Source organism: Benincasa hispida, chromosome 1, assembly GCF_027475165.1.
Source record: "Benincasa hispida cultivar pf3 chromosome 1, pf3_genome.v1.1, whole genome shotgun sequence".
Taxonomy (NCBI): Eukaryota; Viridiplantae; Streptophyta; class Magnoliopsida; order Cucurbitales; family Cucurbitaceae; genus Benincasa; species Benincasa hispida.
In genome coordinates, this window is record NC_143478.1 from 16,219,624 (window position 1) to 16,280,229 (window position 60,606).

The 60,606-nt window shown below is 33.8% G+C and overlaps 1 protein-coding gene and 1 pseudogene across 2 annotated transcripts; both read right to left on the bottom strand.

The window, feature by feature from the left end:
• Window positions 1–19,439: 19,439 nt before the first annotated feature.
• LOC150038276 (uncharacterized) lies at window positions 19,440–21,108 on the bottom strand (annotated as a pseudogene).
• A 3,473-nt stretch (window positions 21,109–24,581) lies between these two features.
• LOC120069487 (quillaic acid 3-O-glycosyltransferase CSL1-like) lies at window positions 24,582–37,300 on the bottom strand. 2 transcript variants are annotated; one of them, XM_090306961.1, is made up of 7 exons: window positions 36,614–37,300; window positions 36,396–36,500; window positions 29,429–29,563; window positions 28,393–28,492; window positions 27,853–28,007; window positions 26,553–26,906; window positions 24,582–25,239 (listed from the first exon to the last, which is right to left on the bottom strand). In XM_090306961.1, exons 1-7 carry the CDS (start codon window positions 37,229–37,231, stop codon window positions 24,691–24,693), a joined length of 2,016 nt encoding a protein of 671 aa, XP_090163087.1. In that variant the 5' UTR covers window positions 37,232–37,300; the 3' UTR covers window positions 24,582–24,690. The 2 variants fall into 2 exon arrangements, with proteins under 2 accessions (XP_090163087.1, XP_038877189.1); XM_039021261.2 differs by having other exon boundaries at window positions 36,611–37,300.
• Between the last annotated feature and the right edge of the window lie 23,306 nt (window positions 37,301–60,606).

Sequence of the window (60,606 nt, forward strand, 5' to 3'; positions counted from 1 at the left end):
CGACTAACGATTTTCAAGTCTCAACATACTACCTCTCCTGACTCTTGAATTTTTATTGACCATTATATCTGAGTGTTTTTGTGATTGTTAACGTGAGGATCTTGTCATCTGGGACAACATATGCATATATGACAAACTCTTCCAACAATTATTATTCCATCCATACAATTTGTTGGGTTGTTTATTTTATTTGCAGCCCCACGAAACAATACTGATGGAAAATCGGATGAAAAGAGAGGCCCAATATAAAGATCAACTCAAAGTTTGAATTAGGTAAGAAACTTGGTTATGATTAAGCCACGATCACATGGGGATCAATACACTCGGGAAAAGGGAAGACACTTCAGGTAAAGCTTCTCTCTTTCTCTCTCGATTCTCTCTGTTTCTTTTCTTTCTCAGATCTGTTTATAGGTGTTTTAATGGCGTTTTGATGATTTGTATAGAAGAATAGTGAAGAATCAACAATGAGATGATGAGAAGAAGAAGATGAACACCGTAGTTACATGGTTCGACAAGAATACCTACATTTATGGGAAGAACCTCTTTTGTTTCCTTTTAAAGATTGCTTTTATAGTAGTTTTTGCTTTTACAAGAGATGTATGATTTTTCTATCTAATACATGTAATAGATATGATATTTAAGTATTTACCTTTTGCCAGTTACAAAATATGAAATGCTATCAAGTAAAAGCCTAAACTCACTGTTTTATGTATTAGATTCAACTTTACACCAATCAATTGCATCCTTCTCAAAACTCACTATTGAAACCTTAATATTCTCTAAATCCATCAATTCATGAATATCAAAATATCTCTCAGCCTTAAACAATAATGAATCGGGATTTTCTCCAGAAAAAAAAAAAATAAAGCATATGTAATCCTTCTAAAACTTCTTGACCTTTACTAGGAGGAGAAGGAGGAGGAGTAGGAGGAGGAGAAGGAGGAGGATGAGGATAATGTATGTTCTCACGTGAATCTCATAATCATTTGTTATGATTCTACATATTGACCGTTTTGAACTAAAATTCAACTTTTCGGTGGAATCGTTACGTTATGTGAGGCTACTACGAAATATTTATTCATGGGTGGGGCAAGTTCTTCTATTATGGTGAATTCTTTCTCTTGGCTATATGGTTCATGGGTGGGGCAAGTTCTTCTATTATGGTGAATTCTTTCTCTTGGCTATATGGTTCATTCGAGGGAGAGATTGAGCTTCGGCAAAATAGTAAATGGCCCTCTCAATACACAAATATCTCACTCCCCAGGAATTTCAATTATGCAACTATTCATCACTGTAGGAATTGGGTTCAAGCTTTCCCCAACCCCTTCTCATCAATGGACTTCTGACGTATATGAAAGAGTGCGGTTCGTTCGAGAAATTCTTGACTTTCTATCGAGATCTAAGATGTTTAGATTTCTAGTCTTTTAGTGAATCACAGCTTGATCTGCATGTGTTAAGCTGGGGAGATATGGACCCCCATCGACCGGCTTGTCAGACAGTTGAGCCACTCGTCGTTTTCGATAGGGCAGGTGCTTCTTACCCTTCGCATTGACTGAGATTCATTATTTTTTAGCCAAGGTGATCAGCCTGACTTTTCTAGAAGGAGTTGAATACCTTCCAGTAACGGTGAATAAGGGTCCCTCAAGATTTCTTTTTTTTTTTTTTCTAATTGCAACAAATACTGAAACAACTTTCACGCTCCTCGATGCTCACCAAGATGCCAACATGTGATTGGTGCATGATACCCATCGCTTCATCACCTGATAGACACCTTAACAAAAGAAGAAAGAAGAATCGGTGACAGTAAAAGAAACATCAACAGAAGGAGGAGGAGGAGGAGGAGGAGTTGTTTTTAGGTGCAAATCGATGAATCTGAGAAAACCATGCTATCGATCATTGTCAATGAACCCTCTTGAAGGAGAAATCGTCTATCGATGAAAAAAATTGTGAAGAAGAAATCGCCGCGTAATTCAAATAAAAAGGGTAGTTTGGAAATTTTCAAAAAATCAAAACGTTATTCATTGTGTTTGCCTTTGTTTTCTATATTTGTAAATAGTTTCAATTTTTTGGAATTTATGATAATTTCCCAAACCATTAAATATAAACTATATTTTCATTGACCTAGGTCCCATTTGGTAACCGTCTTGTTTTTAGTTTTTGGTTTGAAAATTAAGCCTATGGACATTACTTCTACCTCCAAATTTCTTCCTTTGTTATCTACTTATCACCAATGGTTTAGAAAACTAAGCCAAATTTTGAGAACTAAAAAAAAGTAGTTTTCAAAAAGTAGGTTTTATTTTTGGAATTTGGCTAAGAATTCAACCATTGTGCTTAAGAAATATGTATATAAAATGTGGATGAAATACGTTTAATTTTTAAAAATAAAAACAAAACCAAATGGTTAGCAAACGGGACCCTAATTATTTTATAAATTCATTTTATTTATCGTTTTGTTGGAATCTTAAAGTTTGTTTTGAATAACTTTTTAAGTGCATAAAAACATTTTTTTAAAATATTTACACTACTACAGAAATTGGATTACGTGACGTTTTTCCAATGTCAAGTATAGGGTATACTTAACGCTTATAAAAGCATCGAGTATTCGACTGTCAAGTATAATGTGATAACTTGATTCCAAAAAAACGTCAAGACAAATATTTCTTGATACAATTTCCGTGTCAAAAAAGATAATATACTTGACATTGATGACATGTCAAGTGAATTAATTATTGACATTTATTACGTATCATATGTGATTACTCTTGACATTTTTTATTTTTCAAATGTATTTTTATCTTGACACGAAATAATGGATAAGTTATTTAATTCTTCACACATTTCCAATGTAATCTATGCTTTTTTTTTTCCAAATTAAACATTCGAATTTAATTTTCATTTCTCATTTCCTGCATTACATGTGTTCTAATAAGATAAATTCATCAACTAAAATAAATAGTTACACATATTTTAGGTCTACATATCAACCTAATATATTCAACATAACTTAATAGTTCGATTCTTCTATTACCTTTCATGTATATGAACGATTCTAAAATTTATAAGACCAATCCACAATAGTATATACTCTATCAACCTACCTCAATATATGATAATTCCAAAGTTACTAGACCAATCCATATGTGCTATATATTCCAAATTTCACAAGACTAAAATTATAACCCCCACCACACATTTCTTTGAAGTATATAACAACAAAAAATTTACATAAAAAAAGTTTTGGACATTCCCATTTCACATACACAAAATTTATAGGAAGTCCATCAGATATAGCGACCTAAATATTCAGCCCAATCCAGGCATACTTCATTCAATTGAAGTTGCGAGTATGAGCTCCTCGTATCAATCTATAGAACATAAAAAGTCAAATGTACATTATTTACACTATTTACATTATTTATAATGTTACAATATATATATAAGTAGTTTAAAAACATATCACATTACGATAATATTCTTCTCTTTAGACACGATTTCTCGCATATATCTTATAACATAATACCCACATTCGACAGTTCCCACTTGTAAAGGACACTACAAAACAAAACGAATAATCGATACATATCATATAGATGCACTAAATATACATCATTCTATTATTTTTTTTAATGCTGTTATACTTGCCTTTATTGTTTTTCAGAATGTGGTTGTTCAACAGGTTTTCTAGAGAAATTCAATTCGCTGAATTTGAACTTTGTATTTATATTGATTTATGGTATATAAAGGTACAATCTCTAATATATATATTCCTTTGATTCTTTATCTCAAACATTCCAATAAGTTTAAATCTTCCAAGTCTTTGGTCTTCAGATCTTTAGGGCATGGGAGCTTTAGTCTTCAAAGCTTGAGAGCTTAAGAGCTTTGGTCTTTCGAGCTTGAGAACTTTGGAGCTTCAGTCCTTGGGAGCTTGAGAACTTCAGAGCTTCAGACTTCAATTTTGCAGAACTTTGATCTTCAGAGAAATCTTCAGAGCCTCCCCCCCGCCAAAAAAAAAAAAATGAAAGGGAAAGACCTCTAATGTATTGATTTTGGCAAAATATAAAGCATGCTCTTGCAAAAACAAGTGAGTTTTATGACATACCTTTGTAGAACTTCTTCAAAGCTCGATCTCCAGCTGCAATCTTCTCTGAATCCTATTGTAGATCACCTCAAGATCTTCCCCACTATTCTGTTGGTGCTCTATATTAAGTTGTGGGAGTCGAAACAAGCTTGAATCAAAGGATTATGGAGAGTTGCTCACAGTAGTAATCTTATTGAATAACACTTTCTTCACCACGAATTTTAGCTAAAATTCTCTTGATTGCATGCCTCAAATTCACTCTAATCTCTTCAGTATATTGTAGACCATCATGCAAGGAAGAGAGCTGCATGAGTTGCAGCTCATGCTTGAAGAAGAGGAAATGGATATTGTGTGAGCATGAAGAGGATGGATAATGGAATATCTCAATATTCCATTTTTGCATGGTATTTTCCAATTTTCCAATTTTATCTCAAAATCAAAACTTGATTTTTTATAAAATTCATTTTGATTTTAAAATTGAAAAATATAATTTTATAAAATTAATTTCATAAATTGATTTTTAAATAAAAGTTAATTAATTTAATATCAAATATTAAATTAATTTTTACACATATCCATCTTTATATATTTAAATTATATTTAAATATAAATTCTCCTATTCCGTTTAATTATCAAATTAAATAAGAAATTATATCTCATATAATTACTAATTCCCTTAATTCTAATTTGAGCGCTTCAAATTAACTTATCACGCTATTCTAGAGCTAGTCCAATTACGAGCTAGTAGGGGGACCTCACGGATCTATAGATCATGGGCTCTAACGATCCGAGATTAATTAGCTAAACTCATTAGACCAAATTAATCCTCATTCGTTAACTAATAGGTCACTCCACTAAAGCCCATAGTTGCACTTCCCTCACGGTAGATATATTATGTCCACATGATTTAACCATAATCAACAAGTCGACCCTTCACAGGTTGTTCGTAATAACGGCTGGGTCAAATATATATTTTACCCCCGAGATTATGTCTTATTCCTCAAGTTTCTACTGATCCTCTAATGAACAACTGGTTTGTGATCCAATCACTACACCAAACTCTCTCAACCCAATGAGAGGGTGGGCCACCTTGTTTAAGACCTGGATTCAGTACTTGAGAGAACAACCTTTCTCCTATCCCTAAATCGGGTAGGCATGAACTCCGTCTTGCACCCTATGTTCTCAGCTATCTATTAGGTCTTACCCCTGAAATGGGAGTCTTATTGAGCTGGCGCTGTTGAGCCAACCCTCATCCATGCAAATCTATGGATAATTCCATATAAATAAGAGTTCATAATTAACTCAAGATTAAGATCGAGTTACCTAGGTCATCTAAGTGAAATAGTCAGTCTTATACAGTAAACAACGTTATAAAGTAAGAGTGATTTATTTCTTGGTCTGATCTTATGCAAAATCATTGAAAAGGACGCCCTCACTCCTCATGTCATAACATGTACGAATTAGGATCACATCGTATATAACACTCTACAACTCTTTGTAACAACTACAAAGTAGGCCGCATTTGATAGTGTTACCAGAATAAGATACCCAACCTTATTCATGTACTATAGATCATTTTGATTATTACTCGAACCTGATCCACTCTTATGTCTCCACATAAAGTTTAAATACACATATAATAGTCACGGGTCCTAGTTTATTGGATTTAGACTTTCATATATACAATTTATAAAATCAATAATAAGTATATTAATTATAGAAAATGTTTATCATTTTACAAACTGCGAGTTTTAGGACATAAAACCCAATAGCTTCAGCCCTATTTGCCTTTGGACTTTTGGGCTTTGGGCCCAACTACTTTATGGGTTTGAGCCAAAGTTGTGTTTGGGCCCAATGACTTTTCTTTGGCCCAAATTTTCCATTGTGGGCTTGAATTGGGTCGAATTTTGGACTCGAGCGATTTTAAATATTTGGTCCGATCCAACTTATAATTTTCTCAATAGGCTTAGGCTTTCATTGATGACATGTCAACTTTTTTTTGCCGAAATTTCTCATTCAACAAATGCTCCCTTTTCGAGATTTATGCACGTCTATACAGTGTGTGAATCTCGAAAAATAATTTGAAATCAAAGTATGATTTTGACTCTTTTAATTTGATGCATCATCTTGATCAAAATATGAGAATTTACGTCAAAATTTTGTTTTGACATTTGTTTTCTTGACACAATTTTTGCCAAATAAACAAAAGATGAATTTTAGTTCTTGACTTTCTTGTTCCCAAGTAAACTTTAATTTGTATTAAAGTAGAATTTATGCTCCACTTTAATTGTATATTGAATTTTTTTTTTCTTGACACAACCTTAATTCTTGATGTGAATTTGAAGTAGAATTTTGATATCATCTTTGTCTTTACTTCAACTTTGATTTGGTGCTTACGTGAAGTGAACCCACATTTTAATTTGAATTTGGGATAAAATTTTGTTGGTACCCAATCATAGCTTTTGGAATATGATTTATTTCCTTCCCATTTTGATTTGACATGAACTTTGGAACTTCTAAATTTTAACTTGAGATGGGATTGATTTTGAATATTATTTGAATTAAATCAAAAAAATTTGTTGGGATTTGAATTAAATTCTAAAAAAAAAAAAGATCAATGTCTTAATACACCATCATTTTTCTTTTAGCTGAGATGAAGAGTTCAACCTGAAACTCGATTTGGATTTATTTTAAATTTTACTCCAAAATAACTAGAATTTGTGAACCATCAAAGTTGGGTTGAGATATTTTTAAGCTTCTCCTTCTCACCTTGAGAATTTTGTGCATCAATTGAGTTTTCATAGGATCACAATAAATTTTTGAATTTTACAAATTGTAAATTCTAATAACCACCCAAAATTTGAAATAGTTGAGAAAGATTTGATATTTGGTTTAAATTTGAATCCTTGTCAATTGAGATTTGATTCCCTTCTCCTATATAAATAGTGAAGAAATGTGTGAGAATTTCATAACTTTCAATTCTATGAATTTAGGATTTGAATCCTTGTCGATTGGGATTTAATCCCTTTTTCTTTTCTCTCTCTTTTTTTTTCAAATTTTGTTGCAGAGACCACATATGGACTATGAATTGAGTGCATAGTATCAATTTGTAATTAGGATCGACTATGAATTGATTACATAGTATCTCTCATGATGACTGCCTTATAATCTGTTACTATATTTGCCTGCAGTCGATTCTCGTACTTACAACGACCTTCTGTTTGTTGCCATCACATAGAGGAAATAGAGTCCATCATTTTTTTTGTCCTTTATCTTTGGCTCTTTTGTTAATTGAAATCTCATTTTTTTTTCACTTTCCTTTATGCAAAATCAATTTTTATCTGCTCGTGCACACCACTAGAAACTCCGTTCGATCGCCGCCGACGTTGGTATGTGTTACCAAATGTACTTCTGGCCATGCTTGTCGAAGAAGCAAATGAGAAAAGAAAGAGGGAGTGTGATTTTTTTCCTTTACAAGGTACAGAGAGAAAGTAGGAGAGACAGACAGAAAGAGATGGGTGAAGGAATCTTGAAAAATAATGTGGTCTTTTTTCTACTCTTACCTCTTTTTTTCCCCTTTTTTTCATCTTCACCCTTCTCCATTCCGTTTTCCGTTTCTGCTTTCTTGTTTCTTTTGTTCTTTTCTTTTTATTTTTGTTCATTTTCCTGTTTTTCCTTATGTAATTTTTCTTGTTTCTTTTTATTCTATCTTCAATTTTTTACTTTTATTTTTTAATTGAATTTATTTTCTCTTTTTTTTCAATTTATTTTCTTCTGTTCATTACTTTTCTTCAACTTTTTCCTCTTCTTCTTATCTTTTTTTTGGAACAAACTTAATTAATAAATTTTTTTAAATAACAACTATAATAAAACATTCCCTTTTTTTTCCTGTGAACAAAAGAGTTGAATCTACCACCCTTGTTTTTTTGGATTTTTTTTTTTTAACACATTACTATTTTTTTAACAACTTACTCATCACTTCTTTTTTTTTTTTTTTTTTTTAATTATTTACAGGATTTAGTGGTAATTTTATCCCATCTTTTATTTCTTGAAGAGGAGAGTAAAGGTAAAAGAAGAACTCAGCTTTCTCATATTAATTTCTAGAGGTAGACCTATACTTTTTTTTTATTACATACTTTTTTATTTTCTAAAAATCATACTTTTTGTATACCCCTGGTGGATACATTTGACATGCTTGCCTCCTTGCAATGAGATTGTCACCAAAGTTGCTCACATCCCCTATGTGGGTGACTGTGTGGCCTGCAGGGGTGGTCGTCAGTTGCGCGAACAATTATCTAACTTCTGCTAGACACAACCCCTATGTGGGTGACTGTCTAGCCTGCAAGGGTGACCGCCAGCTTCGCCAACAACGATCTGACTTCTGCTAGATACAACCTCTATATGGGTGACTGTGTGGCCTACAGGAGTGGGTCATCAGCTTCGCCAACAACAATCTGACTTCTGCTAGACACAGTCCCTATGTGGGTGACCGTGTGGCCTGCGGGGGCGGTCGTTAGCTTCACTAACATGATCTGACTTCTGCTAAACACAACTCTTATGTGGGTGACTATGTGGCCTGTAGGAGTGGTCGTCAGCTTCGCCAACAACGATCTGACTCTTGCAAGACACAACCCTTATGTGGGTGACTTTGTGGCCTGTAGGGGTGGTCATCAGCTTCACCAACAACGATTTGGTTCCTTCTAGACATAACCCCTATGTGGGTGATTGTATGGCCAACAGATGTGGTCGTCAGCTTCTCTAACAAGGATTTGACTCCTGCTACACACAGCCCCTATGTAGGTGACTGTGTGGCCTATAGGGGTGGTCGCCAGTTTCACCACTTTTATTATATATTTATTCACTTAAACCACTTTTTACTTTCCCTATTTTTTAAACATGCAAGTGAACCATTTTTTTTGTTGTTGCAGAAAAGTCCTCCTTCGCCATGGTATATGTCACAGAACATCCTAATCCAAGAGAAAGATGCTTAATCATTTTAAAAGATGAAATCTCCTGACATTGGAATTATTCTTCCCGTGGGAGAGGCAGTGTATGGAAATTTTATGGAATCTCAGCCTCTTATAGATAATTCTATTTTCCTAACTCGGCGATCTAAAGAGCGACATGTGGGGTCTAATTCATCGTTGAAGGCCCGGTTTCTAGAGTCTTCGATATGTAACAAAGCTTCAAATGAAAATCTAGAGTCAATGTAGGGCAGTCAGATTATCAACCATAAGAAAGTTCGGTAGGGTGCCTCGTTGAGGATCCATGGGGAATTATTCTACATCTCCCATTATTTGGAATGGTTAAAAGTCGTAGTTGTTTGTAACACCAAAATACTTAAGACGACTCATTTGCTCGATGCTGTTTTGGCTTCCTTATACACTTATGATCGCAATAGCGACATTGTTCGGGCTTTTTGTGAAGCATGGTGTCCTTCAACAAATACTCTTCATACTTCATCTAGGGAGATGTCTATTTCTCTATGGGCCTTGTGGAGATTAGAAGGTCTTCCCATCAAAGGCAGATTTTATGATGGAAGCCTTCTCAGCTGTAAGGATCTATTGGGTTCGCCAGACGAAGAAGATTGTTCGAGAATTTGTGAATATATATTTTCTGCTTATCATCACATTTCTTCTCAACGAATAGATTGTTGGGTTTTATGTCCTAAAACTCGTGGTTTGTAAACATTAGAACTTATTCTGAGAATTCAATAAAGTTGTTGTTGAATATATATTTTTTAGTAATCCAATAAACCTAAGTCCCTTGACTATTATATGTGTACTTGAACTTTATGTGGAGACATACAAATAGATCAGGTTCGAGTAAATAGTCAAAATGATCTAGTATATGAATAAGGTTGGGTACCTTATTCTGGTAACATTATTGGATGCTGCCTACTCTGTAGTTGTTACAAAGAGTTGTAAAGTGATACATACAAAGTGATCCTAATTCGTACATGTTGAGACATGAGGAGTGGGGGTATCTTGTGCAAATGAGTTTTGTGCAAGATCGGACCATGAAACCTGTCACTCTTACTTTATAATGTTGTTTGCTGTTAAGACTGACTATTTCAAAGCGATGACCTAGGTAACTTAACCTTAATCCCTTAATCTGCAAACGGTGAGAGTAGACCAATTTTCTCTGCTCAATAAGCTTACCATTTTTGGGATAAGATCGGATGAATAGCTTGGAACATAGGGTGCAAGAGGGAATTCACTTCTACTCAATTAGGTTTAGTAGAGAGATTGTTTCCTTCAAGTGCTGATTCTGGGTCTTGAATAAGAGACCTCACCCTCTTATTGGCTTGAGAGGGATTCGATTTGTTGATTGGATCACAAATCAATAGTTCATTAGGGGATCAGCGGATCTTAAGAAACAAGAGGTAATTTTGGGGGTAAAACAGAGATTCGACCCAGCCGTTATTACGAGCAACCTGTGAAGGGTTAACTTACTAATCATGGTTATATCGAGTGGACATAATATATCTACAGTGAAGGGAGTTCAGTTATGGGCTTTAGTGGAATCACCCATTAGTTAACGAATGGGGGTTAGATCGATCTAATGAGTTTAGCCGATTAAGCTATGGACTTTGGGAGAAGCACAGTATGTTCTTGGAATCCAAATAGTTTGGAATCGCAAGAACAGTAATTAGCATTATCTCAAGCATCTTTATATAGACAAGATGTTGTCTAGGTATAAAATGCAAAATTCCAAGAAAGGATCTTTACCTTTCAAGCATGGAATTCACTTGTCTAAGGAGCAGAGTCTGAAGACACCTCAAGAGGTTGAGATGCATCTGCAGTTGGGAGTTTGATGTGCAATGTTGTGTACTCGTCCCGATATATGCTATGTCGCAGGAATTGTCAGCAGATTTCAGTCCAATCTTGGTCATGACCATTGGACTGCTGTTAAAAACATTCTCAAGTATCTACGAAGAACGATTGATTATATGCTCGTGTATGGTCCTAAGGATCTGATCCTTACTGGATACACTGATTCTGACTTTCAGACCGATATTGATTCGAGAAAATCAACTTCGGGGTCAGTATTTAATCTTAAACGGAGGAGCAATGGTGTGGAGGAGCATCGAGCAGAGTTGTATTGCAGTCTCCACATTAGAAGCTGAGTATGTAGCTGTAAGCGAAACAGCAAAAGAAACATAGCTGATCCATTTACGAAGGCCCTCTCGGCTAAAGTGTTCGAAGGTCACCTAGTAGGACTAGGTCTACGAGTTTTGTATCACTAGGGCAAGTGGAAGAATTGATGGGTATTGTGATGCCTTAGTTTATTGTATTTGTACATTTTATTCTTTCCATGTAAACTCAACATTGTATATATATTTATATATATTGATCCACTGAAGTTTTAGTCCAAGTGGGAGTATTGTTGGGTTTTATGTCCTAAAAACTCGCAGTTTGTAAAATGATATACATTTTCTATAATCAATAAACTTGTTATTGATCTCATAAATTGTATGAAAGTCTAAATCCAATAAACTAAGACCCATGACTATTGTACGAGTACTTGAACTTTATGTGGAGACATAAGAGTGGATCGGCTTCGAGTAAATAGTCAAAATGATCTATGGTACATGAATAAGGTTGGATACCTTATTCTGGTAACACCATTGGATGTGGCCTACTCTGTAGTTGTTACAAAAAGTTGTAAAGTGCTACGTACGATGTGATCTTAATTCGTATATATTATGACATGAGGAGTAGAGGTTTCCTATGCAATGAGTTTGCATAAGATCATGACCAAGAAATAAGTCACTCTTACTTTATAATGTTGTTTACTATTTAAGACTGACTATTTCACCTAGATGACCTAGGTAACTCGATCTTAATCCTGAGCTAACTATGAACTTCTGTTTATTCGGGATTCCCCTTAGATTTGCATAGTTAAGGGTTGGCTCAGCAGCGCCTACTCAATAAGACTCCCATTTCAGGGGTAAGACCGGATAGATAGCTGGGGACATAGGGTGCAAGACGGAGTTTACGCCTACCCGATTTAGGTATAAGAGAAAGGTTGTTCTCTCAAGTACTAAATCCAAGTTTTGAACAAGGGGCCTCACCCTCTCACTGGGCTGAGAGAGTTTGGTTTGGTGATTGAATCAAAAATCAGTTGTTCATTAGAGGATCAGTATGGACTTGAGGAATAAGACATAATCTCGGGGGTAAAACAGATATTTGACCCAGCCGTTATTACGAACAACTTGTGAAGGGTCGACTTGCTAATTATGGTTAAATGATGTGGACAAAATATATCTACAGTGAGAGGAGTGCAATTATGGGCTTTAGTAGAATGAACCATTAGTTAACGAATGGGGATTAATTTGGTCTAATGAGTTTAGCCAATTAATCTCGACCCGTTGGAGCCTATGATCTGTAGGTCCGCAAGGTCCCCCTACTAGCTCGTAACGGACTGGCTCTTGAATAGCGTGATAAGTTAATTGAAAACGTTCAAATTAGAATTGAGGGAATTAGTAATTATATGAGATATAATTATATGTTTAATTTTAGAATTAAACGGAATAGGAGAATTTATATATTTAAATATATAAAGATGGATATGTGTAAAAATTAATTTAATATTTGATATTAAATTAATTATGTTTTATTTTATAATTAATTTATGAAATTAATTAAATTTTGATTTTTAGATAAAATTGAAAAAATTGGAAAACAAAACACACAAAATGGAAAAAAGGATTTTTCCATTATCCATCACCTAAGTAGCTCACACATGAAGCAATGTCTTCTTGCCTTTGTCTTCTCCAAGCATGAGCTGCAACTCATGCAACTCTTCTCTTTGCATGTTGATCTGCAATATAATGAAGAGATTGGAGTGAAAATTGGGCATGCAATCTATAGAGAATTTTAGAGAAAATTCGGTTTGAAGAATGGTTCTTCAACAAGGTTGCTGCAGTGAGATTTTCTCCTTCATCCCTTGATTCAAGCTTGTTTTGAGTCCCACAACTCGATCTAGGGTATCAAGAGAATAGTGGGGAAGATCTTGAGGTGGTCTGCAACAAGATATGGAGAAGATAGCAGCTGGAGAAGGAGCTTTGAAAAAGTTCTACAAGAGGTATGTCTTGAAACCATTTTTTTTTTCTGCAGAAGCATGCTTTATATTTTGCTAAAATTAGTGAATTTGAGTGCTTAGATGATTCTTGTGCTTCCACTACTGTTGATAAAATCCTACAATTAAATTAATTAATTTTTTAAATTAATTAATTTTGGCATAAACTAAAATATGCTCTTCTTAAAAAGTGGGTTTTCATAACATACCTTTGATGAACTCTCCAAAAAAACGTTTGTACAGCTGCTGTCTTTACTTGATATCATCGTAAACCATCTCAAAGCCTTACCTACTATGCTCTTGGAGTTTTAGGTAGAGTTGTGGGACTCAAGAACAACTTGAAGATATGAAGAAGTAAGAGAAACTCATAGCAACCAATTGAAGAAGGAAGTTTCTTCTTCACAAAAATTTCTCTCAAAATTCTGCATTCCTCCTTTCTCCAACAACTCCAATCTTCTTTATATATAGTAGATGAACATGTAAAGAGATAGAGTATATGGATTGCAGCTCATGCTTGGAAAATCAAAGTAGAGAGGATAATGGCTTTTATGTGAGCATAAAGATGATGGTAATGGAGAAAATTCATTCTCTATTTTGTGCAACCATGCAAAATATTTTTCCATTTTCTTTTAAAAGAAAAAAATGATTTTAAACCATTTTAATTCAAAAATTTATTTTCTCATGATTGGTCATATCCGATGGACACAGAAATATATCTATGGTAAGAAGAGTTCAACTATTGGTCTTTAGTGGAATGTCTGACAGTTAACGGATGGTGAATCTCGTGGCTAAAGAGTTTAGTCAGCTATTCACGGACCGTTGAAGTTTCGAGCCACAGGTCCATTAGGTCCCTTGGGTAGCTTGGATAAAGTCGAGAACCAGTGTTTGGATTACTTTGTAATGTTCAAATTGACAAGAGGAACTTCGATTATATAGGATATAATTGGACTGGTTAATTATATATGATTTAATTGGCTAAATGTATGAGATACATTATTTTGGAGGAAAAGATATAAATATGATTTATATCAAGTAGAGAAGAAAATACTATAGTAGATATGTGATATCAAACTATAGGTTAAAAATATAATATGATTATATTTATTATAATTTTAATTGGTTAATTATATGATAATTAAGCCAAAAATCACGTTCGGATGGGGGTTAGTTGGGCAGCGTCGGTTATTGTAACTGATGAATTAAAATTAAAATGGTTTTCATTTGGTCGAAGTCGTCTGAAAAGAAATCAAGAGAGCGCGCTGGTGAATCGTAAACGATCGCTTAAGAATTTCGAGAGCCTATACGATAGTCACTCTCCGCCTAAACAATCGCACACTAAGTTCTAAGCGATCGGATAGCTTCCCTAAATGATTGTATAGTGTGTTGTGTTAGCTAAGCGATCGTATACATTTTCCTAAACGATCGTTCAGTAAAAGCTACACAAACGTATAGTGTCTCCTAAACAATAAGTATCGTGTTATACGATAGCGCCTTTTTCCCTCTCACTTGCTTATCGCCTACACAATCTGGTCTTCCTCTACCAAATTCACCAAAGACCACGCTTTGGGTTCTCACTCCGAGAATACCTGGGACTCTTTTCTGTGGTGTCGTCCCCACGGCGTTCGTGTTCGTGCTGCTGTAGTTGATGATTCTGTTAGGCATTGGTAGATCACATGGAGGTTTCCACTGCATTGAGTTCCAAAGTTTGAAGACTGTTTTCAAGTGGTATGGCACTCTTTCCCTTGTTATTTTGTTGTTCATAGCATGCCATGAATTAAGATTTGTTTGCATAACTGTGCGTTTGAATGGATAATATGTATTTCGGTCACAGTGAGATCGGAGCGATCCGAACGCACTCATGAAACTCTTCGGTAAGAGATCTTTCAATTGTTATCAGAGACAGGTTCTGATACTCCAATTTCATATGTTGTAACGAAATGACATTTACATTCATGGTGGGTGCATTTCTTCACTATTTAATGGTTAAATTTTTCATGGATGTGCGAATTAATGGATATTTTTGGGATGATTAGCCTCGGATTGATTTAAATCCTTTTACATTTGCGATTCTTTGTAAAGGCCCCTGCATTTTTTGGGCATTAATAATCGTTATCGAGTATGTATTCAAAGTTTGTTTGAAGTTTTGAGTCGTTCGAGTAAGTTCTAGATAAGTGTTGCAGTTCTTTGAGGAAGGAGGCGATCTAGGGTTGATCGCATCGTGCAGAAAATGTGATACGCGATTGTTGTTGATCACATCGTAAAGACGGTGGAGTATGCGATCGCTGTTGAACACATTCGTTAAACGATGGGGTATGCGATCAAGAGTTGATCGTATCGTTTTGACGATCGAGTACGCGTCGCTGAGTATCAGGTCATGTAGACGATGAGATCTCGCGTATCAATTAACACTCGCGCGCTGGATGATCGTTTAGGTCAGCAAGCTTCATCGCTTAGTAACTGACAAAACGATCGCTTGGTAACGCACAGTAAATCATTTACCTGTCGTCGCACTAAGTGATCGCATAGACGATCAAGCTTCGCAGCCTCATCATCGTCTACGCGATCGTTTAATTATGCTTAGATCATCTAGTTCGCGCTGAACGATAGTCTACCTACGTAGTTTACTACAAGATGCAGTCTTCCTGGCGATTCAAGACCCGGTTCGCCTGCGAACCAGTTTTCTCGATGGAAAATGTAATAGATAGGGTTTTTCATTCCGATTTTTGTAAAGGCTCATCCCGGTCCATTAATCCTTTATTTATTACATGTGATGTATATTTTTATATGTCATATGGTATGCACATATAGTAAGTCCCACCTTAGGTTATACAATGGTCATGCATCATCTCTTTATTGTAATTGTTATAACTTAGAGAAGTATGATTTAATTATGTAAGAGCATGCTCATGCATCATATAATATAAGAGTTATATTTATGCATGCATAAAAAGCATTGACAAGCATCATCTTTATAATATAATTGTTATAGTATAAGGGTGAATGATAGCATGTTGGCATGGTTGTTACGCATTATATAAAAGTTATATATAGTAATGACCGGAAATTGCATGAAGCATGACACATAGGTTACTTTATAAATGTTATAAACACCTCGTTGTGCGCAATGGTTTTAGTTGTTTTCTTTTTAAAAGTTAAAGAGAAATTAGAACTAAAAGAAATAAGAAAGATATGCATGCTCACTTAGGTTTAATTCATGGTTTTAAAGTGTTTAAACTTGGAGCACATAGACAAAGATCACAGTTCTAATACGATTAACAACCCTAAGGTTTTAATCTTTTAATCAGTTTAATAGGATTAAATTGGCTAATAAAAGGTTAAAGTGTAAAAAATCTCAAATCTCAATCTATAAAGGACCTTTTGTCTAAGGCGGGTTCTGTCTAGGCTGGGATATTTAAGTTGACGGAAACGTAACACTCCTACCTGAAACTTACCTGGAAAAGTGAATTATATAGATTTGATGCATGCATGCAAGTTAAATGACATTCCATTAAAGTGTTTAAATGTGACCACTTGAACTTGTTCATATTTCATAGACAAACGTTGTTTATGAACAGAGTGTTTTTTTTAAAAAAAAGACTGAGACTAAAATCAGAAGCCGAATTGTCTAGGTTAATAAACTCTAGGTAGAACATTAAAGAGTTTAGTCAATTATTCACGTACGGTTGGAGCTTCAAACTACATGTCGATAAGGTTCCTTTGGTAGCTCAATGGGTTCAAGTTGAGAATCAAATTTTGGGTTAGTTTGAAGTGTTCAAATTAACAAGAGGAAATTTAATTATATATGATATAATTAAATTAATTAAATTATATGTGATATAATTGATTTGATGTATTAGATACATTGATTGGAGGAATTAATATAAATATGATTTATATTAAATACCCTAACATAGAAAAAGAACTAAGATTTACATATTTCATATGATGAAATATTAAAACTATAGGTTATAAATATAATATGATAAGTTAGTTATCATATTTATTTATAATATATTAATTATATGATAATTATTCTTTTTCTTTAATAACCGATTGAGTGAGGTTATTGTAGGTTATGGTAACTATGAGATAAAAAGGAAAATCATTTTTCAAAATATAAGGAGATTATTCATTTTGTGTTTTTTGACAAAAGAAAGGACTATCGAGTAAAAACATTTTACTAAATGATAGTGTCTCATAGTTTACACGACAATTACTATACGATAGTTACTATATCGAGTATCGAGTTTACTATACGATAGTTACTCGCTTACTCATTTCTACACGATCGAGTAGAAAAGTCTATGTAATAGGCTTCTTCTTCTAAACGATCGAGTATCTCGTTTATACGATAGACTTCATACATCTCCCACTTACTCGATCGTCTATCTCCTCTTTTCTTCTATCCAAAATTACACAGAGCCCACAACTTCTGGATTCTCACAACGAGAATACCAAGGTAACACTTGTGGTGGTGTTCCTGTTCAGTTCAAGGGTTGATGATCGAATTTGACTCGATAGTGATCGAGGACTCATCAATTCGTGCTGTTGGTTATGCCGTTTGTTGAGATCGTGTTCTGATCAAGTAGTTGAACGATCGAGGGATATTTAAAGTAAGGTTCTTCAAAGGTTTGCATACTCTATCTCTTAGTCATTTTTTAAGAAGCATGTTTGCAATTTACTGTTTATGCATAATTGTTTCATTTAGACTGTAATTGTTTGTGTTCATTCTCAATGGGATTTGGAATGATCTGCTTCCGCTCATTGGATGTCTATGATTTAGATTTCCTTCAATTGGTATCAGAGCCAGGTTCTTAAGGGACCTTTTATCTAAGGCGGGTTCTGGCTAGGCTGGGGTATTTTGCCAGCAACTTATATACCTTTGGGTCAAAGCCATCTTTTGTTCGTTTTTCTCGAAGAAATGCTATTGTTTTTTCTTTCTTGGCCTTTTCCACTTCTCCCTTATCCATCTTTGTAAGTGGTATGGTGAAGTTTTCTTTCAACACTCAAATGTCTCCGACTGTTAGAATTTTTTAGTATTGTGCCAATGGTGATTCTCCTTTCTTGCATCGAGAAAGTGGAACATAACGTAGAATAGGCGGGTTTGAAACCCTTTTATGTGGGCTAATCATCTTTTCATTCTTTAACACCTCAAATTTTATTTCGGTGGTCGGTTCATCATTTTCTCGGTTGCTGGAAGCATCTACTTTATTCGACTTTGTTGTTATGATCGATTGTTGCTTGGGCTTATAAGTGCCTTTAGCCACAAGAACCTTTTTCGTTATAACTTCACTAATATTCTTGTTTTTTGGATAAAATTTTGCCTCAGCAAAGTGAGATTCAGCCTCCGAGAATGGCTTCGAGTCAGCCTCAAGTTTTTTTTATGCAATGTTGATAGAATTTAAAACATTGGTGGAGTGTGGAGGTTACTACTCTGTTTTCATGAATCTTGGGACGCGCTAGCAATAACCGATAGGTGGTTCTTGCATCGATCACATGAAATATGGTGCTTGCATGTAAATCCCCTATGGTTATTTCTAGAAGAATTGTGTCTATCACTCTCTGCTCTCCTTGATTAAAGCCTTGAATTACCAGTTTACTACCCGATAACTCCTCCACTGAAATACCCAATTCATTCGTGGTTGATTTTGGCAATGTATTAACAGCTGAGCAATTATCGATGAGGATTCAAATGAGTTTCTACTCTCGGACATATCCTGACACAAATAGGGGTCTATTATGGAGTTTTGACCCAAGTAATAAATCTTCGTCAGTGAATGATATTAATGTACAACATGAAGCAACGGTATTTGTTTGGGTTGCCAAAGTAGTTGGAATTTCATTTCCTTTTAATATTTCGACAAGTGTGTCCTTGGTCTCCCGTGGGAGTGACAACAGATCATTTATGCTGAAAGGAGGTAGTTTCTCTAGTTCAACTGTCACTTCTGTAGACTTTGAAGGGGTGTCGTCATCTTCATAAGTACTGATGGCATCGCAGAAACAGTTTCGATTGGAAAGCTCTTTGGAAAGAAGTCTTTCAAGGTAATTGGTTATCGAGGTCGAAGAATCTCTTTGCATTCTTCGATAACTAAACGAAGTCTTCTCGTATTCTTCCTTGCTTTTCTTCTTCGAAACTTACTCTTCCTTTTATAGTCTCGATACACACGAGATTATTTCTGAACAAAATTTTGTTCACGCCCTTTCCGACGAGTTACTAATGTCCTCCCACCTCATCTGCATCTACCACCTTTTCCTCTTTTTTCCAAGGGTCAGCCTTTTAAAAGTCGGTCTTTTGGGAAGAGTCCGGTGAAGAATATATAACGACAGGCTCAAGAGATCCGAATTGGATCAAACTCTCTTTCGTAGGTCGTTGAGTATTAAGATGAATCTTTACTACGGCTTGATTTGTTTGTGCCACGTCATCAACGTCGAGCTCAATTTTCTTTTCTTGAGCTAACTTCAAAATTAACTCATTCAATACGAAACATTTTTCTACTGAATGACTGACAACTCGATGATACTTGCAGTAATTGGGATCATTTACTCTCCCCAACTTTGCAGGTTGTTTACATTCGATAAGCTCAATGAGTTGATTATCCAGTAGTTGCTCTAACATATAAGGCAGATCAGAGTCTATAAACGAGTAGACTTTTTCTCGTCTCTCTTTCAATGTCGAGCATTTTTTCTCCTCCCCATCTTGGCATTTTTCAGTCTTTTTCTTCTTAGAGATGATCTTCAAAGGGGTCATATTGACGACCATGGCTTCTTTAGTGGCATCCTTTGAAACGTTTTGGATGTTTTCAGTTCTTTCTTTTCTTTTTTTACTTTTGGGACCAGTAAATCGTTGCTTCCTCTATTAGCAATGCTTAGCTCCATATCATGAGCTCGGGTCGCCAACTCTTTAAAAGTGTGAGGTTTTATCCCTTGCAGAATATACAGATGTCCTTACTGCATTCCTTGAATACACATTTCCACTGCTGACAGTTCAGTTAATCTATCTTTACAATCAAGGCTTAATGCTCTCCAGTGGTTAATGTAGTCAATGACCGACTCCCCTTTTCATTGCATGGTGGCAGCGAGCTCTATCATGCTGACGATACACCTCGTGCTACAAAAGCGGTTGAGGAACTCTCTTTCAAGCTGCTCCTAGCTATCAATACTTTCAGGTTCAAGGTCAGTGTACCAGTCGAAGGCATTTCCCTTTAGAGTTCGAACGAATTGTTTGACCATCAAATCTCCTCATCAGCATTCTCACATGTTTCAATGAAATGAGCAACATGTTATTTTGGGTTGCCCTTCCCGTCAAACTATTGGAATTTGGGTGGCTGGTACCTACTTGCCATTCTTAAATTGTCGATCCTCATCTTATGTGACTTAGAATATAAGAGGGAAGTCTGAGTAGGTCCACCATATTGAGCCTTGATGAAGTTACCAATCATCTTCTGCAATTGTTGAATAGACAACGAAGCAACTGACGTCGAATTTTGTGGTTGACCTTCTTGCAGAATAGTCTTCCCCTTATCATCATTCCTAGCTATGGGTGTATGACTTGATTCAACAGTATCACGACTCTCGATGTGATTCTTGAGGGATGCAATTTCATAATCCATTTCTTCGGCAGTTGTCATCAACATGTTATCTTTCTTTTTGAATTCAGCCATCCTTTCTTTACTTGTTCCCACGTCGGTCATCATGACTGACATTATATTTGGGTGTGATGCCTTTTCACATGATCGTTCAGAAGGTGGAGTATGCTTGTTAATTGCAGGGCTTTCTTTAATGACAATTCCACCTTGTGATTGTTTTGAAATTTGTTTCCATATATTCCTCGAGATTTCGAAGGGAGGAAACTCTTCAGATTATTTAATCCCCTTAGAGCGGCTATAAGTAATTGGTTTTTTGTTGACATCGCTTGAAGTTTTGGGAGCGTTGTTTTTGGATACCATGACTTCTTTAGGCAGATTGTGTTGCAGCAAAAGAGATGAAAGGTAGATATGATCCCATTGAGCGTGCCAAACTGTTCGACTGGATTTCCAAAGAAACTCAATTTCCTGAATTTGAACTTTGTATTCATATTGATTTATGGTATATAAAGGTACAATCTCTAATATATATATTCCTTTGATTCTTTCTCTCAAACGTTACAATAAGCTTAAATCTTCCAAATCTTCATACAAGTTTAGTTCTAAAGTCTTCAGGAGCTAAGAGCCTTAGTCTTCCAAGTCTTTGGTCTTTAGATCTTTAAGGCTTGGGAGCTTTAGTCTTCAAAGCTTGAGATCTTAAGAGCTTTGGTCTTTCGAGCTTGAGAACTTTGGAGCTTCGATCCTTGGGAGCTTGAGAACTTGAGAGCCACAGACTTCAATTCTGTAGAATTTCGATCTTCAAAGCTTTTGATCTTTAGAGCTTCCATGAGTTTTAGGTGGGCTTGGGCTCTCTTTAGAACTTCGATCTTCAAAGCATTATGAAAGGGCAAGACCTCTATTTATAGAGGATTTCCATGAGTTTTAGGTGGGCTTGGGCTCTATTTGTCTTTGGGCTTTTGGCCTTTAGGCCTAATACTTTATGGGTCTGAGCCGAAGTTGGGTTTGGGCCCAATCACTTTTCTTTGGCCCAAATTTTCTACTGTAGGCTTGAATTGGGTCGAATTTGGACTCGAGCGATTTTAAAGCTCGATTCGATCCAACTTATAATATTCTCAATAGGCTTTGGCTTTCGTTGATAATGTGGCAACTTATGATTCGTCAAAATTTTCTAGTAGTTTTTCAACTCTTTTGCAAATTCTTTTGAGATTGAAAAATTATCATTGCCCTACATTTGCTAAAGAGTGTAGTATAATATTCAAAATAAAATAAACTTTACACCAAAAAGAAAATCCAAGCAAAGTTAGCTTACATATTTGTTATGTATTTGATATCTTCTAACGAAATTGTTCTCAATGAGTCAAGATAGTACACCACGTCATCATATACATTAATAACAATTAATGACCAATGATCACTATATAAAAATATACAACTAATTAGTATGGTACATGAAGGTAGCTCATTAAATTAACATTTTCTTGGGCTAAAAGCACAAAATATTTTTTACTCCATCATAGACGGTTTTCTCATATCCCATTATTTGGTATACAAAATCAATGATCCCAACGTAATTCCACATTGAAAAAAAGAAAAGAAAAAAAACGAAGTGATTTTGCTTTCAAGTCACTCAAAAAGTAAGGTAGAACATGAGTATAAGGAGCAATAACTAATTATACTTACATGAGATTATATGGAACAATAACTAATTGATCTTGTTCAGAAGCCATTAACCTACTATAAAGGTTCCGAGCTCTAACTTCTCAAATATTTTGGCCCGCAGATATAAGAGATGGATCTACAAAAATGTAATTTGACCCTTTATTTGAATCAATTATAGGAAGCTTCACCATGCCAAAACCAAATCTTATAACTTTCATCAATGCCATTAAGATATAAATGATCTCTAATATCATTGCTATTATGTCTTTGACAATTTCCACATTTCAAATAGGGGCAACGTATAAAAGTATTATTTGTATTAGAAAATCCAAATCTGACGAAGTTTTCCACACCTAACTCAAACTCTTTAGATAATCTACTATTTGTCATCCATGATTTATCTATACTTATAATAACCTAATTTTGGAACTACAAAAAAAATTTACAATATTCCAAATTAGATAACTCATACAACTTATAAAATTTGTATAAAATTGATATTTATAGATAACTTAAGAACTTGAACTCTCAAAAACTTCAAATGTGTGCTAATGTTGTAATGAATACAAATTCAAAATCTTAAGAATTAAATAGTGTAAAGAGCAACTACAACCACTTTTCTATTATGATAAAGTAGAGACCAATTATTTCAAATGGGATCAAATAGTTTCAAATTCTAAATGTGCCCATTATCAACCAAACAATATTCACAATAATAAGAACAAAAAGAAGGAATTGTGTGTTCTTTAAGCTAGATTGGAAAATAAAACCTTAGTAATTTTGAACATAAGAAGGAAAAAGTACAAAACAAAGAAAGAGATTATAAACTATACATTGTAAATAAAGAATGAAAACATAGTTAAAAAAAATTCAAAATTAGGCATGAAAATATTCTATTTATCATGATGGCAAATGCACAGTGAATACTATAAAAGAGAGAACGCAATCTTAATATCACAATTAAATGAAAGTTCATAAAATATAATTAAAAATGTGGAAGAGTGAAGGTTCTCATGATGCTAGATTAATTTTTTACCAAATTTGATATTCAAGTAAACTAAATCCACATAGATAACAGCCATAGTTCCCACAAATCAAAGCTAATAACAAGTACCCAAAATTCCAAATGAAAATTTTCATCAACAAAATTGAATCGTGGAGAAATATAAGAAATTAAAAGGGTGAATAAAACTTACAAACCAGAAAACATAGCCGCAATGTCGATAGAAAGAACACAGCAACAATTAGCACAATGACGAACATAGCCGCAGGGGAGAACGATTAGCACAAACTAGAAAACGTCGAACGGACGACAAATGAACGGAATGTCAAATGGATGTCGACAGAAAGAATAGACGACAACGATTTTGAAGGTCGAATGGATGGCAAACGGATGAAATGTACAATGGATGTTGACAAAAAGAACAGACGACAACGATTTTGAAGGTCGAACGGATAATGAATGGACGGGATGTTCAACGGACGTTGACAGAAAGAACAGACGACAATGATTTTGAAGGTCGAACGGACAAAATAATGCTTGAAGGTTGAACGAAAAATGCTTGAAGGTCGACTGAAATATCACAGCGGCCGCAAGAGAATGAATGGAGAGGAAACGACAATCTAGGGCATTTAACCCTTTTACTTCTTTAAAATAATAAGTCAAGTATTCTTGATATTTTATTAATGTCAAGTAAGAGCTTATTATACTTGACACGAAAAACGTTTCAAGTTATGGTTCACGTGAAAATATCCGAAACATTATGTCAATTTTTTCCTTTTTAACCCTTTTACTTGACATTTTCTTTTCTAAAAGTTCATTAATTGACGTTTTTTTTCCAAAGAAACGTCAAGTAATTAAAAACTATAAATATAAGTAATGTAGATTTTGTAGTAGTGTTAGAAAGTTAATCCACATATCCTTATACAAATGAGGTTTGGTTTATTTTTTATTTTTTTTATTTTTTTCCCCAAACTTATACGTAGCACAAGAACTAAACATGTTAAGAAAGACACTCTCTTGAATTAGATCCCTCTAATAATAGAATTTTCAACCTCCAAATAAGTATCTTCCCATTAAGCCCACATTCTATGAACACTTATCTTGCATCTAATTTATTTTTAATTAAGAATAAAAACAAGTTGTTCTTGAATCAATAGTAATTTCAAATACATAATGATCTCAACAATGTAAGAAACTTGCCTTTATTTCATACTCATTAAGTAAGAAACCTTAATCTTTTCCATCATTTAGGATTAATAAACAAGATCCTCCTCCATTGATTATTACATAAAGAGAATAGACTGGAAATACAAAAGTAGCAACACAACCAATGCTGATCCTAAAGTGTGTTTAAATGGAAAACAAGCTTTATCATTTCTCATAACCATAGCCTCAATGATGGGGAAACTCATCAACAATATATAGAAGCAAAGAAAAAGCTGCCCAAATGTTTCCTCCCAATCTTCAAGACTCACTACAATTCTCCCAAATCCGATTGAGAAGACGACGAGATTCAAGAAGACGAGGCCCGCCATTGGAGAAAGAAACAAACTTGAAGCTTGAAAATCATACATGTCCATATTGTACCTCTTGATTTGGTCATCATCTATCACTTTGTTTGTGGGCACAAAGCTCGCATTTCTCACCCCAATTTTCCCCATCAAAGCATCTAAACTTCCATAGAAACAAGCCGTGATTCCCTTTATCATCCACATCCTCTGTTCGTTAAGCCAGTTTTTAACTGAACCTCCTGAAATTAGAACCTCGTGCAAGTGAAAGGATAAAGCTGAAATAAAGATGAAGCAATATACGGGGAAGAATGGACTTGAAACCTGCAGGTACCACCATTGTCTGTATTAAATTACCAATCAATTTAAAATTAAGTTTAAGTTAACGAGTTATAGTAAATTTGATTATAATTATAATACTTTTGACACTCATTCTCACGCTCAATAGATGAAAATCAATATTTAGTTGGAAAAGAGTTTATACTATGCTAAATTGTCAATAAATCTAAAAGTTTAAGTTGATGTGTTACAATAAATTTAATTATAGATCAAATTACAAAATTAATTCTTGCACTATGATTAATTTTTAAAATTTACATATTAAGTAGACAAAAACATTACCCTTATATATAATAAATCATTTGATTTTTACATATCATGAATTTGTTGTGATGTATTAGACACAAAATTAAAAATTAGGAGATCTATTAGACATAAAAATGAAAATTTAGGATCTATCACATCTATTTTAAAATTCAAGAATCAAATAAATACAAACATTAAAATCAAAATTAAAAGACTAAATTTATAATTTAGTTAATTTAAAATAACTATCGCACTGTTAGGACTCGGAAACATTTTTTTTTGTTGCCTCTAACCCTCTTGGTTAAGAATACATATTCTATGTCACTTAAGTAATATTTATGTATTTAATTAATATCATAATATACCTATAATGTCTTTAATTTAATTTCTCATATTTTCAATTAACTAGTCTTTGTGTTATTTTAATAAGGGCAATGATTAGATGTTGCACCTAATCTAATGCTCTTTTTTTTAACAGTAAAAATTTTATGAAAAAATGTTCAATCTAAAAAAAATTGTGACACAACATATTTTTATTGGAGGCAACTTGAGTTGAACAAAAGATGAATGCAGGCTAGCACCTAAGTTTTTTTTTTTTTTTTTTAAGTAATACTTAGATGCATTTTGGACAACACCAATCTTTGTGAAGTAAACTCTAATAAAAAAATAAAAATAAAAGTTCGTAACGTGGCTATATTACGTGAAAATTGTTTGGGTAGCATAAAAATGAGTACAACTTAGGATGCATGCAAGTATTTTTAATGTTAATATGTTTGAATTATACTCCCACTAATAGAAAAAAGATAATGATTAACTGTTGCATATGCTCAAATTTTCTCCTGTCATATGAAAAAAAAAAATTGTAGAAAAAGAGATTTTTTTTAAAAAAAAAAGACAAAATGGCCATGGGTCATTTTTGATTGGGTGCAACTTAGGGTCGCACAGAAGATGTAGGATTCGACTGCACCCAAGTTTTTCTCATAGAAACAAAGTTGAAGAAACTAAGCTTAATTAGGTTGATGCAAAAGGAGGGAGGTTAGAAGGGCATATACCTTAGGGAAAACAGGAATCCCATGCAGCAAACAGAGCTGAGGGATGGTAGCTAAGGTCCATAGCGAGAAAGAACAAAGAGGATAGAAGGCAAATTGAGCATAGCACATGGTCTGAAGCAGACTTATCATTGATCTTTGGCAGCAGTAAAACAGAGGGCAAAATCTCGAAATGGCCATTTCCAACAACCCTAAATTCCATCTTGTTACTTGAACCAACAGCTCGTTTAGACTTGTAGTGCCATTTCCCAAGAATTGTGCCCTCTCTGGATTGCTAAACACCGATCTCCAACCTTGGCTATGTATAATCAGACTTGTCAAGAAATCCTCCAACACTGAATCGTAAAGAAACCCAACCTGCGGAATCACGTAAATACTATATATATTATTCCACTATAACAAAATGTGTCTTTGTTCGGTAATCATTTGAACGCGATTAATTGGTAACTACTTGATTTTTAGTTTTTGAAAGTTGAGCTTTTAAATATCATTTTCACCTCTAAATTTCTTGCATTGGTATCGACTTTTAACCGATGTTTTAAAAAACCAACCCAAATTTTGAAAACTAAAAAAAAAAATATGTTTTCAATTTTTTTTTTTTTTTTTTTTGGAATTCTTCGCTAACAATTCAACTCTTTTACTTAAAATGAGGTAAAGCATGGTAAGAAGTTGAAAGGAAAAATGTTTAATTTATAAAAATAAAAAACAAAATGGTTATTAAATGATGTCTTAGATTTTGGTTTTTAGTTTTTGAAAATTGAATTTATTTTATCTCGATTTCTTACCATTATTTTCATATTTTTTAAGTAAAAGAATTAGATTCTTAGTTAAATTTCAAAAATAAAAAATATTTTTTTTAAAATTACTTTTTTTTTTTTTTTACTTTTCAAATTTTGGTTTGGTATTTGAAAAACATTAGTAGAAAGTAGAAAACAAGACAAGAAATTTATAGATGAAAGGGATCTTCAAAGGCGTAAAATTTGCCTTAACTAAAATCTAGAAACCAAATAGGGCCTTGGTTTTTTTTGTTTTTGAAAATGGTCCTTTTCTCACAGTTTCTTATTCATAGTTGCATATTTCCTACTTAAACATTTTAATTCAATGTCAAATTTAAAAAAATAAAAACTACTTTTTTGGTTTTCGAAATTTGGCTTTGTATTTGAAACAACATTCATAAAAAGTAGAGAATAAAACATAGATTCCAATAGACGAGAGTGATATTTATAAGTTTAATTTTCAAAAGTAAAAATAGAGTTTAAACACTTTAACAACGTAAATATTGTATAAAAGTTGAAGTTATGACCTTTCGACCCCATTGATTTCCATTTTCGTAAGTGCATGAAGCTAAATTTTGAGCCTCTTCCACCGCAAAATTCTTTGATCTATTATTCCCGTTTATAGGTCTCATGAACTCGTCTGAATCTCCAAAATTTTCTCTATACTTCGAGGGATTCTTATCTGAGACATTAATGATTAAAATTAAATATTAAATTTAATTTTAAAATGATTAATGATGACATTTCATTCTGATTTTAAATGTGAAGAAAAGTGATGTTGACGATTTAAAAAATCACTATGAAATATATCTAAGACAACTTTAAACATAAAATTAATAGTTCAGTAACTCGTTCAACAGGTCAAAAGTTTAAATTCCTCACTCTACATATATCATTCAACTAAAAAATGGAAATTAAATGCTCACGACCATTTATCACTTATTAGAAGACTTTAATTATTAAATATAAGCAAGAGAAAGAGTGGTACAAGATTTGGTGAAGGATGTTGGATTCGTGTGTTATTATGATGTGTGTTGTGTGCATGCATAAATAAGATGGTATCGTACCTCCTTGTGGGGAAATTCCATACAAGGAAAGCCTGTTGATGTAAAAGCATGTGCCCAACAGAATAGGACCCTGAAGGCCGTTCATGCCTGGCCATTCCACCTGCAAAACACCAACAAATTGAGCTATAAAAATACTTACATAGCGTTATTCCATAATGTTATGATAGAAATGAAATCGACGAAGAAAATACCATAAAAACTTACGTCATCCATGAACAGTTTGTTAACTACGCCCAGAGATTGAGAAGGAGAACAGTTTTATTATTAAAGAGAAATACCAGATAATTAATGCGTCAGATGCACTGATACCATAATAGGGTTAGAGGGTTTATACATAACATTCCTCTAAACTTTAGACCCAACAATGTAGTAATATATAATGAGTATATACGATTTAAGATCATTAGATAACAGATTTAAGGTATTCCAACTCATAAGAACAAGGCCCGTTTTAGGTGTGTACCATAAACATGATTCTGAGTTGGCTGTCATAGATGTCGTCTTTTGTGATAGTGTAGAATTTTTGAGGGAATTGAACGAACGACAGAGAGTTGGAGAAATGGGGATGAAGATGAAACCACATCGCTCGGTGGGCTGAAGTTGTGTCATTGCAATACATGTCGCAATCCAACACTAGTATGTATGGTGAATTGCTCATCACTCTTGACACCCGCAATTGTAATAAAACACCTCTCAAATCATGGTTGTGATTAACATTACTAAATACCTAAAATTTAAAGTTATGATCAACCAACAACATGAAGACCTTACAATCTTTATATAAAGAATACATATGAATTATTCCTCCTATTGCCAATTGATCACCAAATGAAATCTCATATTTATCTAATATGGTATTAAAGTTCATAGTTAAAAAAAAAAAAGGACCATGAGAACGATGAATCTAAACAAAGATCATCTTAAGAAAGATATATTGAAAACCTCATGTTGGAATAGAATACACGAGCAATCATATAAAATCAGCCGACTAAATAGTCTGAAAGAGAAATAGAAGATAAAAACGAGGGAGACATACAAGGACATTAAGAGCCCCAGCCCTGAAATGGTGGGGATGTGAAGGTTTTTTCTCACGAGATACATAGACAAGTACAGGAAGTTCAATTTGATTTCTTGACTCCTCTTCACCATCTCTATCATTACACTTTATTATCTGAAAAAGAAAAGTTTCATTTTACAATAAGCTCCACATTAAGAGTGATCATGCACTATATTAGGAAATATATTTCCATATAATTGCTCTGTACATTACCATAAAAAAGTACTACCACTATGTTTAATCAAACTAGATGCATGCAACAAGGCAATATTGAACAAAGAAAATGCAATAAGACTTTGCTAAAATAAAAGAAAAAAGCAATGAGACTCAAATCTTTTAATTATATGTAATACACATTAGGAGCTGGTAGAATTTTTACAAGTGTGATAATTGAATTTTAACATATGTCATTTATCTAACAACTTTTTAAATAACTTTCAACTTTGTGTTTAACGATAATATTTTTACCTTAAAAATCTAGTCGCAAGTTGAATTAATAAAATAGAGAACAACTTACAAGTTCATCGAGGGAAACTTAAATATAATTTGCTGCATTAAAAAACAACTCAATCAAGTAATTTAATTTAAGAAAAAAAACCCAATTTATACCCCTAATTATTAAGAGTGTATACCCATTAAAACTTTAAACTAATAATTATATCAATATAAACCATAAGTGGATTAATTTAGATTCAAAGTTGGACTATTTTTCATTTGATTCCATTTAAAATTAACTCAAAACTAACATAAAGAAAATTTTCATCATAGTAAGTCTATCTAACTTAATTTTGAAAAAAAAAAAAATCCATCTAACTTAAGGTTTGAATATAAATTATTTTTAAATAATAATAATAATCTAAGGTTGTTTTCAAATATAGCAAAATAAGCCAACTTATTTATAAATATAGTAAAATGTCACCACCTATTAGTGATAAATAGCGATAGACTACTATAATAGACTATTATCTTCTATTAGTGATAGATACTGATAGATATCTATCATTGTCTATCACTAATTGATATTGACATTTTGTTATATTTGATAATATTTCCAAAAGTTTTGTCATTTAAAATAATTATCTTAATAATAATGATATATATATGTTTTGCAAAGGTATTGAATTAATAGTAGAGTGGAGGAATAGAATCTTTGACTTTGAGATTGAGATTGATAGTACAAACACTATGCTCGTTGAGCTATGCTAATTTTTGTAATAATAAAATTATTAGTGATATATAATTAAATTTGTCTTCACCCACCAACTTAAGTTTTTTTATCAATTGATGATTTAACATAGTATCAGAGCAAGTGGTCTAGATCCTGCGTTCAAGCCTTGTATTATTGTATTCTCCCTAATTAATATTCATTTCTACTTGTTGGGTCGTCTTCATATATTATAGTTTCCTTTTATTATTGAATTTTGAAAATGAAAAATATGGAGGTTATTGTGGGTGTTCAGCCCAGTTGTTGCACAAGAAAGATTCTATTTTAAACTCGTGTTTTGTGAGCCAAATGGGGCTAATTTTTTGGGTTGGCCAATCTTGAAGCACTAGGTTTTCTTTTATGTGATATGAGGATGACCTAAGAAAAAAGAGAGTGAGAAAGAAGCATAAAATCGGAAGAAGAGAACGGTTTGGTTTTTCAACGACAACTTCTACAAAGTTGTAGGTTGCCGAAGTTTGAACCGTTGGATCATGTTGAAATTTGGTCAGCCTATTCGGGCCTTGTTTTTAATGGTTGGGTCTATTTGGAGCTCTGGTTTGTCCGTTATCGCTGCCAAACAGAACCTATAAAACTGGTTGATTTTCATTCTTTTTATCTCTCAAGTGTTCATCTTTTATGTGTGAAAGTATTGGTGGGTTGTGAACTTTTGTATGACGGATTTGGTTTCTTTTTCCTTCAATTTTATCATAATAAGAGAAGTTGACAAGGGTGGACTCCTCACAAGTCCCGTGGTTTTTAATCTTCACATTGAAGATGTTTTCCACGTATAATCTGTGTGTGCTCTTTGTTTTAGCCTTCCATAATTTTGTGGTTTATTTTGTCCATTGTTGGTTGATTGCTTGGTGATTATTTGGTTATTTATTTGTGGGGTTTTGGACAACAATTATTTGGTTGATTGTTTTGGAAGAGATCCTAATGGGTTGTTGTTATATTGTTTGGGTCTCATCAGTTGATATCAGAGCGGGTTTTAATTTAATCATTGTTATGGAGTCTACTAGTAATGGTGGAGGTAGATCAATGAAAAAATTGACATCAACCGATTATTCTATCTAGAGATCGATGGTGGAGGATTTGTTCTATTGCAAAGATTTCTTTTATATAATTGAAACAACCATAAAAGCATATGACACAATTTTTTAACCTACAAAACCAGAGAAAATGGAAGAAGAATATCAGGGAAAGTTAAAAAGAAAAACTTTGACGACTATCAAGTAGTGGATTGATATTAACATTTTCAACCATGTGTTCAAAGAGTCTGACCCATATGAGTTGTGGAAGAAATTGGAAGGTTTTTATGAAAAGAAGACTGCACATAATAAAGCTTCTTTAATCAAGAAATTTGTTAATTTAAAATTGAAGGATGGGAAGTCTATTTTTAAGCAATTGACTGACTTTCAGGATATTATTAATAAGCTAACTACTATCAAGATTGATTTTGAAGATGAATTGCAGGCTGTGTTCTTGTTGAGTTCTTTGTTGGACAATTGAAAATCCTTGGTTGTGACTATTAGTAACTCTGCTCCATAAGGTGTTTTAGCTTTTGATGTTATCAAACGAAGCAATGAAGAGATAAGAAGAAAGGAAATGAGAGTTGATAATTTCACATGCTCTTGTTGCTGGGAATCGTGGAAGGAATAAGAGTAAGGGACTTAAGAACCGTGGTAACTCAAAAGGGCGGTCCAAGTCTAGAGACAAAGAGGCTAGGACATCTCATTACTGTAACAAGCCTAGCCATATAAAAAAGTTTTGTTATCGTTGGAAGAAAGAACAAAGTAAGAAGCAAGAATAAAAAAAAGAGGAAGATGATAAAAATATAGCAACAATTATTTCTCAAAGTGATAATGTTGTCACCTTGATTTGTACAATCAGTGAGTGTCATCATGTACAGAATTCAAACACATAATGGGTGGTAAATTCAAGTGCTTGATACCATCGTGTTCCCAAAAGAGAGTATTTCATGAACTATCAATCTTGTGATTTTGGTAGAAAGATGAGAAACGAGAACTTAGCTAGCATAGTTGGGTTAGGTGATACTCATGTGAAGACAAGTGTTGGGTGCATACTTACATTAAAGAATGTGCGTTATATTCCTAATTTATGCCTTAACTTATTGTCTGCAAATGTCCTTGATCAAGAATAATTTCGACATATCATTTGTGATGATAAGTGAAAATTGTCTAAGAGTTCAATAATAGTTGCTCAAGGCGAGTTGTATTGCTCTTGGTATAAAACAAATGTGAGCATATGTTCTTCTGGGTTGAATGCAGTAGAAGAAAAGAATTCTTCAAATTTGTGGCATCGAAAGCTAGGGCATATGAGTGATAAGGGGATTAAATTGATAAAACATTTTCTCTTGACCCTTATGATTATTTTTTGGCAGATGAGCAACATAGAATTTTCTTTTCTGAGAAGTCCACCAGAAGGCAAGGAAAATTGTAGTTAATATATTTTGATATTTGTTGGCCTATTGAGGTGGAGTCACTTGGTGGCAATAATATTTTTTCACTTTTTTTGATGATGCTACTCAAAGAACTTGGTTGTATATGTTGAAGCCAAAAAGCCAAGTGTTCAAGATTTTTAGGAAGTTTCATGTCATGGTAGAACGCAAGACCGAAAAAAATTGAAGTGTCTTCGATTTGACAATGGTGGTGAATATACTTCGAAGGAGTTCAAGTCATATTATTTACAACATGGCATTAGACATGAGAAGATAGAGTCTAACACACCACAACACAATAGAGTTGCTGAGAGGATGAATAGAATCATTGTGGAGAAGGTGGGGTGTATGCTTAGAATGTCTGATCTTTCTAAGAAATTTTAGGGTGAAGCAGAACAATGTGTTGTGTATTTAATTAATCGATCTTCATCAATTCCTCTTGGTCTAGACATTCTAGAGAGAGCATGTCAAGGACATGATCCCATTATTTGCATTTCAGAGTCTTTGGCAGTAAGGCATACATACATGTGCCTAAGGAACAGAGATCAAAGCTTGATCGAAAAACCAATCCATGTGTTTTTGTTGGGTGTGAGGATGAAAAGTATGATTGTAGGCTCTACGATCCAAAAACAAAAAAGGTAGTTAGAAGCAGAGATGTAGTATTTTTTAAGCAAGAGAAAGGTGCAGATCTTCTTAGTACAAGGTACACTTCTACTTCACAGTTATATTTTGATAATACTAATGATTCTACTTCTATTCCATTTGTTGTTTAGTCGACAAATGAGAATGTTGATGATGCACATAATGATGTTGGTGAGATACAACCTGATGGTTATGTACCAAATCATGTTGATGATGATGATCTTGATAAGTCTTCATTTGATGAAGAAATTCATGAAGAAAATGCATATGAGAAAGTGATTAATGGAGAAGTTTATGAGAAGGAGGAGCAATCTATTCCCCAAGTGGCGGATACTGAGGCTCGAAACTCCACTAGAGTGCATAAACCTTCAACAAAGTATCCAAGCTCAGAGTTCATTCTAGTTAGTGAAGATGGTGAGCCAGATAACTATCAAGAGGTTTTGTCTCATGATGAAAAAGACTAGTGGTTCGATGTAATGAAGGAGGAGATAAATTCCATGGAAATGAATGGAACCTATGAGCTAGTGAAGCTTCCAAAGGGTAAGAAGGTATTGAAAAATAGATGGGTTTTTAAGTACAAGAAAGATGGTGAGAAGATAGTGAGGTACAAAGCCAGATTAGTGGTTAAGGGATGCAACCATAAAAAAGGCATTGATTTTGATGAGATCTCCACTTTAGTGGTCAAAATGACATCTACCAGAACATGGTTGGGATTAACAACAAGTCTTAATCTTGAGGTAGAGCAACTTGATGTAAAAATCGCTTTTTTACATGATGACTTGTATGAAGAGATCTACATGGAGCAACCTCAAAGATTTGAAGAAAAAAAGAAAGATAAACTCGTTTGAAAGTTGAAGAAGAGTTTTTATGGCTTAGACAGGCACCAAGGTAGTGGTACAAGAAATTTGATTTGCTTATGATAAGCAATGATTATAAACGAACTACAGTTGATTCTTGTGTGTATTTTAAAAAGTTCCCTACAGGCAACTTCATCATTCTTCTTTTATATGTAGATGATATGTTGATAGTTGGACAAGATATAGATATGATTCAAAAATCAAAGAAAAACTTGTTCAAGTCATTTGACATGAAATATTTGGGTCCTGCAAAGCAAATCTTAGGTATAGAGATTGCTCGTGATAGGAAAGCTGGAAAATTGTGGTTATCCTTAGAGAAGTATATTGAATGGATGCTAGAAAGGTTCAATATGAAGTATGCTAAGCCTGTTAGTATACTGCTAACAACTCACTTTAGGCTAAGTAAGAGAGCTTGCCCTACAATAGAGAAAGAGAAAGAGGTTATGTGATCCATTCTTTACTCTTCTGTTGTTGGTTCTTTGATGTATGCTATGGTGTGTACTAGATTTGATATTACACATGTAGTCAGTTTAATGAGTCGTTTTCTATCTAACCCAGGTAAGGCTCACTAGAAAGTAGTGAAGTGGATCTTCAGATACTTGTGGGGCACCTCCGAATTGAGTTTATGTTATGGAGGTGGCCAACATATGCTTGAAGGCTAAACTGATGCAGACATGACAAGTGATCTTGATAACAGAAAGTCTACCTTAGGTTATTTGTTTACATTTTCAGGGTGGAGTCATCTCATGGCAATTCAAGCTATAAAAATGTGTAACATTGTCCACAACTGAGGTAGAGTACATTGTAGCAATGGAAGCAAGCAAGGAGATGTTATGGCTTAAAAGGTTCCTTCAAGAGTTGGGTTTGAAGTAAGGTGAGTATGTTATATTTTGTGATGGTCAAAGTGCTATGGATTTGAGCAAGAATCCAATGTATAATGCCCGTACTAAACACGTTGACATTAGATATCATTGACTACGAGATGTAATTGAAGAGAAAAGATTGAATCTGAAGAAAGTCCACATTGACAAGAATAGTGCAGATATGTTAACTAAGGTAGTTCCCGGAAGCAAGATTGAGCTTTGTAGTAAGCTTGCCAAGATAAGGTTCAAGCGATCATGGATGTGAGTCTTCCCCGTGTTGGGCTGGAGGAGGAGATTGTTGTGGATATCTAGCCCACTTGTTGCACAAGCAAGACTTTATTTTAAACTTGTGAGCCCAATTGAAGCTAACCTTTTGGATTGGCCCATCTTGAAAGTCCTAAGTTTTCTTTTATGTGATATGAGGATGACTTAAGGGAAAAGAGAGTGAAAAAAGAAGCAGAAAATCAGAAGAAAGAGAGCAGTTCGGTTTTTTAGCGACAGCATCCACAAAGTTATCAATTAACGGAGTTTGAACTGTTGGATCTTGCTGAAATTTGGTCAACGTGTTTAGGACACATAGAGCCTCGTTTTGAATTGTTGGATCATTGTTTGGAGCTCTGGTTTATCCGTAATCTTTGTCGAACAAAACCTTTATATGACTAATTTGGGTTCTTTTTCCCTCAATTTTATCATAATGATAGAAGTTGACAAGGGTGGACTCCTCACAAGATCCTAATGGGTTGTTGTTATATTGTTTAGATCCTATCAGTTGGTATCAGATCCTATATTCAAGCCTAATATTATTGTATTCTTCCTAATTAATATTCATTTCTATTTGTTGGGTCGTCTTCATATATTACAGTTTCCTTTTATTATTGAATTTTGAAATTGAAAAATATGGAGGTTACGATAAAAGACAAACCTGGACTAATGCCGGGTGATCAACTCGAGAGCTTACGGTGGTTTCTCCCACCCACCGTTTTGTTCCGTCCCTAGTCTGATCCTTAAACTCCTCATATTTTTCTTTCTGCCAGTACACAAAATCAAAATCAAATCAAATCAAAACAAATTGCTTTTATTTTTAATTTCTATTTTTTCTTTTAAAGAGAAATAAAATAATGTATAATTAAGAATAACCACAATTAACTTCTGCTCCAGAAATTCATCCGTCGAAATATCACACCGGCGATGATATTCTCCAGCAGGTGAGAAATAAGCCTCGGGACACGGCTGCTTGATTCCATACTTTCTGCAGAAGGGGACCCACCAGCGTGCAAACCGCCGCGCTTCTCTGATCCCATGTAAAGTGACCGGAGACCCACTGTCGTCGGAAAGGTAAAGGTGGAGGTTATTGGGTGGGTAGTCCAAAGCCACGGCCGAAATCAGAATGTTCATAACATCGAGGGTGGGCTCCTTTTCCGGATCAGCAGTGAAAATAAAGACGTCTAAAGGCGGAAGCAGAAGCTGCGGCGGCTTCTGTTTCTCTGGCGGAAGTATGATGTCTTTTGAAATTTGGGGGCGCCATCGAAAGGCTCGGCCAAGTAGCCAAATGAAAGCAAGAAGAAGTTCAGAAGCAAAAACTGAAAGCCATGGGAAGAAGGATTTGGATTGTGGGTTTAGGAAGAAAAAGGAAAGTCTGTAGAAAATTAAGAGCAACAAAGCAATGGAGTGAAGCAGAATTTGAGCTCTGTTTATAAGAGTTTGAAATGGTCGGACATGGCTAACATAAACACCTTCTTCTGATGATTTTGACTCCATTTCTTTCCTTTTTGTTTATTTTTGTTTCTAACCGGCGGTTTTTATTTATTGGGAATGTGATGCACTCATCTTAACATAATTGTAACTTGTAAGAATCTCTTTATCCTTAAATGAGAAAATATTTTGTAGGTTAAGATGCCGCATTCCTGTATACCACCCACATAAAAAATATATATATTAAAATATTTTTAAAAAACGAAAAAAATAAATAAATAAAACTTGCCACACGACAAATTATGCTTGAACAATTTGATAGGATACACAAAAACAAGTGCTACTCATAATGCACCTAAGTATTTTTCTATTTTGTAGGCTAAAAATATTTGGATAACTTTATTTGTTTCCTACCATTTTTGTTCTAATATACATCCTATTTAAAGAATATTTCTATGACTATTTATTAATTTATAATTAATAATATAATTTAAGTTTATATAATATATTTATTTTTATTAATTTTCATTTTCTTTTAAAATATACGTTCATATTATTTTTATATGTTTTTTTCTTCATCAAAATAATATATATTAATTTAAGATTTTTTATAAAATAAATATTGATTTGAATTTGAATTTTTTTTTTAAAAAAAAACAACTATAATATTACAAAACGTGAAACACACACATATATAAGGAAAAAAAAAAAAGGGGTAAAAAAATAAAAAATGAAATTCGGAAAATCGACATTTTAGCAAGACATCTAGAACTTTGAAAATACTCTCCATAAGGGCATCATGAGATGCTTGAGAATCTCCAAATATCAAGGCATCTAATATTATCATAAAATAAATGTGATAATCTAATGTTCAATTCATGTGAATCTTGGATGCTCGTGAAACAAAAGACCCCTAATAGTTTGAACTGGTCAGACATATTCATGGTTCTTTTTTTTTTATTCTTTTTTTCCCCTCCAAATGTGTGAATTTCATATGTAGCCAAGTCGAGTACATAGGCCGTTTTAGGGGGGTCGATCAGTGTCGGTTTTGGAGAAAACTAGCACCAAAAATCGACCAAAAAAAGTGTGTGAAATTCGACTGATGGTCATCTGGTTTAGTCAGTCGGTTTTATTGGGTTTTTTTTTTTTTTTTTTTTTTTTTTTTTTTTTTTGCAAACAAACCCAAAGTGAATGGACACGAAAGATGAAGTGATGAAATGTTATTATTAGGTCAACTGTTTTAAATTTAAATCTGTCATTTTTTTATGAAAAGAGTTAAATCAATCATGTAGTGGATTTGGAATTTAGGTTACATAAAAAAAGAAAGGGTAAAAAAGTAAAAAATAAAACTCGAAAAATCGACGTTTTAGCAAGGCATCTAGAACTTTGAAAATGCTCTCCGTAAGGGTATCATGAGATGCTCTAGAATCTCCAAATGTCAAGACATCTAATATTACCATAAAATAAATGTGATAATCTAATGTTCAATTCATGTGAATCTTGGATGCTTGTGAAACAAACGACCCTTAAGAGTTTGTAGTGGTCAGATATATTCATGTTTCTCCCCCCTCCATTTTTGAATTTCATATGTAACCAAGTCGAGTACATGGGGCGTTTTAGTCAGTGTCGGTTTTGAGAAAACTAGCACCGAAAATCGACAAAAAAAAGTGCGTGAAATTCGAGTGATGATTAGTTGGTTTGGTCAGTTGATTTTTTCGATTTTTTTTTTCAAGCAAAGCCAAAGTGAATGAAAATGAAAGATGAATGAATGAAATGTTATTGTTAGGCCAACTTTTTTAAATTTAAATCAATCATTTTTATGAAAAAATTTAAATCAATCATGTAATGAGCTCGAAATTTAGGTAATATTAAAAAGAAAATAACAAATCAATACCAAGGCAATAGCCTTGGACTTTGGCTAATGGTAGTAAACTTAGTTTTATACTTATTTTTTAGAAAAAATAATATTTATATATATCGGTCAAACCACTAATTTTTCAAAATTTTCTATATGAAAATGAAATTTGACTGATCGAGTCCTAATCCCGATTGACCGACCACAATTCAATCGATGGAATCGATTTTGGGTAATAAGTGGAGTGGTGAAGGTGGAATCTACACGGTGAAGGTGGAATCTACACTGTAACATTAAGACATGATATGAAGTTTTTTAGTCTTTGCCCATAAATTCTTTGGACAAATAAAAAGTGGAGCTAATGTTTGATTTTATAAAAAGGTTGTGAACGAAATATTGAAACATGAAAAAAGGAAAAAAAAAAAAAAAAAGGACTGTAAATCAATTAAATTCATATTAAAATATCAATGTTAAATTTATATTTCTTGCATGATTTATGTTTTAATTTGGTCAAGTAATAATTCAATTGACCTATGTTTGGCATATTTTTCAATTGCCTTTTTTATTCAATTTATTTTGTATTTTTTAAGAGTTACCAATAAGTTGCTAGCCTATAAATAATAATTTATTTCTTCATTAATTAGAGTAAATAATTCAATTTTGAATAGTTCTATTCTCTCTTTCTTCTCTTCTCCCTTTCTTTCTTTTTGATCTTGCATTGAGTTAAGAACAAATATTTAAGAGCTTTGTCAAATTCGTGTAGTTGAAGGTTGCTATTGTACTGGAAAATTAGCCTTGTATCTTGTTGAGATGATCATTGTAGTTTACTTGCAACACTTGTTGAACAAATAATTGTCTTCAAGATAACGCTTATCAGAAGCGTATCTCAACTATCTATTGATCTTTTCAGAAGATCTTGAAGTTTTTTGGTTATTTCAATTTATAGCACTTAAATTCCATCGGGATTGCTTTTTGTATATAGTATATGTAAATATACACTATAATTATCTGTATATAATTACGGTGTAATCAGTTTGCCAATGTTATTCAATTTTTATTTGATTATTTCCAGCATAATTAACAAGTCCCTCTCCAACTCTAACTTCTTGGAGTATTTTGACCCATCAACTTAATTTGAATGAAATTGGTTAAAATAAAGAATAAGAGTAACTAGACGGTGCTTTATTAAGTACTTATATTTTACATTGATCCATAAAGATTCAATTTTTTTCTTAGCCCGATGAGATTAAATTGAAAGCTAAGGTGTCCGTGTGATAATAATTTGATTTTTGGTTTTGTTTTTGAAAATTAAGTCTATTTCATCTATATTTTTTACAAGGATTTGCATCTTTCTAAAGTAAAATGGTTGAATTCTTAACAAAATTCTAAAAAAAAAAATAACTTTTTGAATGCTACTTTTTTTAGTTCTCAAATTTTAGTTTGGATTTTTAAACAATTGGTAAAAAGTAAATAACAAAGAAAGAATTTTGAATGTGAAAGTAGTGTATATAGGCTTAATTTAAAAAAACAAAAAAACAAAAAAAACAAGATGATTACCAAACAGGACCTAAATTTTTAAGTCTAATCATTAATATGTCCCTTAATTATGCTATCTCAATTTAAAGAAAAAAGAAAATTGTTAGATAATATAATATTAAATTTGCATCACTCATCCGTTTAAGCTTTTCATCAATTGATAATTTAAAATGATATCAAAGCATGTTGATTCACTTGGTCTTGTGCTCATTTTCAATTAGCCATCACCCATCAACTTAATTTTTAGGTCAATCGGATATTTAAGATAAACTAATAAAAAAATAACTAATTGAATCTGATTTATTAACTCTTTCCATAAGTTAGTCTTTCCATGGGTTTGTTTGGAATTGTTGTAACTTTTAAAATAATTAAAATAATTGTTAATAGTTTTGCTTTTAGAAAAATCAGTTGTGAAAGGAAGTAAAATAGTGTTTGGTAAATTTTAATTTTAAATTAAAAAAAAACTAGTTACAATCTTGAGTAAATTAATATTAAATTGGTGTAATTTAGTTATATGAACTAAACTAGGTTTATTATTTTAATTATTTTTATATGGATAATTAAAGTATAATTTATTTGGAATTGTATATGATTCAAATTTTAATTAATTTTATTTAATCTAAATTATTTGATAATTTTTTTAAAAAAACAATTGTTATAATATTATTTATTTAAAAAGTTAACAAGTTAATAGATTTTTAGGAAAACCAAATTTAAAAGCTAGTATCTATCAACTTTTACTTTGTTGGTTAAAATTAAAAAGTGATTTTGATAGATCATTAATAGTTCATTTTACAAGGTAGTTAAGATTTTCTAATAATCACTCTTTATTATTACGTTATCTCAAACGTGGTCCATATCTCAATCCCATAAATATCTTTCCTTGGTTTTTTTTAAAAAGAATATTTCTCCTCTTTTTGACATAGTTCAATTAGCATATAAGGATATTAGTTATCAAGAAATTTATGGTTAGAATCTTTCTAACCTTATTTTACTTTTAAAAAAAAAAAGTTTAATTATACAAATTATCTTGAGATTTATAAATAAAAATATATATGTAAACGTGTCTGTCTTGTCTCTTGTGTGCTCATGAGACATCTGAAAATGATAGAAATGTTATTATTATTTTTTTAACAATAGGTAGAGTAAGAGATCAAACCTCTAATTTTGAAATTGATAGTACATATTTGATGCTAGTTGAGAAAGCTCTTTTAGCAATAGAAATTTTAATTCACTTTTTATATCAACATTGATCATATGTGAAAATATCGATGAAAATTTGATACATTAACCTAAGCATGCTTATTGAGGAGTTATTTAGATTGGGAGTAGTTTTGAAAGTTAATTAGGGAAAATGGGGGTTTCCAACTTATTTAGGGGAAAGTGGGACTTTTTTTGTCCCCATCCGAATACCTCTCTATTCAACAATTTTTTTTTTAATGAATGCGTCTCTTTAATGAATGCGTCTCTTGACGCATTCATTAAAAAAAATGTATTTCTTGAAGAGACGCATCCCTAAAAAAATAATAAAATAATGAAATATTTTTGCTATTATTTTTTTTATTCTTTTAACAACCCAAAACTAACTATTTCATTACTTATGTTTTTTTATAGTAAATAATATTTCATTTGTTTAAATCTAAATCATTCTTAGCTAAAATCAACTATCTCACTAATCTCATTTTTTATTTTGATAGTAATATTACTAGTTTTTTAACAATATAAACAATAATGTTATTTTGAGATTAAGAAATTGCTATGATTGATTTGATATACTCAATATTAATTTTTAATTTCAAATTATTGTTTTTGTTTAAAGTTGTTAGAAACTTATGCAAAAATATAGATATTAACTTTCGACTATTGTAAATAATAGTCAAGGTTCTTTAGGATGTGTTGTAGACTGCAAGTGCATTTTCGTAATTAAATTTCATTAGTAAATTTAATCATATGTACAATGTTCTTTATTCATGGCTGGAAGAAGATCCTCTATTACGCCTAGATCGATCATGTTGAGTGACATAGTATCCACGATCGCCATGTCCTCTTACACATGGTGGTTGACTTTCCTCTGCAAAGTGTATACCCTCACTACGTTGTCGATATGTAACATACTGGTCATGGATATTTTGATGGACATGTGAAGTTTTTCCTTCTTCTATGCTTAATGTACTGAGGGTTGTTGGAATAAAATTAAATGTTGAGGGAGAGGACATCATGACCGTTTTTGTCGATCAAAGGCATTCTGACCGTTTTTGTTGTTTTCGATAGAAGAGGACAATTGTCGATCAACGTTGTCCCTTCCCTCTTCTGATAACTTTGTAGGGCATGCTAAGATTTGGAAGGCTTTGTGGGGGCGAGGGTCAAATCGAAAATTAAACTCTATTGTTGGAGGATTTTTAATAATCTAATTCCTACTATTTGCAATTTACATTCTAAAGGAATTATCTCTAACTCGCTTAGCTATTTTGGCAGATCCTATGTGGAGTCTACTAGCTATATCTTTTGGGAGTATGATTTTTTGCGAAAAATTTGGGACTTATTTATGCCCTCTTATGTTGGTTTATTTGATGTCGGCAAGAGTGGGCTTTCTCCGTTGGATTATTACTGGGACCTACGGAGAGCTTCATGTTCAAATGAGGAGATTGATTGTCTTTTGATCATTCTATTGGCGCTTCTAGTTTAGGGTTTAGTTTGATATTGTTGTAGCTCCTAAAATAATTACTGTCAAACATGTATCATCTCAGCTGTGATTAGAAGTAATCAAGTATTTAAGTGAAAAGAGAGAATAATAAAGGTTTAAATAGGAATTTTGATAAGTTATTTGATTTTTCAAATCAATTCCAAAAGCTAGGTTGTGGATTTTACACATATACCATTTTTGAAAAATAATTTGTTTAGATTAATAGATAATTTGTTTAACCAAACATTAAAGACTGTTAATTTTTTTACGTAAATATTTTTTTGTCTCTAAAATCAATCTCAAAGGGAGCGCTTTAATATGTATTGTTATCTTTTATGATTGGGTATATTCCAATGAACCCTTTCCCCTTGCCAAATTTTGCGGAAGAAATAATTTGCTCTTTTATTTTGGATATAAAATAAGATGTTTTATTTATTTATTTTTTTAATACAACAGAGATAGGAGGATTTGAACCACATACTTCGTGAGATTACTAACATGTTCGTAAATATTACAACTTTTCTCGTAGAAAACTTTTTTTTTTAAAAATAATGTCAACTATATCCCTTCGCTCCCAAAAATGGATTTGTTGAAGAATAAGACCAACGCTGGACATGAGCTTAATTTTTTTTCTTAAAATTGTGATAGCCTCTTACAATCATATATTTTATAGTATTTTATCAGAGACAAATTTGAAATACATTTTCATACTACAAAAAAACATGTTTTCACAGCTCTAAAAAATTGTCATAAACATATTTCTTGATTCTTTTTTCAGTCCTTGAATCCATCATCAAGGAAAGTGAATCAATGACACATGAAAATTGGTTACTATTGAACATTTCATGACTTTTTAATGCAGTCAACGATAAACAGTTTTTGACATTTATTACATTTCATGGTAACATTTTTGACAATTTATCATTGTCAACAAATGATCCAAAAGTTGACTTTTTCTCTCAATTAAACATTTATTATGAAACTAAAACCTATTACATAAAGTGTTCTAATTTCATTTTTGCAGCGTGACAATTTTTTGACATCATTGAATTACTTGCATGGACACCTATAAACAGTCATTGAACTACAATTGATGACAATATTTCAATGTCAAATACATAAGTCTCGTGACATTTATGAAATGTCAAAAGAATACTTATAATGATGGATAGTTATTTGTTTATACCTATCATTACAACTTACACCTATATTTCTTTCCAATTTTAATACAAATATGCACAACTACAAATATGAACTTTCATATGAAAATAAGATTGATAGCTTTTAAACAAGGAAACTACAATAAAATTACTTTAGTTAAATTATTACAAAGAAACTAAATACATATGTTGAAGAAAAAATGTTGACATTGTCCAGATAAAAAAGAGAACACATATATAAATAACTTACTTGGTAGTTTCCTTCCATCAATGGATTTTTGCATGACCTAGTAAAAAAACAACATTCATTTTAGAATTCAACCAGATGCATCAATGTAATAATAATAACAATATTCATAGAGTATATATTCTTAATATTTACAATTTCTCTTAGCATACCCACTACCGTCACACTCAAAACAATCAAAACCACACTTCAATCATACAAATAAGTTTCAAATGAAACTTTGGACGTACAATAGACTCGTAATATCACAATATAATCACATAGACTTAAAATCACATTATAAGCTTAAAAAAAATTGTAATCACATAAATAACCTCTAAATTTGACTCACTCCTCAAAAATACAAATTTAACGAACTTTTAACAAAGAAACTTGACATAAAAATCACAAAAAAAAAAAAGTATAGTAACGTATCCAAACTTTTTTAAGATATAACAACTAGACAATCATGAACATAATAAATCAAATTACAAGAAGCATTTGACTATCCAAAAGGTAAGAGCCACATAACAAGGGAAGAAGGTGCAATGTTTAATTTGGAAAGATAGTGTGGCCCCAGATTAATTATAATTCTCTTGTTTTGTAGGCCCACACTACTCAGTATAAATAGTCTACTTCATTTCAAGATTCAGGGAAGACGATATCCTTTAAGCTTCAAATTTTCAATCGTTTATCTATATGCGAGCTCAATCGTGTAGACGATGCTCAGAAGAACTAGACGATAGTTCAATAGTGTAGACGATACTAAGAAGCACTACACAATCATTAAAATGATAGTAAGAGGAACTAGACGATCGTGTAGACGATACAAAATGGAACTAGACAATCGTATAGAAGATACGAGAGGAACTAAACGATCGTGTAGACGATACTTAAGAAAGAACTAGACGATCGTTGAGAAAGAAAGAACACAAGGAGTTAAGTGGTTCGGCCAAAGGCCTATGTCCACTGTTCAAAAAGGGAGGGTATCTTGATTGCTTCTTTTTTTAAACTTCTTTACAGAATGAATGCTCTCTCTATTACTCTCCCATTATTTCGCCTTTTATACAAGCTCTAATTTTCAGCGGAAAAAGCTCTTGGTGAGCTGGTGGTTACAACAAACAAAACAGAAAGAAGAAACAACAATAAATTGACTTCTACTTCTTTGTTTGTCTCGGTACTTTCTGTTACAATCTCCACTTTTATAAACATCCAGAGAACCTTTCCCTTTTTGCTTGTAGAGCTGACTTTGAGCTAACCTTTTTCAGGTAACTCGAATCCAAGGAGGTCCAAGCAACGACCAAGCTTGCTTTGAGGAACTGTCTTAGTCAACATATCAACCGCATTATCTGAAGTGTGTATCTTTACTACCTCAACTTCCCTTTTTTCAATCTCTTGTTTGATAAAGTGGTATTTGATGTCGATGTATTTAGTTCTGTTGTGAAGCTATTGATTTTTAGACAAATAGATAGTGCTCTGATTGTCACAATATATTCTCATTTTAGTTTGTGTAATTCCGAAATCGTTTAATAATCCCTTTAGCCACAAACCTTCTTTGACAGCCTCGAACAGAGCTATAAACTCAGCTTCTGTTGTGGTTAGAGCCACAACAGATTGTAGACTTGCTTTCAAACTTATTAGATTATTTCCCCATAGGAAAACATATCCAGATAATGAGTGTCTCCTATTTAGATCCCCTACATAATCAGCATCCACATAACCATACATTCCATCATTAGAGGGGTCATTCTGTTTGTATAAGATTCGAGCTTCCTTAAATGAATAGAGATGCCTTATTATCCATTTAACTGCTTCCCAATGACGTTTACCAGGGTTGGCATGTATCTACTGACCAAACTTGTAGCATGAGACAGATCTGGCCTTGTAGAAGTCATTAAATACATCAATGATCACACTGCTTGGGAGTAGGGAACTGCCTTCATATGGTTAATGTGATCCTCATCTGTGCTTTTAGGACTATTAGCAACTGGGAGTTTAAAATAAGGTGCAAGAAGAGTGACAACGGGCTTAACACCATCCATTTGGAACCTTTGAAGTACTTTTTCACAGTAATCAGCTTGACTTACATAAAGTCTGTCTAGTCTTCTTTTTCTGTTGATTTCAATACCGAGAATCCTCCTAGATTCCCCTAGGTCTTTCATGTCAAACTCTTTCTTTAAAAGTGCCTTGACTTGTCTCAACACTTCCTTGGAACTTCCAGCTAACAATGTGTCATCTACATATAGGAGTAGATATACTAGTTCTTTAAAGCTTTTAGTGTTGGTATACACACACTAGTCATGGTAGCTTCTTTTAAATCCCATTTTAGTGATTACCTCATCAAATTTTTCATATCAACACCTAGGTGACTGCTTGAGCCCATAGATTGATTTGTTTAGTAGACACATTAAGTCTTTTTTGTTGGATTTTATGTCCTAAAACTCGTAGTTTGTAAATTAATAAACATATTCTGTTTTATTTTTTGATAAAGTTGTTATTGAAATTGTAATCTTGAATCCAATAAATTAAGGTCCTGAGGATATTTAATGTAGTTTGAACTTTATGTAGTGACATAAATATGGATCAAGTTCAAATATGTAGCCAAAATGGTCTATAGTATATGAATAAGATTGGGCGCCTTATTCTGGGGACACTATGGATGCGGTCCATTCAGTAGTTAGTACAAATGATGTGATTCTAAATCGTTCATGTCAAGACATGAAAGTGAGGGCATCCTATGTAAAGAGTTTACATAAGAATGAACCATGAAATAGTCATTTTTTACGTTCTAAATGTCGTTTTATGTATAAAACTGACTATTTCGTTAATTGATGACCTAGGCAACTTAATCTTAATTCTGAGCTAACTATGAACTCCTGTTCACTCGGAATTATCCTTAGATCTGCATAGGTGAGGGTAGCTCATTATCGCTAGCCCAATAAGCCTCCCATTTCAGGGGTAAGATCAGGTGGATAGCTGGGAACATAGGGTGTAAGACAGAATTCACTCCTACTCATTATAGGGATAGTAGATAGGTTGTTCCCTTTATTACTGAATCTAGGTATTGAACAAGGGGCCCCATCTTCTTCTTGGCCCGAGAGGGGTTCGGTTTATAGATTAGACCTTAAACCAATTGTTCATTAGAGGATCAGTGGAACTTAAAGAACAAGATGCAGTCTTAAGGGTAAAACGATTTTTATGACCAAGCCGAGATTACGAACAACCTGTGAAGGATTAGCTTACTAATCATGGTTATGTCATATGGACACAAATATATCTATAGTGAGGAGAGTGCAACTACGGGACTATAGTGGAATGACCCCTAAGTTAACGAATGTTGATTAGCTCCGTCTAAAGAGTTTAGCCAGCTAATCTCGGATCGTTGGAGCCCATGATCTATAGGTCCATTAGGTTTCTTTACTAGCTCATATGGAATAAACTTAGAACAGTATGATAGAATGATTCGAATTGTTCGAATTAGGGGAAGAGAGAGAAATCGACAAGCATATGTGATATAGTAGTCGATTTTCAGTTTAGAGATATAGCTTTAATATTTAAATGTGATTTAAATATCAAGAATATGAATACTTCATATTCGGAAGCTCGAAAATAATGGAAATGGTCATAGATGTAAAAAGTCAAAGAGTTGACTTTTGACTTTGAAAAGTCAAACTTTGACCGACCTTATATTCAAATGTGATTTGAATTTCAAGAAAACGAATTTGGATTCATGCTCGGGAGGTCAAAATTAGTCAACACGGAAAAAATCATAAATAGTCAAAATGTTGACTTTTTGGTCAAAGTTTGACTTTGACAAAATGACTATTTTGCCCTTTGACTAAAGTTAATGGGAAAATCCAAACTTTTGTTGGATAATTCCACTAACAAAATAGTGGGCTAGGTGTTTGCTTATAGTGGAGACATTAAGACCACTTAGATAGTGGATTCTAGGTGTTGGGTTTTTACGGATTTGTTTCATGCAATTGTTGCATGGCTTTTTTTCTATAAATTGGGCTTTCAATTTGATTGAAAAAACTTTTGTCATTTTTGTCAAAATAGTTTACTAAAATTGGGCTGAATAAAAAACCCAAACCTAACCAAAATTTCCATCTTCTTTTCCATCTTTTTATATCTCTCGGGTTCTTTATCTATCAGGTCCCACAACCCGGTTCTGAGTCCAGAGGATAGTAGGTTAAATCTAATAGTGGTCCGGAAGAGTTCGGGTCGAGATTCAGCGAGGAAAAGCGTTTTTCGGGAGCTTCAAAGGTTGTATGTTATCCATATTAATTTACTGTTTTTCCTTCATTTGCATGCTTATTCCTTTTAATTAAAAGCAATTAGAGTGTAATTAGATCCTTATTCCGCTGCGTATGTCTCGTGTTCCATCATGTGGTATCAGAGGATGCTTTAATTAGCTCAATTGCTTTTGGTGGGTGTTTTTATTTTCTATTCAAATGTTGAATGAAATGTGCACTAAAGTGGATTTATTATGATTTTGGCATTGTTTTTCTTTAAATTTCTTGTGAAAATTTGTAATTACTCACATTTTTATGAGCATTAATGTGTGATAAAGGATCTGTAAATTTGTTGGAGTCATTAGAGTTGAAATTATGCTGTAATTGCTTGATTCCGGGAGAGAGGACAACATCAAAAATTGAAGATTTTGGCTCATATATTCGAATTAGCCTCCAGACCCGAGAGACGACTCCTAGACCCGACCCAAGCAGAGAGATCCGACCCGGTTCCAAGAAGCCCCGCACGCGCCAGCTGTCGACGAAGCACTCCGGTCCGTTCCGCGCTCCGACCCGGTTTCTCCACCTGCTCCAATCCGACCCGCTTCGAAGCTGCCTCGCGTGCGCCATTCGCCGCGACCCGCGCGTTCAATTCAACCCGACCCGACTCGCGCCTCCTTTGTCCACGCCAACGAGCGTTGACCAGCCGGTCTAAACGGTCTAGGCTGGTCCATTTGACCTGGTTAAGCCGGTTTGACCGGTTTAACTTGATTTTTGATGTTTTTGGACCGGTTCTGGAGTTTTTGGGTCGGTTCGAGAGTTTTTTGGCCGGTTCAAGAGTTTTTTGGCCGGTTCAAGATGGTTCAAAGTGTTTGAAGCCGTTTTCAGGAAGCTAGTTGCTGATTTGTGTAATAAATTAGTTATTTGTTTGTTTTTAATGCCAAAATCGATCCACTTTAGTGTTGTTTACCTATTATGCATGTGATGTATAATGTTGTTTGATTATGTATGCATATAGTATATCATATAGTTTTAAAACCCCACCATAGAAAAAGCATGTGACATGCATTTGTTATATCTTATAAGTGTTATAAAATATATACTATGTATGCTTAGTTTTAATATAAGTGTTATATTAAAGTATGTTTAATTGAAGGAAGCATGTTATAAATGAATGCTCTAGGGTTATAATTGTTATAATTTATTTTATAATTGTTATAAAATAATGTAGACATCTAAAATCTATAACAAAAATAAGATGCATTCTCACTTAGGGTTAACCATCAAGCAATCCCGATTTTCATAGAAAATAGGTCGATATCTTGTAAAACCGAAGTTACAAGAAAACTCACCCGACAAAATCTTGGCAAAAAGTCAGATAAGATGACTAAGGTTGAAGGTTTTTAAGTTGACAATTCAGGGAATACCTACTACCTGGAGATCGAGCCAACGTCTGAGTTAGGTTAAACCGGTTTTATGAGCATGCGTGAGTGGTATGGGGTAATAAAATTTGTTTATCACCTAGACATCGTAGGTTAAAGATCCAGTATAAAAGTTATACTCGGATGGATCACCTAAACTTAGGATATGTTTAGTTAGCCAAAATGTATCGCTAAGTATTTTATACCTTAACCGTCTATAACACTTCAGTTGGGGAGAAATAATGTACTTTTAGCTCTAGCATCCCTAAGAGTTCACACCGTGAGATTCATGCTTGGCTTTGGGCTACCCTGGGAGCGGACTCCATTCGGAGAGTGTTTGCATAGTCAACACCAAGGTGAATAGGGGAAGTTGTTCATAGTAAGTGGGAGAAGGAAATGTGTCAACATATCCTACGTCTCTTCTATTAGGTCGCACCATGAGATTTCTATAATGCACCTGCATGTTTACCCTGGAGCAACCTTACCAATTGGAGAGTTGTATTATAGGATTCGGAACTCCGCGAACTCTAAAAATTGATAGGGTCTCTCAGATCCATTTTCATTCTTATCTTTCCAACTTCGGGAGCATAATGATTCCGATCTTTGAGGTTTGAAAATAGAGTGTCACACTTACAAGAATTACTAAGAAAATTCTTGACCAAAGTAGCGATAACTGAGTTACTATAGAAATAAGAGTTATTCTGTGTATCTAGTCAAGATAGTCTTGGTTTAACGGAGGAATAGTCGATCACCCCTCGGTGGAGGTTATTCTAAACCATTGAAATATCGTTGCAAAATATAATAATGAAGGGTACATTATTAGTTTTTTTTGCTAAACTTCATTGGATTTAAAAGATTAATATTTTTTACTAAAAAGGATATGTTTTTTTTCAGCATGACTAGCTCTTTAGTTCAACTATTAGCTTCTGAAAAACTTAACGGTGACAACTACTTAACATGGAAAACAAATCTGAATTCAACACTAGTAATAGATGACCTGAGATTTGTCTTAACTAAGGAATGTCCTCAGGCCCCTGCATCGAAAGAAGCACAAGGTAAATATGATTTACTAGTTACTGAAACATGTTTAGTGGAGTATAATACCTCAACCTGGATATTGGATTCAGAAGCCACTAATCATATTTGCTTCTTTTTTCAGGAAATTAGTTCCTGGAAAAAGCTTGAAGAAGGCAAGATCACCCTCAAGGTTAGAACAGGAGAGGTTGTCTCGGCCAAAGCAGTGGGAGATTTGAAGTTGTTTTTCAACGATAAATATATCATACTTAAAGATGTTTTGTATGCTCCTAAAATGAAACGGAATTTAATATCTATCACATGTATATTGGAACAAATGTATAAAATATCTTTTGAAGTTAATGAAGCATTCATTTTCAGAAAAGGTATTCAAATTTGTTCTACTATACTTGAAAACAACTTATATAAGTTAAGACCAACTAAAGCAAAATTTGTCTTAAATACTGAGATGTTTAGAACAGTCGAAACTCAGAATAAAAGACAAAAAGTTTCTTCTAATGCCTATCTATGGTACTTAAGACTTGGTCACATAAATCTCAATAGGATTGAGAGATTGGTTAAGAATGGACTCCTAGATCAGTTAGAAGACAATTCTTTACCTCCATGTGAGTCTTGTCTTGAGGGAAAAATGACAAAGAGATCTTTTACTGGAAAAGGTCTCAGAGCCACAATACCCTTAGAGCTCGTACATTCGAACCTCTGTGGATCGATAAATGTCAAAGCTCGAGTTGTTCATCAGTTTTATTGATGATTATTCAAGGTATGGTCATATTTACCTAATGCATCACAAGTCTAATTCTTTTGAAAAGTTCAAAGTATATAAGGCTGAGGTTGAGAACCAGTTAGGTAAAACAATTAAGACACTACGATCATATCGAGGTGGGGAGTACATGGACTTAAGATTCCAGGACTATATGATAGAACATGGAATCAAGTCACAACTCTCTGCACCTAATATGCCTCAGCAGAATGGTGTATCTGAAAGAAGAAACAGAACCTAGTTGGATATGGTTCGCTCAATGATGAGATTTGCTAAGTTACCTAATTCCTTTTGGGGACATGCATTAGAGACTGATGTCTATATTTTGAATAACGTTCCCTCTAAAAGTGTTTCAGAAACACCTTATGAGCTATGGAAATGGCGTAAAGGCAGTTTACATCACTTTAGGATATGGGGATGCCCGACACACGTGTTGGTGCAAAATCCTAAAAAATTGGAACATCGTTCAAAACTATCCCTATTTATAGGTTATCCAAAAGAAACAAAATGTTGTCTATTTTACGATCCTCAAGAGAATAAGGTATTTGTATCAACAAATGCCACATTCTTAGAGGAAGACCACATAAGAAGTCATCAACCTTGCAGTAGACTAGTATTGAATGAAATTTCCAAAAACGCTACCGATAGAGCCAGTTCATCTACTAAAGTAGTAGATAAAACTAGTTCATCTGGTCAGTCACATCCTTCTCGAGAGTTGAGAATGCCTCGACGTAGTAGGAGGGTTGTTCATCAGTCGGACTGTTACTTAGGTTTAATAGAAACACAAGTCGTCATACCTGATGACGGCATAGAGGATCCATCGACCTATAAATAGGCGATGCAAGATGTAGACCGTGATCAGTGGGTCAAAGCCATGGACCTCGAAATGGAGTCTATGTACTTCAATTCTGTCTGGAAACTTGTAGATCAACCAAGTGATGTAAAAGTAATAACCCCTAGTAAAGACTGGTATGATTCAATTCAACATTTTGTTCGTTCGGATTTGATTGTGTCATAGCTCTCTCATTCGGATTAGGTTTATCGTTGGATGAACTGCATTGCTGATATTGACCCTAAAAAAGAAACGGTAGGTACAGCTAGTCCGTGAACCGCCAACCATCGCACTGTAAAAATAGGATAAGTTTTATCAAGAGTCATTTAACCAATTGGTTGTAAGTGAATCTACAAGAGAAAACGAGATCAAGCCGGTAAAGTACAGACTTTTAAGGCTCGACTTGTGGCAAAGGGTTATACCTAGAGAGAGAGAGTGAACTATGAAGAAACTTTCTCTCCCGTTGCCATGCTTAAATCTATTAGAATACTCTTATCCATTGCCATCTTTTATGACTATGAAATTTGGCAGATGGATGTCAAGACACCCTTTTCTAAACGGTGATCTTGAAAAGAGTATCTATATGGCTCAACCAGAAAGGTTTATTGCACAAGGTCAAGAACAAAAGGTTTGTAAGCTTCAAAAATCCATTTATGGGTTGAACCAAGCTTCTAGATCTTGGAATATACGATTTGATACTGCGATCAAATCTTATGGCTTTTTACAGAATATTGAGAGCCTTGTGTTTACAAGAAGATCATCAATTCTACTATAGTGTTCTTAGTTTTATATGTTAACGATATTCTACTCATTGAAAATGAAGTAGATTACCTAACTGACATCAAGAAATGGCTAGCAACGTAGTTCCAAATGAAAGATTTGAGAAATGTGCAGTATGTTCTCATGATTCAGATTATTCAGAACCGCAAGAATAGAACATTAGCCATGTCTCAAGCAACTTATATAGACAAAATGTTGTCTAGGTATAAGATGCAAAATTCCAAAAGAGGTTTGTTACCTTACAGATATGGAATTCATTTTTCAAAATATCAATTTCCTAAGACACCTCAAGAGGTTAAGGATATGAGACGTATTCCCTATGCTTCCGCAGTAGGGAGCCTGATGTATGCAATGTTATGTACTAGACCTGACATATGCTACACAGTAGGGATAGTCAGTAGGTATCAGTCCAATCCTGGATATGATCATTAGACTGCCGTTAAAAATATCCTCAAGTATCTTAAGAGAACAAGGAACTACATGTTCATGTATGGTACTAAGGATTTGATCCTTATTGGATACACTGACTCTGATTTTCAAACCGATGAAGATGCAAAAAAATCTACATCGGGATCAGTGTTCATTCTGAATGGAGAAGCAGTAGTGTGGAGAAGTGTAAAGCAAAACTGTATTGCGGACTCCACAATGGAAGCTGAATACGTAGTTGCATGTAAAGCAGCAAAGGAAGCAGTATGGTTGAGGAAATTCTTGACAGATTTGGAATTCGTTCTAAATATGCATCTGCCTATCACACTATATTGTGATAATAGTGGTATAGCTGCAAATTCAAGAGAACCAAGAAGCCACAAGCGTGGCAAGCATATTGAGCACAAATACCATCTGATCTGGGAGATTGTACATCGTGGAGACGTTGCAGTAACCCAGATATCTTCTGAGCAAAACATTGTTGATCCTTTTACAAAGGCCCCCACGGTTAAAGTGTTTGAAGGTCACCTACAGAGTCTAGGTCTACAAAGTTTGTAAACTAGGACAAGTGGGAGAACTTTTGGGTATATGCCCTAGCTTATTGTATTCATATGTTTATTGTACTTATATGTTTCTCACTTAAATTCAACATTGTGATACTCCACTAAGAGTTTTAGTCTAAGTGGGAGCTTGTTGGATTTTATGTCCTAAAACTCGTAGTTTGTAAATTAATAAACATATTCTGTTTTGTTTTTCGATAAAGTTGTTATTGAAGTTGTAATCTTGAATCCAATAAACTAAGGTCCTGAGGCTATTTAATGTAGTTTGAACTTTATGTAGTGACATAAATGTGGATCAAGTTCAAATATGTAACCAAAATGGTCTATAGTATATGAATAAGGTTGGGCGTCTTATTCTGGGGACACTATGGATGTGGTCCATTTTGTAGTTAGTACAAACTATGTGATCCTAAATCGTTCATGTGGAGACATGAAAGTGGAGGCATCCTATGTAAAGAGTTTACATAAGATTGAACTATGAAATAGTCACTTTTTACGTTATAAATGTCGTTTTATGTATAAAACTGACTATTTCGTTAATTGATGACCTAGGCAACTTAATCTTAATCCTGAGCTAACTATGAACTCCTTTTCACTAAGAATTATCCTTAGATCTGCATAGGTGAGGGAAGCTCATTATCGCTGGCCCAATAAGCCTCCCATTTCAGGGGTAAGATCAGGTGGATAGCTGGAAACATGGGGTGCAAGACGGAATTCACTCCTACCCGTTATAGGGATAGTAGATAGGTTGTTCCCTTTAGTACTGAATCCAAGTCTTGAACAAGGGGCCCCACCCTCTCCTTGGCCCGAGAGGGGTTCGGTTTATAGGTTGGACCTTAAACCAATTGTTCATTAGAGGATCAGTGGAACTTAAGGAACAAGATATAGTCTTGGGGGAAAAACAATTTTTATGACCCAGCCGAGATTATGAACAACCGGTGAAGGATTAGCTTACTACTCATGGTTATGTCATATGGACACAAATATATCTATAGTAAGGAGAGTGCAACTACGGGACTATAGTGGAATGACCCATGAGTTAACGAATGTTGATTAGCTCCGTCTAAAGAGTTTAGCCAGCTAATCTCGAATCGTTGGAGCCCATGATCTATAGGTCCATTAGGTTCCCTTACTAGCTCATATGGAATAAACTTAGAACAGTATGATAGAATGATTCGAATTGTTCGAATTAGGGGAAGAGAGAGAAATTGACAAGCATATGTGATATAGTAGTCGTTTTTCAGTTTAGAGATATAGCTTTAATATTTAAATGTGATTTAAATATCAAGAATATGAATACTTCATATTCGGAAGCTCGAAAATAATGGAAATGGTCAAAGATGTAAAAAGTCCAAGAGTTGACTTTTGACTTTGAAAAGTCAAACTTTGACCGACCTTATATTCAAAAGTGATTTGAATTTCAAGAAAACAAATGCGGATTCATGCTTGGGAGGTCAAAATTAGTCAACACGGAAAAAATCATAAATAGTCAAAATGTTGACTTTTTTTGTCAAAGTTTGACTTTGACAAAATGACTATTTTGCCCTTTGACTAAAGTTAGTGGAAAAATCCAAGCTTTTTTTGGATAATTCCACTAACAAAATAGTGGGCTAGGTGTTTGCTTATAGTGGAGACATTAAGCCCACTTAGATAGTGGATTCTAGGTGTTGGGTTTTTAGGATTTGTTTCATGCAATTGTTGCATGGCTTTTTTTCTATAAATTGGACTTTCAATTTGATTGAAAAAACTTTTGCCATTTTTGCCAAAATAGTTTTCTAAAATTGGACTGAATAAAAAACCCAAACCTAACCAAAATTTCCATCTTCTTTTCCATCTCTTTATCTCTCTCGGGTTCTTTATCCATCGAGTCCCACAACCTGGTTCTGAGTCCAGAGAATAGTAGGTTAAATCTAATAGTGGTATGGAAGAGTTCGGGTCAAGATTCAGTGAGGAAAAGCGTTTTTCGGGAGCTTCAAAGGTTGTATGTTATCCATATTAATTTACTTTTTTCCTTCATTTGCATGCTTATTTCTTTTTAATTAAAAGCAATAGAGTGTAATTAGATCCTTATTTCACTGCGTATGTCTCGTGTTCCATCATTCTTCTCCTTTCTTCACTTACCCTAGAGGTTGTTTCATATAGATAGTTTCATTCAACAAACCATCTAATAATATTGTCTTCATATCCAATTGGTCTAACTCCAAATCCTTTTGAACAACTAGGGAGAGGAATAGCCTAATGGATGTATGTTTTACAACAGGAGAAAAGACCTCTGTATAGTCAATCCCTTCCTTTTGTATGAACCCCTTTGCAACATGTCTTGCCTTGAATCTAGACTTTTGTACCCCTGGAATTTCTTCTTTAAACTTGTATATCCACTTATATGAAATAGGTTGGTAACCTTTAGGTAAAGGTAATAATTTTCAAATATCATAGACCTCATTTCATCATTCATGGCCTCTATCCATTGTCTAGCATCAGAGCTGTTAGTAGCTTCATCAAAACTGGTGGGTTCATTATTGTTTAGTGAAATGGTAGCACTCAAAGCTGTTGGGTTGTATGTCCTAAAACTCGTAGTTTTGTAAATAGTAAACATATATGAAGTTTATTCATACAAGTGTTGTTGATTGTTTAATAACTCTAAATCCAATAAACTACGAACCCTTGGCTATTATAATGAATACTTGGACTTTATGTAGAGACATAAACTTGATCAAGTTCGAGTAAAATAGCTTAAACCATCTATAGTACTTGGATTAGGTTGGGTACCTATTTCTGGAGATACTATTGAATACGACCCGCTTTATGATTGTTACAAATGTTGTAAAGTGTCATAAACGATGTGATCAGTTCGTTCATGTAGAGACACGTGAGCGAGGATGTTCTACACGATGAGATTGTGTAAGACAGACCACGAAATAATCATTGTTAGGTATTAACACTGATTAATTTCACTTCTTGATGACCTAGATAAATTGATCTGAATCCTGAGCTATCTATGAACTCCCATTTATTCGCGATTGCCCCTTCATCTGAATAGGTGAGGGTAAGCCCAGTGTCGCTGCTCAATATGTCTCCCATTTCAGGGATAAGACTAGGTAGATGGTTAGAGACATAGAATTTGCAAGATGGAATTCACTCCTACCCATTTTAGGGATGGTAGAAAAGTTGTTACTTCAAGGGCTGATCCCGAGTCTTGAACAAGGGGCCTCATCCTCTCGTTCGCCTGAAAGGGAATGGATTTAGTGATTATGATCCTAAAATAATTGTTCATTAGAGGGACAGTGGTACTTAAGGAGAAAAGATGTAACTCAGGAGTATTTCAGTATTTTACCTAGCTGAGGTTACGAACAACCTGTGAAGGATCAACTTATTGATGACGGTTATATCAAATGGACATATAATATATCTATAGTGAGGGGAGTGCAACTACAGGCTATAGTGGACAATCTTGTTAGTTAACGAATATTGATTAACTAGGTTAAAGAGTTTGATCGGTTAGTCTCAGATTGTTAGAGCCCATGATTTGTAGGTCCATCGGGTCTCCTTGCTAGCTCAATATGGACAAAATTGAAGAACTAGGTGAAGTGAGAATTTGAAATGTTCAAATTCGTTCTTAAGGGAAAATTGTATTTTATATGAGATTTAATTTACAATTAAATAATTTATTTATTAATTAATTATTTTTTAGAGTATACTTGATCATGAGCATGAAAGTATTTTTTAAACTTGATTAATGTGATTAATCAAAGCTAGGTGTGTTACACAATTTAATATGTGATATTAAATTTATTTATTTTTATTTAATTGAAATTGTTTTAATTAAATAATTTCCAAAATATGAAAATTGCGTTTCATTTTGTTAATGAAAAAAATAGTTAGTGGAAAAAATCCAATTGTTGGAATTTCCCACTAACTAAGTGGACATTGAAGTGACATTTCCCAAGTTTAACACCCAGAGATTACATGCTAATGGAGTTTGAGGTGGAAGACATGCAAAATGGGATTTTGTATGTGTTTTCTCTACAAAAGGCTTTGTTTTTATTTTCGCAAGACTAATGCTTCCTCAACTTTTGACCTAAAATCTTCCACCTCTTCTCTTTACTCTCCTTCTTTCTTTAGTGAAATTCCCTTATTTTCACTAACATAACGGTCTGACAACTGTGTTCTTCAATCGGAGAATAGCGGGATTTACCATTGGTGGTGTCGATCGAGCTCGGGAGAAGAAGATTGCGGCGGAGTCTTCAAAGATTGTATTTTCTATCTCTTTGCATGCTTATTCTTATTTTTATTGCAATTAGAATGTTGTCGATTTCATCGCTTCTGCTGTGCATGCATTTTTTATGTTCCATCAAATGGTATCAGAGCATGCTTATAACGTTCTATTACATTTTGGTGGGTATTATTCATGTGATGAATGTTTGGTTGACTAAAGTGGATACATTACGGTTTTGGCATTAGTTTTCATTTAATTTCTTATTGAAATTTTTAATTGCTCACATGTATATGAGCTTTAATGTGTGGCAAAGGGTCTGTAATTTTGCTAGAGTCATTAGAGTCGTTGTTAAGCTATAATTGTTTGGTTCTAAGAAAGAGAACACCTTCAATTTGGTGGAGAAAAGCTCACAGACCCGGTTTAAGCCTTTAGACCCGAGAACCCAGCAACCCGATCCGGTTTGGTGGAGTCCCTGAGTGCGCCAGTTGTCTTTGTGCCTGGGCCACCCGCTCTGCAACCTAGCTTCGAGCCTCAACCCAGTTTGCTTCACCTCTACACGCGTCTGTCAGTGACCCGACCTGCGTGCCTCCTTCCGTTGGCCAACCCCTGCGTGCATTGACCAGTCGGTCTAGATGGTCTTAACTGGTCTAGCTGACCTGGTTAAGCTGGTTTGATCGGTTCAACTTGGTTTTTAGTGTTTTCAAGCCGGTTCGAGCGGTTTTTGACCAGTTCGAATTGGTTCAAAGTGTTTGAAGCCGATTTGAGGGATCTGCTTGCTAAATTATTTCATAATTTAGTTGTTTGTTTGCTTTTAATGCCAAAATCGGTCCACTTTAGTGTTGTTTACTTATTATGCATGTGATGTATAATATTGTTTGATTATGTGTGCATAAAGTATGTCATGTAGTTTTTTAAAAACCCCACCATAGGATAAACATGTGGCATACACTTGTTATATGTTATAAGTGTTATAATGTATATAGTATGCATGCTAGGTCTTAATATAAGTGTTATATTAAAGTATGTTTGTTTAAGGAAGCATGTTATAGATGAATGTATTAGGGTTATAAATGTTATAATTTATTTTATAATTGTTATAAAATAACCTAGACTTTTAAAATCTATAACAAAGATAAGATGCATGCTCACCTAAGGTTAACAGGTGCAATTCAATCGTCTTTTTAAGAGTTAGAATAGGTCGATTACTTGTAAAACAAGAGTTGTTTACTTATCCGGGGAGATCTTGTCTAAGGTTGGGGGTACTTAAGTTGATAGTTTATAGAACACCTCTTACCTGGAGATCAAACTAGCATATAAGTCAACAACCGTAGTTTTATGAGCATGCATGAGTGGTGTAAGGTAATAAAATTGGTTTATCACCTAGACATCATAGGTTAATCCTGGTATAAGAGTTATACTAGGAAAAATCACCTAGACTTAGATTGTTAAATATTAGCCGGTTAATAACCATGTAACTACAAAATCTTTTATAAATAGAACACTTCAGTGGGAGATTAATTATATATGAGATATATTATTTCTAACTCTCATGTCCCTAAGAGTTCACACCGTGAGATCCATGCTCGGCTTCGAGTTGCTATTAGCAGCAACCTCCCTTCGGAAAGTATTTGCATGGGTCAATAACAAAAGAGGAAGCAGTTCATAGTAAATGGGTGAAGAGTGTGTGTCAACTCATCCTACGGTCTCTTCCATTAGGTC

Bases quoted from the DNA above. Each gene is read 5' to 3' on its own strand.
- LOC120069487 (XM_039021261.2), bottom strand. From the start codon at position 37,231: ATGGAGTCAAAATCATCAGAAGAAGGTGTTTATGTTAGCCATGTCCGA. The intron at 29,564-36,395 runs GTTTGTCTTTTA...TTTCTTTTTCAG, and splicing joins ATCACCCGGCATTAGTCCAG to ATAATAAAGTGTAATGATAG. The intron at 25,240-26,552 runs GTATATGCCCTT...TGGTACCTGCAG, and splicing joins GGATTCCTGTTTTCCCTAAG to GTTTCAAGTCCATTCTTCCC.